This window comes from Lactuca saligna, chromosome 7, assembly GCF_052625555.1.
Source record: "Lactuca saligna cultivar CGN05327 chromosome 7, ASM5262555v1, whole genome shotgun sequence".
Taxonomy (NCBI): Eukaryota; Viridiplantae; Streptophyta; class Magnoliopsida; order Asterales; family Asteraceae; genus Lactuca; species Lactuca saligna.
Genome location: NC_136423.1, coordinates 21313342 through 21385430, shown reverse-complemented (window position 1 = coordinate 21385430; position 72089 = coordinate 21313342). Strand labels below are relative to the sequence as shown.

The window sequence follows — 72089 nt, the reverse complement described above, 5'->3', positions numbered from 1 at the left end:
TCTGCTTTCAACAAATGCTTCCAACAAAGACCCTGGTGTACCAAAAACTAGGAGGACAACACGTTCGCCTAATTCAATGAGTTAATAGGAATCGGAATTCAATTCCATTCCAATCCTTCTTTTGGATGCAAGATATGAAACAATGGAAAAGCTGTATCCGTAAATGCAAAAATATGAAAGGAAATTAAGGATTGTTATAGATTATACTTTGAAGTCATATAGCAATCAATGTTTAAATTTGGTATTTCAATGTTAATGTTTCGTTTTGGATTCTATATTTATTTGATGTTTTTAGTATTTAAATGTTAATATTTGATTTGGGATTGTATGATTATTTTTTGTTTTAGATTTGTAATACAAATAAAAATTAAAAAAAAATTGATATTACTCATTTGCAAGGGATCAGCGACGGAAAAGAAAAAAAAATCATATATTAAATTGCGAGGGATCAGCAACGGAATATAAAAAAAACATGGAATAGAGTTTTGCGACGGATCAGCGACGGATTAATTGTATTGAGTTTTGTCGCTGAAGTCCTAAAAATTTGTATTAAGTGACGAATTTGCAATGGATGATCCGTCGCTAAGTTCGTCGCAAGGAAAAAGTAATCTGTCGCTAAATCTATTGCCAGCTTATTAGCCACACCTTAAATTGCTACAGAGTATGTTTGTTGCTGATCTGTCCCAAATGTCCTTTAGCGACGGAATAGCAACGGATTCGTCCGTCTCTAAAACCTCTGTTTCTAGTAGTGTATATATATATATATATATATATATATATATATATATATATATATATATATATATATATATATATATATAATTCACTGCTAGTAAAATAAATGTACCTTAGCCACTTAAGAAAAAAATATATTTTGACAAAGACCCAAATAACGACTAAAGGTGGTAAAAAAAGTAAGCTTGACCAACTATCCAACCCTTCTTTTTTTTTTTTTCGATAAATTTGAAGTTGTGTTATAAGTATTCCTTCTACTCGCAATCAAGGGTACACAAAACAATCTCCCTCGCATATGGAATCATCAGCACACACATTTGGAGGGTACTTATAAAAATTGCCAAAATTTTGTTAATAATAGGGCTGGTCATTAGATTTTATAGGTCATGTGCCTGAATACAAAATGAGTCTTTCAATATAAATTTTTATATAAACAAAAGATATTATATATTAATAATTGATATAAAATTAATCAAATTGAAAAATTTATCTATACTTATGTGTCCCTAATTAATTCATTATTAATATTAATGTATGAAAAAAAATGAACCCCAACAACATGGGCTATATACAGTAGCATATCCCAAACATGCCAAAAAGAGATCCCCGATGAATACTTATTGCATTAATGGAATAAAATTATAGGCTTGTAACATTATATATACTCGATTTTAATCTTAAAATCTTTATTATGTTTAAGATCCTAAGGATGAAAAACAATCTCTCCATTTAAAAACATGAAGAATGTAGATATCTTGATATATAATAAAAGTGTCTTCAATCATTCAATTTGTGGTAATCACTCACTAACTTGTATGGACGTTTTGTTCGCAAAGTATCCATACTTTTATATTTATTCACATTTGAAGCATGTAAACGTGCTAAAAAAAGTGTACGGGCCGGAAATATTAATATGTACCACTTATGGTAAAATTTTAAAAACTACTTATTAATTTGATCCGTTGGATATATAATGTATCCAAAATTGATAAAATTTTATGTAATTAGAATGAAATTACTATATATACGAAAAAAACGATTTATAAAAATGGGATTTTTTGTCGTATGTTTATTGGTATCCATATATAGTTATCCATCTTATTCTATAGGTATTTACATTATGTAACTAAAAATGACCCGATTTAGTAAATTGATCAAAATTGCTCTATCTACGAAAAATCCATATCCACCAAAAGTAAATTTATTGTTGTGCTTCAATTAATATATTGTTCTATCTTTGACTCTTGTTATGTGGATATTTAAATTTGACCCAAGGGTTATTATTTTTTTTTTTAATCTACTCATAAGCTAATAACACCTAATTTATTTATGTTATCGACGAGACTTAAACCCTCGATCTTAAAGATGAAAGACAACACCTGATACCATGGACTACAAGTCCCACAAGGGTTATCTGGTATTGACATTTTCATGTGTCAAAAGTTTAAGTTTTTTTTGGCAATAATTGTGTAGTTTAGGAGTATATTTAAGAAACATAATTAAAATTAACATATATATTATCTCAAATAAATTGAAATCTATACCACTCTGAAAAATCCTGATAAAAAAAGTGATGTTATAGTTTTTATGGATGTATATTTTGAATCTTGTTATGTGCGTATACAAATTTACCTTGAGAATTTTCAAGAATGGTCGTATACATGTTTACAACTAGTAACGAGTGGCCACAGGCTCTCTCTCTCCCTCTCTCTCTCTCTGTCTCAATTATTAAGTCTTTAGACAACAAAACATGACCCATGTCTTTTGTTTTCTAGCATTTGGAAGGAGTATCTATCTCCATCTTTCTGTTTGTTTTTCATCTTCTTCTTCCACACTTCACATACCAAAGCCAAAAACAACAAAAACACCGCATAATTCTTTCTTCTTTTGTATCTAGTTTCCTAAACATTTTTAGCATTAGATCCATCACAAGAATGAGTTGATGGCATCCGGAGTTCATGTTATGGAGAAACCGATTCAACTTCAACAACAACATCACCAACAACAGCAACAGCAACAACATCATCAACAGCAGCAACAACAACAACATCAACCACATGAAGCGTTGAAGTGCCCACGATGTGATTCGTCCAACACAAAGTTTTGCTACTACAACAACTACAGTTTGTCGCAGCCAAGACATTTCTGTAAAGCTTGTAAGAGGTACTGGACCAGGGGTGGTACCTTGAGGAATGTCCCTGTGGGTGGTGGTTGCAGGAAGAACAAAAGAGTCAAGAGACCAATCACGACTACTGTTCATGCTGCAGCTAACACGAACCCTAATCATAATCATAATCCTAACCCTAGACCTAACCCTAATCTTGATCATAATCATCTCCAATCTTCCACCACCTCAAATAGTAACAGCAATCATCATCTCAACCCTTTGTTTTATGGGTTGTTACCTCAGAACCCCAATTACCCAAGATCTGATGCTAGGGTTTCTAGCGTAAACGAAAATCTTGTTTCTGGTTATGATCTTCCTCAACCTCATATGAATGTACAAGGATTAGGGTTTTCGTCTATGGGACAAGGAGGTTCACTTGTGGCTAACCATGGTCATAATTCAAATTTAACTTTTTCAAACTACAACTCCACCATGTATGGTGGTGGTTCGACTACTAGCTCCACTAGCGCTCCTACCATGGCTTCTCTCTTAGCTTCAAGCCTTAACCAGCAACAAAGATTCATGGGGTTTGCAAGTTATGATGGTGGTTCAATGGTTAAAGATCTGAAAATGGAAGAAGCAAGAAACAGGATGGAATGGAATAACAACAATTTTCATGTACATAATAAGCATGATCAAATCGAAGCGGCTGTTTCTTCTGATCCGAATTCTCTTCTATGGGATACCGATGGTGGAGGTTGGCAGCTTGATCCTTCAACCAACATTGGTTCATCGGTTCCTTCCTTGATCTAATTCGAAATCCCAATCATTTTTTTTCCAGTTAGTTTCTGAATGATCTTTTTTCACATGATCACCTTCTTTTTTCACTAAACTTTGGTCTGTTTTAGTTAGTTTAGGCAAAATTCATGTCAAAGCATCGATGGGAGGGGATTGGATCGGAGTGATCATGTCAGCTAGCAAAGTAAATTTCAGCCTTTTAGATTTTACACCAAAAGGTTGGAAAATAAAAGATCAGTTTTGCGCTGAGAGGAACCTCGGATCCTCTTCATCTCATCGACCCAAGTTTGATCATCAACAATATATGCAAGAATCTGCAATATCAAGAATTTGGGTTCAATACTCCTGGTGTGTTCTTCTATCTTTTCTTGTGTATATAAGTAATATGCTCTATATAAATTAGGGTTTGTGGTGGGTTTTTCAAGGAGTGGATATTTTTGTTTTTTCTTTATGGATTAAGAGGGAAAGAATGAGGGTATATTGGTATAGAAGAGAGGGGGATATGTTTAACGTTCAATCTTTCTCTGTAAGGTGTTTGAATTTGATCTTGTTCATCGTATTATAGTTAATATCTAAATTTTAAACTCGCTATTATTTATGGTTTTTGATAAAATGATTGTATAATTCTTTCAAATCAATTGCATTGCGTTGGGTTGATAACACGTAATACTACACGTACATCAATCAAATCAACAAATTACAATCAGATTTCTTAGCCATTTTTCGTAATTACAGATATAATTAAAAATAGTTATATATTGTTGACATATCGAATGTTTTTATATGAGTTAACCAGGAATCTTGAAATCTGTGGAAATGTCTGTATAAGATGAACTTTATTAGATTCTTTTAACTGTCTCTTGGAATGCGGAGCACAAAGCACAAACATTGTGCATTTTATGTAACTTCAGTCACGTACCTTGGTGTTTGTGAGCTTTGTTAATTTCTTATAATAATATTTTTTTTTATTAATTTCAATTATATATAAATGTATATAAACTCAATAAGTCAAAAAACTGTATACGTCATGAAATAATAATAATACCTTCGATTACTCTATGTTGTCATTAGGAAGTACGTACATAGGTTCTCGACCTAATATATGGGAAATGGTCGAGAGGTGTATCCTAATTAAACTTCATATATGAAACATATATGAATCTTATTATAACTTAACTAAATCAAAAGTACACTTTATATCCTAAAAAATAATATTTTCACACGCTAAGACTACATTCTATATATGTCCTAAAAAAACCTGATATACACTAAGAGAATCAGGGTCAGCAAGGGTCAGCATTAGAGCATGGTACTTATTTTTGGAATTGGAATAGCCTCGGAACCAGGTTTCGATTCCAATTCGCAATGTTTTGAAACCGCCTTAAGCATTTTTTCCGAACTTCTACCTATTGGTTATCTGTCGGAACCACTTATATATATATATATATATATATATATATATATATATATATATATATATATATATATATATATATATATATATATATATATATATATATATATATATATACTTTTTTCATTTCAATTTAAATAAATGGCTACTGTTGTAATTTTTTGAATTCAAATCAAAAGTAAGGCTCCGTAAGGCTCCTGTTATAATTTGTATGTATCTTTTAGTTGCGTTTTAACTCTTGGGTGAGCAAAACATTACCACATATGAGTTATGAATGAAACCCGGTAGTTATCTTCGTGTTTATCGCCGTTAAAGAAAAAAAATATTGATAAAAAACATAGTTATAAGATTGCTAGCTATGAAAGTTTAAATTGTTTTATAACCGATTCAACTGGTTCCAGTTTCGGTTCCGGTTCCAACATCTTAGGAATTACTTCTATCAAATATTGGGTGGGTATCCCTTTATGCTCACCCTACTAAAATACATACATTGTTAATTATTTTCATGTTTTTTACTTTTTTTTAGAATGATTACATTGTTTTTCAATGGCAACTAAGAATGATTACATTTTAACTTGAATGCTTTTGCCCTTTTCATCTAATCTATGATAAATCATCTCTATTATATTATTAAGAATATTAGGTACCCGATCGATCTTTTGGTATTTAAAATTCGTATTTCATTGATCCTATTTATGTAGCACAAGAAAAACACAAGTTTGATAATGAGTTTCGATGTACTTAATACAAATAAAATAACGATAAGATACAGAAAATTAAAAGCGATCATAGCATTTCTTATATTTTATAAATGTATGGTGATTTTGTACGTTAATTCCTTGTGGTCCAAATCTATCTTCTCATTCATGTGCACCCCAATGAAGTCTCTTTCTTAAAGCTGATTTCAGCACGTGCCTCCTTCCCACTCATGTCTAAATTCTTTTAATAAAAATCATTATTTAATATTTTAGAATAAAACCATGATACTTGATAAAATGTGATCATTTATTAATTTTTAAAATTAAATTTTGTATTATGTTTTGTTATTAATAGATAAGCACAATGATGTGCTACATGTATTTAAAAATATACTCTTTGGCGTTTGTCCCTTCATGTATTGTTTGTAATTCTTGATAATTAATATACCACATGTTTGAACTGTCTCTATATCAAAGGAAGCATTCTACCAGTAAGGCAAATCAAATTAAATATTAAGTTGAATGATATTAACTATGGACTTGCACAGTTTGCATTAAAAGTAGTAACTTGTACACCATTTTAACATAGAAAAAGCTTTCTCTTTATGCGCATGCATGTTATGTATATGATGCTTTAGCTTTTGTGAGGAACATATAAGATCATGCATGTGTGCACTAAAGGTACAAGATTTACGCATAAAGATTCAAGATTTTGTATATATAATGTATTTTAAAACTACTTGTGAATATGCATGAACTGTATGATCAATTAGGAATTCTAAAAATGTGGATACCATGGTTTCAAAAAAGGATTTAAATCTTTGTATTTTACATGGGATACATTGTTTATGTTCGTTTTTGTACGTCCATATACACCTCCTATTAATTGTATACATCCCTTCTATAACAAACAAGTCGATTTTATTGCTTGTTTTTTATCAGGTCCAATAATGTCAATTATCCTAATGAGTTTCATGGACTTAATAGACCTATAATATATCATATTCCGATCATTTGAAATCTTAACAATTAGTGAGCACATTGTTAGAAACGTCCTTTGATATACGTCAGATCGTAGCAAGGGTTATGAATGTCGGGACATTTGCTACTAGCGTCGCATAAGAATCACTACAAGAAACAAGGTCATTACCGGCGACATTATTAGCGGCAATGGTGACTTTTAGCGGTGATTTAAGCTTGCATCGCCGCTAAAAGCCTCTGTCGCTGCTAATAATGTCGTCGGTAATAGGTTGAGACCGAATCCGCACTAACACCTTCAAGTAAATCTCAACCGTTCGATCGATGAGCTAATCCAACGTATAGGGTTCATTGTCGCACAAGTTCAATACCTATGACAATTTGTTGCCCCAAAAGGTTGATGTTGTCGCCGCTAAAAGTGGAATAAAAAAAGGCATGGTAACCTTCCCTCCAGACTTGTCGCTGTTGTTGATTATAGTCACCGCTAAAGAGTTGATCGCCGCCGATAAAAGAGTCGTCAGTAAAAGTCTGCGTACATAAGAAAAAAAATAACGACTTCCTACTTTCTTCTCTATTCATCTTCTGTTGATTTTCTTTCCCCAATTTTCTCTCCATCAATATCACTTCAGCCGACGAAGGGGATTACCCATTATGAGATTATTGATCAAAGGGGTTTAGGGTTTCAATCTCCATAAAAAAAAAAGCTTCAATTCCGGCAAAAAAAAGCTTCAAATTGGGTAAAAGGTAGCTTCAACTTCTGATTTCTCTCTTTTTTATAACATCGATTTCTAGCTCCATTTTATGATTAATTACAAAATACACTTCAATTTCAGTTTTTTTGGTCTATTTGTCTTGATCACCGCCAAGTAGTGTGTGACTATCGAGGACCACCACCAACCACTACACCATCTCTTCAATTCCAGCCACAACAAATTCTTTTTACTTTGAATTTTGAGATTTTGTTACAAAATATGTGTGTTTATATATATTATGTGGAATTTGACATATGTGTGTATAAATAGTGTATTTTTTTTATCATCAAGTTTTTTTTGGTGTATTTGATGTATGTATGTGAAAATATATGTATTTGGTGTTACTATATGTGTGTATAATATATAGATGAAAACATATGTATTTTATGTATGTAGAATGCTATTATGCATATATGTGAAAGTATGAATATATAGTATATGTATATATGTGAAAGTATGTATATGTTATATATGTATGTGAAAGTATGTGTATTTAATTATATTAAAAAATATCTTTTTAATGCACATAAAAAATATGTGTTCTAACTTGAAGTTAGTGATTGTATTTAATTTGTATATGCATGTTTATATGCCTCATTAGAAAATTCTATCTTGAAATTCCGGAATCATTTTCGTTATCCACCGCCCTTATTTGAGTGCAATGGATGTATTCTTTGCTTCTTGATTATTATACTTTCATTAAAGTTTTGATTTTATATAAATTGAAAGTTTAAATTTTTATAAACTGATTTTATTTAAAACATGATGAATAGTTTCCTTTCCACTAAATATATTAATATTTATAAATTACTTTTTAACCATATGAATAAATATTTGAAACCGGAATTTAAGTTATTATCATATTATTAAAAAATATATATGTCATATTAACTTTTGTTTTAACTGATATTATTTTTATGGAAAATCTTTCGGTATATAATACTCATGTATGTTTTTTATAGAGTAAAAATATACATAATACAATGTTTTGTTACAATAAAGAACTATATTGTGACAACCCGATATTTTCATTCGGTCAAACCCTAAAGTCAATCACTTCAATTTATAAGTCGAACTTGTAAGTGTTCTAGCCATTTCAAGTTGATATAACATTTAATCTAGTGATTGTACACCTTTTCATCCATTCATTTTTGTGTTTTGATTAGATTTCCAAAAACACCAAGAACACACACTAAGTGTTCTTGGACTTTTAGCTCAAATCAAGCTTCCTTATAGTAAGTACTTCCATCCTTGAGTCTTATTAACTTGTATTACATGTTAGCATCAAAGAAAAGTCCCAAGAACACCAAGATAAAGGTGTTCACGGTTTTAGGAGGTCCCAAAATCGTAAACATCAAGATTAGGTGCAAAATGGTGCCTTAGGGTGCCTAGATGCTTCATAATGCCTTAGGGACTTGTCTAGATTCATCCTTGAAGAGTTTATCACACAAAAAGCACCAAAATCTTACATTTTTATGTGTTTACGGTTTGGGGATCTCCCAAAACCGTAAACACCCCAAAAAGTGTATAAATGTCCCATAAAAGTCCCATGGTTATTCCTTATATGTAAACCTAGCCTAGACTATTGCTATGATTGAGCCAAGGACTTGAAAAACCCAAATACCATAAACTTATGAGTTTAAGGTAGTAAACTCGTGAGTTTAAGGTAGTAAACTCATGGAGAAATGGTCCTTAGACCGTAAACACCATTTAGGAGTGTTTTGATGCCACACAACACTTTCTAAGGCTTAATCATGAAGTAGGAATGCTAGGGTTGGCTTAGAAGTCTTCAAAGCAACAAATGGTCAAAAGGTTAGGAGTTTACTGCCGTAAACTCAAGAGTTTACGACCGTAAACTCAAGAGTTTACGACCGTAAACTCAAGGGGTGTTGGTATTTATGGAGTAAACTCATTTTAGGAGTGTTCCTCGAACCCCAAACACACTAGCCCTTCCCTACAACAATTAGATGCAACCCTTGAGACTTATAGCACTTGTATAAGGTGTTTAGCATGTCCTAGAGTGTCTTAACTTTGTTTATTAGTTGTTTAAAGACTAATGGTATACATATATGTGATATTATATGTTAACTAGGATCATAGAGGATGTTCAAGACTTCACTTGACACCTAGCCATCCTACCTCTTCAGTTCATCCGTACCACTCACAAAAGGTGAGTTCATACCCCTAAATTAACCTTTTAAATGTTTATAAATACCTTTTATGGGAGGGTGGGGGTGGGTGGAATACAAGTAAAGTTACGATAGTTATTATCTCAATCACATGTGATTAATAATTATCGACAAGTGAATCTCTTACTTTCAAACTGTTTTACTTCAAATTGTCTTAAAAACTCTTTTACATATCAAATGCTTTTATGAAATTATCTTATACTTTTATATTATCAATTGCATGTCTATGTATGTATAGTTATATAAGCAATGTTTAAAAGGCTTAGGAAGGCCTATCCACCCTATTTCCTTTTCGCGCTTGAGATGTGGTCTGGTGGGATATCGGGTACCCGTCCGAAGGCCGTTTAAATATTAATTATATATCATGTGTACATATATAGTCATAAAGGTTCTTCCAGTTCATTCAGTACCCTTGGGTAGCAAGGGTATACTCCCATGTTCATACGTACAAGCTATATTACTAGTAAACTACAATAAGCGTAGTTTAGGGTTTTACTAATACTAATACTAGAACAATGAATCATACAAAGAGTCAGTTCATACATGACTCATAACTTATAGTAATGAGAAACAAACATAGCACAGAGTGATGAGAAACAAACATAATACATAGTGATGAGAAACAAACATAATACATAGTGATGAGAAACAAACATTATACATAGTGATGAGAAACAAACATAATACATAATGATGAGAAACAAACATACAGGCTAGACAGAGAAAGAACACACAATACAACTAGCACATACATTACATATACATTACATTCAGTTATGTGAGCCATTAAATGGGTCATGGCACTACCTGTCATGACCGTTTTTGTATCCAAAATCTCCTTAATTGGTGAGCGTATGAGTTTGCGTATAGATCTATACTGGATTGACTATCCTACACCTTGTTGCTCGCTACAGTGGGACTTGCAAGTCTACGGGTGCCAAATGTCATTTCTTAAGCGTCTTACATCGTCGTTTTACTATTGATTCGGTAGCAGGGTATAGGCCGATCACATGGTACTTTAAATAACAATTGGTTTAAGGTAGTCAGTACAACAGTAGTTACTTAATACAACACTACGATACTATAATATTTTTCCTATTACGTTCACTTTGTGAACATTCACACGATGCACGGTAATGTAAAAACTATATTTTTGGTTAATGATAGTCGGATTTGGGAAAATACACAGTCTTACAAGAAACACACACAGTTACTAGATGCCTTGGTAGAAGGCTACTTTTAGTAGGAAACTTAGGGTTTTCTAGGATAGTTCAAAGTAATACAAACTTTACAAAACTTATACATTACATCTTACAAATGCTTTCATACAAACACAGACACTAATATACTTATGATCTCACCAGCATTAAGCTGATACTCACTTTCAAAATAACTTGTTTTCTCAGGTCACCACTAGACAGGTACAAGTGCCGGGCTTTTGAGAAGATGGAGTTTGTTCAAGACTCATCTTTTATTTTGATATGTATATTTTTGGTGTCTATAACTTTGACAGAACACACATGTATGAAATTATATTATTAATGCAATGGATAATGTTGTTGCTTGTTTACTACTATTCATTGTTGTGATACTATACATGACGCCCTCCACCCCCGAACGATTCTGCCGTTCGGGTTTTGGGGTGTGACAGATTGGTATCAGAGCATTATTTATAGTGAATTGAGTGTATCAACCCATAAAAGATATACAAACTATAAACATAAGCGGGATTAAAATAAGCTGATTTAGAGTTTATACTTTTAAATAATAGAATATTTAACTAAGTATACATACCTACATTCATACTAAAATCAGTGTCACTAGGACAGCACAAAAGTATTACGATTGTTGGACAGTACAAGTAGACTTAGAGACATATGGTCAACCCTGGGAAGATATAGCCTTATCAACTACATTATCCGAAGAGTGACTAGCATGTGCCTAAGGAAGGTTGTGAGGTTGCAACAAATCTAAAAACTTACCAACACTACCACAATAAGAAGAGTAGAACATAACATTTAACTTAAAATACTATATGAGTATTTTGTGTTACTATAATTACTTATCTGAGAATTAAAGGTCTTTATTAGTATGCTCTAGACAAGTATAGGAGTAACTGATAAATATCCCCTTATAATTATCTAGTTAGTCCGTCTATTAATTATTTCCTTACCCATTTTCTAGCATAGATATCATGGTTGGATTCCATCATCATGACGACCCGTACTTTCCACCCAACGGCAATGCTGGATGGCTTGAAGCAGAGTCCGATAATGAGCATCAAATCCCTCTGGATGATCATCAAGCAGAAGGCTTCTCGGATGGTGTGACTCCGAGCCCGAAGTCAACAACCTACCTCAAGTAGGTCAAGCCCCGAATAATAACCCCCAACCTGCATTTCAAGGACCCAAACCTTTGTGGGCAACAAACTTGAATACATGGAGCCAGTAACAGGGTCAAGCCATTCCCTACAATGAGGACAGAAGTTTCTACAACCTTACTGAGGGAGGTTCTGCAGACAGGGTCCTACCTGTCATGGTTTGTAGGATTTCTCGGAACACGATACTGGGTCAGTCAACTGTCAATCGAGTCTTGGAGATTGACGCCAACTCTAGCGTTAACATTGTCCGCATCCGCCAACTAGAGTCTGCTCACGAAAGGGCTCTGGTTCACAATGCAGCTCTTCAGAGAGAAACTAGATGAAACCCGAGTTGAAGTCAGAGAACTTCGAGCTCAGCAAGCAAGAGCTGCTAGGAGCATGAGGGACATAGAACGTCTCTGGTCGGGATCAAGAACTCACTCTGGTAGTTCTCGTCGCCAATAGATTCTCAACAACTTCTCTCTTTTGGATATAACCTAGTTATGTAAAACTTTGGTCTAATTCCCTATCTTGTAAATCATAGGCCCGTTAGGTCTTGGTTAGGTTGTAATGTTGTCAAAAATTTCCATTTTGGTTGATGTAAGGCCTCTTATTATAGGCTGTTTTTCCCGAACTTGTTACATCTGTAATCCCAGTAATATTGACAGGTACCTAATCTTATGAGAATTTTTATCCAAATGTGATCATCTATTAGTTTTAGATCTACATTCAATCGTATTGTTGGGCTATGAGGAGTTAGTCCATGAGTCTTTCTTATAAATTCTTCCATTGAATTCTTATTAATGCTTTCATCTTCGTAAACTTATAGATCAAAGATGCCGCCTCGCAGAAATCAAAGGAGAAACCTCAATAACGAAACACCACCTCCTCCACCTCCTCAACCACCTACTCCTCAGTTCGACACGACAGCTCTAAACGCTGCCGTAGCTGCGGCTATGGCTACAGCCATGGCTCAATATCATTCGTCTGGTTCCACTGGAGGAGGAACCCTTGTTCAGTCTATTCACGTTGAAGCTCTTGCACGCTCGAGAGATTGCTCCTATAAGGACTTCACGAACTGCAAGCCATTGTCCTTCAAAGGGACCGGTGGAGTCATTGCCGTCTCGCAATGGTTAGAGAAAACCGAATCGGTTTTCGAAATCTGCTCTTGTCCCGAGGAGAACAAGGTGAAGTACGCTTCTTGCACCTTCGAAACTAAAGCCCTAACATGGTGGAATAGCCATGTTAAGTCACTATCTATTATAGTGGCTAATGCTATGGGCTGGGATACCTTGAAGGACCTCATGATTGAGGAGTACTACCCGAGGGGCGAGATCCAGAAGCTGGAGGAAGAATTAGGGAGCCTAACCATGAAGGGCTCCAACATAACCGCCTATACCGCCAGGTTCTGCGAACTGGTGTCCCTCTGTCCCAACATGGTTCATACCGAGGGAAAGAAGATCGAGAGGTACATATGGGGGCTGGTGCCACCGCACCAGGGAAATGTCTTGGCATCACACCCCACTACATTTGATAGTGCCAAGCGATTGGCACAACGGCTCATAGACCATGGGGTTCGTACCCCGGCTGCAACAACAACAACAACCCTGGCCATCTCAGAACCCGCAAGAACCACTGATTCCAAGCGGAAGTTCTGGGTTGACAAGAAGAAATCTAAGGCTGCTAAAAAGCAGTAGGTTGTGGCAGTGCATGCTGCGATAACACCTGCCGCTGCTGCTTCGGTAAAGCAGTATTCTGGAAGTTTTCCTAAGTGCAACAAATGCAACTTCCATCACGTCGGCGCCTACCGGGAAATGCAGTGTATGAACTGCAACAGGAAGGGGCACACTGCCCGTTTCTGTAAAGCTCCAGCGAAGCCAATCAACCAAGTCCCCGGTGCAGGAGTGGGCCAAGTTTGCTACAGATGTGGCGAGGTAGGACACTACAAAAGGAATTACCCGAAGGCAGGGTTTGCCGGTGGAGCGGCAAGAGTTTTGGCCATAGGCCATGAGGAATCGGTTGCCGACCCCACAGTGATCACTGGTACGTTTCTCCTTGATAACGCTTATGCATGCATACTATTTGATAGTGGAGCGGAGAGAAGTTTCGTGAACCAAAAATTTGCTCAATTACTTAAGAAAAAATCACGAGCACTTAAAGAACCGTTCACTGTAGAAATGGCTAATGGAAAGACAGAGAGCACTAACAGTATATTCATAGGGTGTACCCTAACATTGGATAACCATTCATTTTCGATCGATCTCATGCCGGTCTCAATTAAAAGTTTTGACGTCATTATCGGCATGGATTGGTTGAGTCTTCATCGTGCCGATATCATGTGTTACGAAAAGGTTGTTCGCCTAAATCTTCTATCTGGCGAAACCTTAATAGTATACGGCGACAAACCTGGCACGGACCTTCATATTATATTGAGCATTCAAGCTCAGAAATTCTTGCGAAAGGAATGTCGAGCATTCCTTGCTCATGTGGTCGATGTGAGCCAAGAAACGAAGGACATTCAGAACATTCCAGTAGTACGCGACTTTCCCGACATTTTTCCAGAAGAACTCCTAGGATTACCTCCGCAACGTCAAGTCGAGTTCCGAATCGACTTAGTTCCAGGGGCTACCCCCGTAGCCAAATCGCCCTATCATCTAGCACTTGTAGAGATGCAAGAACTGTCCGGTCAACTTAACGAACTGCTCAGCAAGGGCTTTATAAGACCAAGCTTCTCACCCTGGGGAGCTCCAGTCTTGTTCGTCAAGAAGAAAGATGGATCGTTTCGTATGTGCATCGACTACAGGGAGCTCAACAAGATGACGGTCAAAAATCGTTATCCTTTGCCTTGGATTGAAGACTTGTTTGACCAACTTCAAGGGCGAACTTCTTTTCAAAAATCAACTTGAGATCCGGATATCACCAACTACGAGTGCTAGGGGAGGATGTTCCAAAGACAGCCTTCCGAACTCGTTATGGACACTATGAATTCATAGTGATGCCGTTCGGATTGACAAACGCGCCCGCTGTATTCATGGACTTAATGAATCGGGTGTGTCGTCCTTACTTGGATCAGTGCATCATCATCTTCATCGATGACATACTTATCTACTCTCATAGTAAGGAGGAGCATGGTCAACATCTGCAATAAGTCCTCGAAACATTACGTTCGGAGAAGCTTTACGCGAAGTTCTTGAAATGTGAATTTTGGATTCGGCGATTCGAATTTTTAGGGCACGTGGTTAGCGAGGAGGGAATACACGTGGACCCTTCCAAAATCAAAGCCATTGAGAACTGGTCAGCACCGAAAATGCCTACAGAGATTCGTCAATTTCTAGGCCTCGCTGGCTACTACCGCAGGTTCATTCAGAACTTCTCCCGCATAGCGAAACCTCTTAAAACACTGACCCAGAAGGGCATGGCCTTTGACTGGGAAGAGAAGCAGGAGAGAGCGTTCCAAACGATCAAACGATCCTTGTGTACCGCACCAATACTATCCCTCCCTGAAGGGATAGAAGACTTCGTAGTCTATTGCAATGCATCGAATCAAGGGCTCGGATGTGTTCTGATGCAGCGAGGTAAGGTCATCGTTTATGCCTCGAGACAGCTGAAGACACATGAGGTAAATTACACGACCCACGATCTTGAACTTGGAGCAGTTGTGTTTGATCTGAAGATCTGGAGACATTACTTGTACGGTATGAAGAGCACGATCTTTACAGACCATAAAATCCTGCAACACATTTTTGACCAGAAAGAGCTCAACATGAGACAACGACGGTGGGTCGAGCTACTCAGTGACTACGAATGCGAAATTCGTTATCATCCGGGTAAAGTCAATGTAGTAGCTGACGCCTTAAGTCGGAAAGAATATTCTGATCGTAGAGTCAAATCATTGACTATGACTATCCATTCACACTTGTCCACACAAATTAAGGCTGCTCAGCTCGACGCTTTGAAGCCTGAAAATGTGGCGGGTGAATCCCTGAGAGGGATGGATAAGAATTTGGAGGTTAAGGGTGGCGGAGCTTATTATTTCATGGACCGGATTTGGACCCCGAAACTAGGTGGTTTCAGAGACTTGGTCATGAACGAGGCGCGCAACACTCGTTATTCCGTGCACCTGGGTTCAGATAAGATGTATCTGGATCTTAAAAAGTTATACTGGTGGCCTAACATGAAAGCATAAATTGCTACCTTCGTGAGTAAATGCCTTACTTGCGCCAAGGTCAAGGTCGAATACCAGAAACCCTCCGGTCTACTACAACAGCCGGAGATACCGGAATGGAAGTGGGAGCGGTAACTATGGATTTCATAACCAAGTTGCCCAAGACAACGGGTGGACTTGATACCATATGGGTCATCATCGACAGATTGACCAAGTCTGCACACTTCCTGCCGATCAAGGATAAAAACAAGATGGAGAAGCTTACAAGAACTTACATTAGGGAGATAGTACAACTGCACGGTGTTCCCTTATCCATTATCTCGGACAGAGATAGTAGATTCACTTCGAGGTTCTGGCAGTCATTACAAAGTTCCTTAGGAACTAGGCTGGACATGAGTACAGCCTACCATCCTCAGACAGACGGGCAAAGTGAGAGAACGATACAAACCTTGGAAGATATGTTGCGCGCCAGTGTGATCGACTTTGGGAAGGCATGGGATACTCATTTACCCCTTGTCGAATTTTCCTACAACAACAGTTGTCACACGAGCATAAAGGTTGCTCCATTCGAGGACCTCTATGGCCGAAAGTGCAGATCCCCTCTGTGCTAGGCTGAGGTGGGTGATACCCATTTAGCTAAAGGACGAGTTCTTGAAAGCACTCTCACAGGTCTAAAAATCATACGGGAAACAACAGAGAAGATCGTTCATATCCGCGAACGACTGAAAGCCTCCAGAGACCGATAGAAAAGCTACGCTGATAAACGTAGGAAACCGTTGGAATTCCAGGTGGGTGACCGTGTTATATTGAAGGTCTCACCCTGGAAGGGCTTGATATGCTTCGAAAAGCGTGGAAAGCTAAATCCAAGGTACATTGGGCCTTTCAAGATTCTCGTAAGAATCGGCCCTGTAGCTTACAAACTTAGCTTACCGCGCGAACTCAGTAACGTACATTCTACCTTCCACATATCGAACTTGAAAAATTGTCTGTCCGATGAGACTCTTGTAATCCCACTCGACGAGATCGAGATCAACGAGAGCCTCAACTTCGTGGAGGAACCAGTAGAGATCATGGACCGAGAGGTCAAGCAAACGAAACAAAGTCGTATCCCAATAGTGAAGGTTCGTTGGAATGCCAAGCGAGGACCTGAATTCACTTGGGAGCGAGAGGATCAGATGAAACTGAAATATCCTCATCTTTTTACATAGTTATTTGAAATAACTTTATTTGCTTAGACTTTAATTTCGGGACGAAATTCCCTTTAACGGGGGGATGATGTGACAACCCGATATTTTCATTTGGTCAAACCCTAAAGTCAATCACTTCAATTTATAAGTCAATTACTTTATTACTTATTTTTAGCAAATTTAAAGTTCGTTTGATTATTTTAATATTATTCTTTAAATGAACGGGTGAAAGGAGGTGCTGTCTCGGGTCTTGAAATTTCAAAACCGCAAACACCTCGTGTCTTAGAAGTTCACGGCCAAAATTTTATGTTTGGGCCGAAAAATCTTCCAAAAACCGTGAACTCATGCTTTAAGCATGAGTTTACTCCTCAAACTAGTCATTTTATGTGTACTCCCCAATCACCAAAAAGAGTAAACTCAAAAACACTCTCAAGTATCATCCAAGATTTAATTCAAGATCTTCGAACATGTAAGTGTTCTAGCCATTTCAAGTTGATATAACACTTAATCTAGTGATTGTACACATTTTCATCCATCCATTTTTGTGTTTTGATTAGATTTCCAAAAACACCAAGAACACACACTAAGTGTTCTTGGACTTTTAGCTCAAATCAAGCTTCCTTATAGTAAGTACTTCCATCCTTGAGTCTTATTAAGCTTGTATTACATGTTAGCATCAAAGAAAAGTCCCAAGAACACCAAGATAAAGGTGTTCACGTTATGGGAGGTCCCAAAACCGTAAACACCAAGATTAGGTGCAAAATGGTGCCTTAGGGTGCCTAGATGCTTCACAATGCCTTAGGGACTTGTCTAGATTCATCCTTGAAGAGTTTATCACACAAAAAGCACCAAAACCTTACATTTTTATGTGTTTACGGTTTGGGGATCTCCCAAAACCGTAAACACCCCAAAAAGTGTATAAATGTCCCATAAAAGTCCGATGGTTATTCCTTATGTCTAAACCTAGCCTAGACTATTGCTACGATTGAGTTAAGGACTTGAAAAACCCAAATACCATAAACTTATAAGTTTAAGGTAGTAAACTCATGAGTTTAAGGTAGTAAACTCATGGAGAAATGGTCCATAGACCGTAAACACCATTTAGGAGTGTTTTGATGCCACACAACACTTCCTAAGGCTTAATCATGAAGTAGGAATGCTTGGATTGGCTTAGAAGTCTTCAAAGCAACGAATGGTCAAAAGTTTAGGAGTTTACTGCCATAAAATCAAGAGTTTACGACCATAAACTCAAGGTGTGTTGGTCTTTAGGGAGTAAACTCATTTTAGGAGTGTTCCTCGAACCCCAAACACACTAGCCCTTCCCTACAACAATTAGATGCAACCCTTGAGACTTATAGCACTTGTATAAGGTGTTTAGCATGTCCTAGAGTGTCTTAACTTTGTTTATTAGTTGTTTAAAGACTAACAGTATACATATGTGATATTATATGTTAACTATGATCATAGAGGGTGTTCAAGACCTCACTTGACACCTAGCCATCCTACCTCTTTAGTTCATCCGTACCACTCACAACAGGTGAGTTCATACCCCTAAATTAACCTTTTAAATGTTTATAAATACCTTTTATGGGAGGGTGGGGGTGGGTGGAATACAAGTAAAGTTACGATAGTTATTATCTCAATCACATGTGATTAATAATTATCGACAAGTGAATCTCTTACTTTCAAACTGTTTTACTTCAAATTGTCTTAAAAACTCTTTTACATATCAAATGCTTTTATGAAATTATCTTATACTTTTATATTATCAATTGCATGTCTATGTATGTATAGTTATATAAGCAATGTTTAAAAGGCTTAGGAAGGCCTATCCACCCTATTTCCTTTTCGCGCTTGAGATGTGGTCTGGTGGGATATCGGGTACCCGTCCGAAGGCCGTTTAAATATTAATTATATATCATGTGTACATATATAGTCATAAAGGTTCTTCCAGTTCATTCAGTACCCTTGGGTAGCAAGGGTATACTCCCATGTTCATACGTACAAGCTATATTACTAGTAAACTACAATAAGCGTAGTTTAGGGTTTTACTAATACTAATACTAGAACAATGAATCATACAAAGAGTCAGTTCATACATGACTCATAACTTATAGTAATGAGAAACAAACATAGCACAGAGTGATGAGAAACAAACATAATACATAGTGATGAGAAACAAACATAATACATAGTGATGAGAAACAAACATTATACATAGTGATGAGAAACAAACATAATACATAATGATGAGAAACAAACATACAGGCTAGACAGAGAAAGAACACACAATACAACTAGCACATACATTACATATACATTACATTCAGTTATGTGAGCCATTAAACGGGTCATGGCACTACCTGTCATGACCGTTTTTGTATCCAAAATCTCCTTAATTGGTGAGCGTATGAGTTTGCGTATAGATCTATACTGGATTGACTATCCTACACCTTGTTGCTCGCTACAGTGGGACTTGCAAGTCTACGGGTGCCAAATGTCATTTCTTAAGCGTCTTACATCGTCGTTTTACTATTGATTCGGTAGCAGGGTATAGGCCGATCACATGGTACTTTAAATAACAATTGGTTTAAGGTAGTCAGTACAACAGTAGTTACTTAATACAACACTATGATACTATAATATTTTTCCTATTACGTTCACTTTGTGAACATTCACACGATGCACGGTAATGTAAAAACTATATTTTTGGTTAATGATAGTCGGATTTGGGAAAATACACAGTCTTACAAGAAACACACACAGTTACTAGATGCGTTGGTAGAAGGCTACTTTTAGTAGGAAACATAAGGTTTTCTAGGATAGTTCAAACTAATACAAACTTTACAAAACTTATACATTACATCTTACAAACATCTTGCAAATGCTTTCATACAAACACAGACACTAATATACTTATGATCTCACCAGCATTAAGCTGATACTCGCTTTCAAAATAACTTGTATTCTCAGGTCACCACTAGACAGGTACAGGTGCCGGGCTTTTGAGAAGATGGAGTTCGTTCAAGACTCATCTTTTATTTTGATATGTATATTTTTGGTGTCTATAACTTTGACAGAACACACATGTATGAAATTATATTATTAATGCAATGGATGATGTTGTTGCTTGTTTACTACTATTCATTGTTGTGATACTGTACATGACGTCCTCCACCCCCGAACGATTCCGCCGTTCAGGTTTTGGGGTGTGACATATACGACCAAAAAATAAATATTTTTTTTAAGGAAATGATGTCGATATAACTTTTGTTTGTGTACACCATGGCTGTTGTTATGGGCCGTGGACATGGGTGTGATGAAGCTGAGGACCCATGTTTCCCAGGTGGTAAAAGTGTTGGTCATCGTAAGTAGGATCGTAAGTTTTATTATGAATTTTTATTTACTATTTTTATTCTTTTATTATAAATTAATAACTGTTTCTAATAATTTATAATTATATTTGTTGTTGAGTAATGCAGGAAAGTTCGAGGCAAAACCAAAAATATTAAGTTTGAAATAGTGCTTTTACATAATAAGGGCAAACCGATTAACATGAATTTTGATAGGGATGTGACATATGATCTCGTAGGAGAGCCGAAAGACATGTTTGCATGAGAAATTGGAAAAATAATGTGGCAGATTGTCCCTTTTGATAAATGGACTTGAAAAAAAGTTACCCCTGCAATAAAAGATACAATAATACAACATTTATGGGTAAATTATTTATATAAAATATTTTATATGGTTAATTATGACTGGTTTTTACTTGGTTATGTTTTTTTTTTAATTTTATAGACAAAATTTGATTTTGGATCAGATGTACCGGGATCCAGACGCTCGTATGTTGTTAGAGAGTTTTCAAGTAGCTTTGTCAAAAGGTTATCGAGAGTGCAAAGTTGATGCAAAAGAATATTTTTTTGGAAGGCAGAGGGTATGAGGATATCCCAAGAGAATTAGCCAACCCTCCAGATGATATGGATGTTGATAACCGGTAGAAAACAAATAAGTATTTCTAAACGGAAGAACACAAAATTCCTTCGGAAAGGATCAAAAAAGTCTATCAAATGCAAACAACCGTGAATCATGGGGGGTCAAGCTCGTATAGCAGTACTTGCTATAAGAAGGTAACGTATGATACATGTAATTATTTATTTAAAATATAATATAATTTTTAATGTTAAACAGAACCTTAAAAGAGTGGAAACGTTTCACAAGGCATATACCGATAGGGATGGTGTATTTGTTACTGTCGAGGCAGAACAACAATACGTAAGTATTTAATTATAATTTTATCATATAATTAAGTGTATATTTATACTTAATTCTTAATCACTTTTGGGAAATACATAGTCGGTTAGTGGAAGAGCTGTTAGAACAAACGTAAGGGCCAGAATGTGAAAGAAAGTTAACACCCGCTCAAGAAAGAGTTGCTTTCGAGAAAATATTATGAGAATGATGTGGCCATATCAAAGGCATCAGCCAGAAACCTTCTGCTAGTCCGTCGATTTCATAGTCATCGCAACTACCACCACAACCATCACAAGTAAAACAAGATTATTTAATTTCAATAAATTCATATTGATTTGGTAATTTTTGTTTGTGGTGATTATTCTCTAAAAGATTTGGTAATTGGTTTTTTGTCCCAACTGAAACAAATAGCAATGTACTTTGGTATTTTGTCAAAAATAACAATGAACATTGGTATAGATAAATGCATGTTGATTTGATAATTGTGCTTTTGTCCCAAGTGTAAGATATAACAACGTATTTTTGGTATTTCTTGTATTGTAAGTGCAAGAAATAGCAATGTCCTTTGGTATTCCTTTTATTTAAGTGCAACAAATAGAAGTGTACTTTTGTTTTTTTGTCTATAGTTTAAAAATAGCAATGTACTTTGGCATCATAAAATGCATGTTGATTTGGTAATTTTGGTTTGTGGTGATTATTTGCTAAATGCTTTGTTAATTGGGTTTTTATCCCAAGTGTAAGAAATAGCAATGTACTTTGGTTTTTTGTTTATAGTTTAAAAATATCAATGTACTTTGGCATCATAGAATGCATGATGATTTGGTAATTTTGGTTTGTGGTGCTTATTTTCTATAAGCTTTTTTAATTGGGTGTTGTCCCAAGTGCAAGAAATAGCATTGTACTTTGGTTTTTTGTCTCTAGTCTAAAAATAGCAATGTATTTTGGCATCATAAAATGCATGTTGATTTTGGTAATTTTGGTTTGTGATGGTTATTTGCTAATAGCTTTGTTAATTGGGTTTTTGTCCCAAGTGCACGAAATAGCAATGTACTTTGGTTTTTTGTCTTAGTTTAAAAATAACAATGTACTGTGGCCTTGATAAATTCATACATGAGACCCAATACCCCATAAAGTTGGCACTTTTATGTTTAAGGAACTCCCAATAGACTTAAATCGAAAATAATAAGTTCTTCAATCGTCTTAACTCAACACCGAACCCAAAAAAGACCAAAAACATAACAAATCATGCCATAAAGAGATCTAAACATCTACAAGCTAAGGTACGAACTTGATACCTCCAAAGTCTTGCAACAAGGGTGATGATTTTGGATCTAAAGGCTCCTCACAAATCAAAGCACATTTAATCTTCTTTACTTCCTTCACAATGGGTAAAAAATGACCACCAAAATCCTTTCAAGAGCTTAAAACACTACAACGAAGATTTAAGGATGGATTTAGGGTTTTAGGAGGTTTGGGGGCTGGTAAAGAGGCCATCTCTACAGACTTAAGGTCCTTAAATTATATTCCCCAAGTACTCCCTATGTACGCTCCTTGATCCTTCCTTCTTTGTACGCTTAGCGCACACCAGTGTATGCCCTACACACTTCACTTCACACCAATATTCCCCAAGTACTCCCTATGTACGCTCCGCTTACTAGGGTTACCCATAAACCCTAAAATACTTCGAAGGTCATAACTTCTTCATTATAAATATGATTTCGACGATCCTTATATCCACGAAAAGGTAACAATAAGCTCCATGATTTTATAAAGTCACACGTACCTTAAGATTCCTCGAACAAAAATCCAAGCTCCATAAAATCTCGAGTAGACACTTTACCAAAATACCCCTTGGCTCTAAAACACAAACTGTACACCCGGATCATCTAAATTACGTAACCTACACCCAAATGGTAAACGATTCGGGACAAGGAGTTACAACTCCCCTCCTACCACTTAAATTATATTTCATCCTCAAAATCATTCCTTACTATCCCAGGCACCCGACAACTTGAGCAATACAACCATATCCGAGAATGTAACACCCTTCCCTAAGGCGACCAAGCCCATCCCTAGGAGGGCTCTCCAAACCCGATCATGAACGAATCCTTTCCCAACCTAAAAAAATCCCTTGTAGAATAGACACATCTACTCAACCTGAAATTTGAAGTCTCGAATTGGTCTGATTCCCTAATAGACCATTCGAACTGAATCGTTGTTAATTCCATTCCACTTATGTCACAAACTGAATACTCAACTTCTGATTCTCTAAGGTTCCCACTATAAACAGAATCACATATCATATGTTACTACCTACAACATTTGACTTGACTAGAGGGATTAGATATTCCTTCAAGAGAGGCTCATATCGATGATAATAATTCCATGAACATAATGAGCAACGTGAGACAAACTGATAGATGAACCTTGCAGGGCTGAACAAGACACTGCTTCCCTTAACTGTCGAACCGATATACCACTCTTGAAATTCTGAAACCCCATTCTTCCCTGACCCCCACAAAGATAGAACCAAACCAAATCACCATCATAAGAGACTATTCACCCATCAAATCTAAAGCTATCATTTAACCCTGAACCCTTCAACTAATACCTTTGGCATACATATTCCTTAATTCTCATCCCACTGAAATGAATACCTTACACACCAACACCCACAATTCCCACTGCAAGTTCTCGCCAAAAAAAACAACTCGGTACCTAAATCATAACCTGAGATCCAAGGATCTACCCTTGCATTTCACATGAAACCTCCTGACTCACGGTAACCCATCACTTGTCCGGGATATAATGGTTCCCAAACCATATTGGGTTAGGAACAAGGATATTCCTAGCCTAAAATAAAGAAATGCTCCTCAAAAATCCTATACATTGTGCCACGACATGAAATGAATCCCCCTTTTACACTCATGACCACCTCCGATAAGTTACCTCAAAATGATGAATGCTACGATCCCGTCGCGGCCTTGCAAACCTACTAACTAACGATTGTCTTACCATATTTGAATCATCGCAAGCCCAATATCTTGTGTCAAACCTGCATCCGACTGAATTCCAAATCAGGTGTTCGGGTCATGCTTTGAACCCCGAAAGCTTCATCATACAATAACAAGCAACAAGGCTCTAACACAGCCCTCACCCTGGATCCATCCACAAGAGTGCTATATAAAAGGCATCGACCAACTGTTGTGAGTTTCTTGAACTCCCAACTCACACAACTTACATCCCAACGGCCACTAGGTTCATCTCTCCTCCTGACTACGATGTGAAACTTACCCTAGTTTCACACCAGATCTAACTCCCAAAAATTTGTGATTAATACTCCCTCCACTTGGACTCGTCAAAGCTCTACAAACCCACAAGAATTGATTGGTTCCTAACCCTTTATCTTTATATACAAAAACCTACTATAACCTGCCCTTCCCAAACCTAGCTTTTCTGTAACAGCCCGAAATCCAGGTACCCTTCTATTTAACCCTTCATCTTTGATATATTGCCATTTAGGTTTTGCATGTTAGGCGAGTACGTTGGGCGTACATGGAGTACGCTGCGCGTACTCGCGCGCTTCATTTGGACGCATTCACCCTCGGGTACACTGGGCGTACCCAAGGTTACGCTGGGCGTAACCGGTCCAGACCTAAAAAACCTAATTCATTCGGAGGGCTATAAAAGGAATGTGTGGCTCGACTTCTCAGCCACCATTCCTCGGAAAGAAACCCTAAAGAGAGTGTGCATCCGTTCTTAGGCCATTTGTGAGTATTCTAAGCTTGGTGGTGCCATTTCAAGGTAGCAAAAGAGAAGAAGAGCTCACTGGTAAGGCTAGAAGTGGTGTTCAAGTGTGGATCTGAGCTTTGCAAAGGTTGAAGCTTCATTATAAGGTAAAAAGTTCGGATCTTGACATATATTTCATGTTATATGCTTCAAGTACCATTTTCTAGGGTTTTAGTCCCAAAGGTGGAGGCTTTTTGAGCAAATGGTCTCCATAAGCTTATATCCATCATATTTCTGGTCTATTTGAGTTGTAGACTCATAAAAATGCAATTTTGATCGTAAATGTTGCACCATGCATGATATCTAGGTCCTTGAGTTGGAATAGAATGATGTTAAGAAGTGTTGGAGCCTTTACAGCCATGCCAAGGCTTAAAGGTCTCGACTTTATGGGTATAGATGCATAAATAAAGCCGGATCTAGAAGTTGGAGTAATGGCTTAACCGATTGAGACCAGAAATGATGCATGCTAAAGTCTGATGGTTACGTTGGGCGTAACTCCCAGTACGCACAGCGTACTGGGTGGAAACCCCGATCCATGGGTTGGCGAGGTACGCCCCGCGTACTTAAAAGGTTGACTTTTGTTGACCTTTAGGGTTTTGGTCAACATGAATACTTTGAGTGAAGGAAGGGTAAAATGGTCTTTTACCCTCGGAGGAATGATGATAAGGGGTAAAGTCTAGTTGTGGAAGTCTTTATTAATGAAAATGATATTTATTATGTTTAGGCGAGGTAGAGTCGTCGTTTGGATTTGGAGTTAGCAAGTATACGAGATTCTAGACTTTCCACGAGGTGAGTTTTCTCACTATACTGTACCCGGAAGGGTTTTATTGTGTGACCGGAAGGTCGGATATGTTATGAGTTATATGCATTGTATATGATAAGTTAATCGTTATATGTGCTATGTATGTTATGCTTGATACGGGCCGGAAGGCATTATGTTATGGGCCAGAAGACGTATATGTTATGGGCCGGAAGGCGTTGTGATGTGCACCGTAAGGTTGACGCAGGTAGGACCGGAAGGTTTACCGAGTCGGGACGGAAGTCCCCTGAGACACATGGACCGGAAGGTCAGGGCCTGGAAAGGCGTATGTGCGTAAGTAGTATTTATCGGAACTCACTAAGCTTTTATGCTTACAGTCATTGTGTTATGTGTTTCAGGTACTAACGAGGACCGTGGGAAGGCGCCGGCGTGATTGTACACACTGACAGAGGAACTGTTTTTATGATCATGGGATGCATTTTGTTATGATAACATTGTTCACGTATGAATTTGGAATATTAAACGATGTTTTTGAAGTTTGCAAAAATGAATTTTTTTTTTAAATTTACGTTGTTACAAGTTGGTATCAGAGCCTTGGTTTGAGGGATTCGGATACACGCTCGGGCGTAACTGAACTCAAACCGGGGATGTGAGGAAAAATTTTAATTAATAAAAGCAATAATTTTTTTTTGATAAGAGATTTCGTAACAACCAAAGGAGAAGCAGTCTGTACGGTCAGCCAGCGCCCGAACGGTAAAATCCCCAAAATACCCTTACAATATGTGTTATGAGATATGTTGTGATATGATATGCATTCTAGTAGACTAGGTGTTCATATTAGGACTAGAGTGGCCTGATTTGTGATGCCTTAGTCTAGGGTACCCTGCTGTTATGGGATGCTTTGAGAGCGAGTGGGTAGCCAGTGCATAGCAAGAATAGAGTACTCATGATCCGGGGTTCGAGGAGGTGGACTTGGGGTGAATGCTGATGCGGTGTAGTCCGTAGTATTGGGCCCGTACTACTGAAGACACCGGGTTAGTGGGCAACCCAAGTAAGAATCCTTGGGTATCGGAGACCGAGGAGGGTTGCGTTATCTAGTGCGATTATGCTCAATGGAGTCTCTGATATTTTTGTGTTGTATTTCAGAGGAATTATGGTTGGACCACGCCACAGACCTGGTACGAGCGGTGTGAGTGACGAGGAGCTTCGTCAGATGATTCACGAGGAGGTGGCTGCGGCGATCCGGGCCGAGATTCCGGAGATGTTTGGGTCTATCAAGACCACACTGATGGAGACTTTTGATGAGCGGTACGCCGCGGTGACTGAGGCTGCAGCCGCTGCAGCTACCGCAGTTGTGGCCGCTGCCAGACCACAGGGAATTGACTTGTTGTTATTCCAGGAGTTCAGCAACACGAAGCCATCTGAGTTTGACGGGACGCAGGATCCGATCACTGCGATGAGATGGATTGTTGATATTGAGGGATGCTTCTACACTTGTTCATGTCTGGAGCATCTGAGGGTACGGTTCGCTTTGAACCAGCTCCACCTGGGAGCAAAGGATTGGTGGAAGTTCGTGACGGCGAACTTCACTCTTGCGGAGATTTCAGCCGTGACTTGGGAGAGATTTACTTCTATGTTCAGAGACGAGTATGTTCCCCCGGTGGAGAGGGAACGGTTGGTTCAGGAGTTCTTGACCCTCAAGCAGGGTAATGATTCGGTTACTATGATCACTCGAAAGTTTTATGAGAGGGAGATGTTTTGCCCTGAGCAGGCTCGGATGAGCCGATATTTGGGTGTACTAAGGAGGGATATTCGGGAGTTCATATCGAACTCGTCATACCAGACCTTTGCTGAGCTCCATGCAAATGCTAGGAAGAGAGAGACCGAGTTGGAGACTCAAGCCAGGGAGGAGGCCGAGTCTCAGCGGGTGGATCGGCGGTCGGCTCAGTCCCAGCCAGTAGCCAAGCAGATCAAGTCCGCCGATTCAAGGACGGGAGGTTAGAAGGGTCGCACTTGCGGAAAGTGCGGCAAGGGTCATGAGGGGGCATGTCGATTAGGTGCTTGCTACAAGTGTGGCAAAGAGGGGCATATTGCTAGGGGTTGCCCCAAGGGATTTATGGTTTGCTTTCATTGCAACCAGACCGGCCATCGGAAGGCCAAATGCCCTCAGCTTCACCAGGGATCTGCGCCTACTGCTAGGGTTACCGAGACTCGGCCGGTGAAAGCCGAGGCTCCGAAGGCTCGTGGGAGAGCTTTTCAGTTGACTGCGGAGGAGGTCTGCGCGGCACCCGATGTCGTAGTTGGTATGTATTCTTTCATGTATTTACTTTTATGCTGAGATATTGTGCTTATATTATGATATGTGTAGGTACTTTTCTTGTGAATTCTGTACCTGCCTTGGTATTATTTGACTCGGGTACGAGTCGGTCTTTTGTATCTCTAGCTTTTAGCCAGCACATCGGTATTGATCGGGAGGTGATGAGTCGACCCCTGCGGGTTTCTATAGCGGATGAGAAAGTAGTATACGCCACTGACGTGATTTGAGGATGTGTGCTCGAGATTTTTGGTGTCAAGTTCCTTATAGACTTGGTTCCTATAGCGATGGGGGATGTCTGCATCATCGTGGGCATGGACTGGTTGAGTAAGTTTGGGGCAGTCATTGACTGCAAGAGACAGCTGGTGACTATACGAGAGCTTAGTGTGGGAGTGCTTACTGTGTATGGCGAGGGGACCCGGTGTGGGTCAGCGTTTTGTTTGGCTGCCAGGGCGAGACAGAGTTTGCAGTAGTGCTGCAGTGGATTCATAACCTATGTGATGGACACTCGAGTGGCCACAGGGAGGCCAAATTCGGTTGACGAGGTTCCAGTAGTATGCGAGTTTTTGGATGTGTTCCCCGAAGAATTACCAGGTGTGCCTCCGAAAAGGCAAGTGGAGTTCCGTATCGATCTGGTTCCGGGAGCAGCGCCCATCGCCAAGGCGCCTTATCGCCTCGCTCCACCAGAAATGCAGGAGTTATCCTCGCAGCTTCAAGAGCTGTTGGGAAAGGGGTTTATTCGACCGAGTAGCTCACCTTGGGGAGCGCCGATTCTATTTGTCAAGAAAAAGGACGGTTCACACCGGATGTGTATCGATTACCGGGAGTTGAACAAGTTGACGGTTAAAAACTGGTATCCGTTACCTAGGATCGATGATCTGTTCGATTAGTTGCAGGGGGCATCTTGGTTCTCTAGGATAGACTTAAGGTCGGGTTATCATCAGATAAGGGTTCAGGATGAAGATATTCAGAAGACTGCATTTAGAACTCGTTATGGACATTACGAGTTTGTGGTGATGCCTTTTGGGCTCACCAATGCCCCGACTGCATTCATGGATCTTACGAACAGGGTGTGCAGGCCAATGCTGGATCAGTCGGTGATCGTATTCATTGATGATATTTTGGTATATTCGAGGTCTAGGGAGCAGCATGAGGAGCATTTGAGGGAAATTCTTGGAGTATTGAGATCAGAGAGGTTGTATGTCAAATTCTCCAAGTTTGATTTCTGGTTACGAGAGGTCCAGTTCCTAAGGCACCTTGTTAACCAGAAAGGGATATTGGTCGATCCGGCCAAGATCGAGGCGGTGATGAGATGGGAAGTGCCGAGATCGCCCACTGAGATCAGGAGCTTTCTGGGATTGGCCGGCTAATATCGAAGGTTTATCAAGGATTTCTCCAAGATCGCCGTACCGCTTACTAAGATGACCCGAAAGGGTGTTGCATTTTCATGGGGACCGGAGCAGTAGTCCTCATTCGATACCATTCGATAGAAATTGTGCGAGGCCCCGGTGCTTGCACTCCCGGAAGGGATGGAGGATTTTGTGGTGTATTGTGATGCATCCATATCTGGATTAGGGGCAGTACTTATGCAGAGGGGACACGTTATAGCGTATGCTTCGAGGCAGCTGAAGCCTCATGAGCAGAGATATCCCACCCACGACCTGGAATTGGGGGCTGTGGTGTTTGTGATGGGTTTTGAGCATTCTAACACTTCCTAAGTGTACATGCAACCCTAATAACCTTGGATCTATGTTTGTCTAAGTATCATGTAAAGTTGAATTCCAAGGCTATATTCCTATCTAGCATACATGGGGAACAATTTTAACTTGAATGATAGATAGAATAACTTACCTTGTTGTTGCTTGTGTTCCTTGAAACCTTATGAGCCTAGCACCCCAAGTGTGATGCCTCAAATGCTTCACACAACACCAAATGCTCTTGGAAAGACTTACGAGAGAATGCACACTTCTTGAAATCGGCCAAGCCCTCTTGTTTCCTTAGTGTAACCGATTTTGGTGGAGAATGAGATCCTTATATAGTGTTGACACATCTAGGGTTACACCATGTAAACCCTAATGTGTAATGACTCTTCATTTCCATGACCCATGGGTTTGTAACTCCCATGGAGCATCCATGGAGCATCCTATGGGTGGAACCCAACTTGATAATCCATGGAGCCTCTTAGCCCACTATACAAGATATGGATGATTTAAATAATCAACCCATATATTTAATTAGTTATCTTTTGATCACTTAATTAATTCTAAATTAATTCTTGATCAAACTAATCAAATAATATTATTAATATATTAGAACTTATAATATATTAATAATCTCCAAGTGTTATTTCTCTCATTTAGTCTATCCAATTGCATGGTGCCATGCAACCCAAATGGACCATGCCGGGTCGGGTCAAGTACGTACCAGAAATAGTTATGGACTTAGACACCTTATCCAACAGTCTCCCACTTAGATAAGTCTAATAACTATTACTGCAAGTATGACTTCAGGAACCGATCGACAATCGTAGCTCTTTTCAAGGTTTCTCGGAACATAGAAGATGATGGTACGCCATTTAAGCCATTTAAGATAAGTGATCATATAATCCTCTATTCTAGATATCAGTTGGACAAATACATGGAACAATGTCTTACTTATTGTCCAACAGTTTGTTTCCCGATTTCCGATTTGTTTGACAAAGAACTTAATTGAACACATCAACTTAGTTCTGACCGGGCCCGGTACATAGGTCAAAACAAAATCATCGAGGGGCCTAGATATCAACTTCTAATCCAAGAAGGAACAGATAAACTTCGACTCATATGTTTGTTCTACCACTCATTGAATTACACACAAGAGCACGATTTATAACATCGAGTTACCAATGCATTTTCGTACAATCAATGCATAACCAACTTGTAAGTAACAAATCATATCTCTAGGTTTGAAGACTTATATGATATTACCGTCTCACGATCACTCGAGATAGAATGCCATGAAGTGATTCCAGTGAGCGTGGGTTGAGTCCAATGCTCAGAACTTATGAGCACTCATGATTGTTGTAGCCTTGTCTAACACCTTAGACCTCTGCAACCAATCATGACAGTCTTGATTCATACCTACTTCCGACATATGACCGACTGTGGAGGTTTGAATAATATGTTATACCAAACAAAATTATTTTGGAAGTCAAAACATGCAAAAGAAATATAGTAAACGATTGACAAGAGATAGCAACACTTTACTCATAAATAAAACACCTTTTATTCATCATCTAATGTCAATTACACTTTACAAATTTCCAGGTTATCTAACTACTAAATCTAATATCATCCTTCAGCCCTATGCTCCGAGCATGCTGGAGATGCTTAACCCGAGTCAGTCCCTTCGTGAGGGGATCTGCTAGGTTCTCATCCGATGATACCCTCTTTGCCACAAGGAGTCCTTCTTCTATTCGATGTCTAATAACATGGTATTTTCTGTCGATGTGTCTGGATCTCCCGTGATCCCTTGGTTCCTTGGATAAGGCAACAGCGCTTTCACTATCACAGAAAATTTCCATTGGCTCTTTAATAGCTGGTACAACTCCAAGGTCTCCGATGAAGTTCTTTAGCCATATAGCCTCCTTTCCCGCCTTGCTCGCTGCAATATACTCTGATTCACAAGTAGAATCTGCCACTGTCTCTTGCTTGGAACTCTTCCAAGAAATTGCTCCTCTATTTAGGGTAAAGACCCAGCCTGACTGAGAGTGGAAATTATCCCTATCAGTCTGGAAGCTAGCATCACTATACCCTACAACTCTCAAGTCATCACTCCCACCGAGGGTAAGGACCCAGTCCTTAGTCCTTCGTAGGTACTTGAGAATATTCTTTACCGCAGTCCAGTGTGGTTTGTCAGGGTTCCCCTGAAACCTGCTAACCATGCTCAGGGAAAAGGCTACATCAGGTCGAGTACAAGTCATAGCATACATGATCGAACCTACAGCCGAAGCATAAGGTATTCGACTCATTTCTGCTATCTCAGCCTCAGTGCTAGGGCTTTGTGTCTTACTCAATTTGGCGTTACTCTGGATGGGTAACTCTCCTTTCTTGGAGTCCTGCATGCTGAATCGCTTCAGCACCTTATCCAAGTAGGTACTCTGACTAAGTCCAATTAGTCTTTTACTCCGATCTCTCAAGATCCTTATCCCTAAAATATAGGCAGCTTCACCAAGGTCCTTCATAGCGAAACACTTCCCAAGCCAGGACTTTACTTCCTGCAGGGTTGGAATGTCGTTTCCTATGAGTAGTATGTCATCCACATACAATACCAAAAAACTAACTATACTCCCACTAGCCTTGACATACACACAAGATTCATCTTCACTCGTAGAAAAGCCAAATTCCTTGACCTTTTCATCAAAGCAAAGATTCCATCTACGAGGTGCTTCCTTTAATCCATAGATGGATTTCTCAAGCTTACACAATCTATTAGGGTACTTGCTGCTGACAAAACCTTTTGGCTGACTCATGTAAACATCTTCAGCCAATTTTCCATTAAGGAAAGCGGTTTTGACATCCATTTGCCAAATTTCATAGTCATGAAATGCGGCTTTGGCTAACATAACCCTAATAGACTTAATCTTGGCTACCGGAGAAAAGGTCTCATCATAATCCACTCCAGGAATTTGTGAGAACCCCTTTGCAACCAGTCTAGCCTTATAAGTGTGTACATTACCATCCATGTCGGTCTTCTTCTTGAAGATCCATTTGCACCCCACCGTCTTACGACTTGGTACATTTTCAACCAAGTTCCAAACTTGATTGTCATACATGGATTGTATCTCGCTATCCATAGCCTCTTTCCATTTAGCAGACTCGGGGCCTGCCATGGCTTCCTCGTAGTTGTTAGGGTCATCTTGACTTACTAGTGTCCCATCACTAATAAGTGTCTCACCTTCTGTAGTAATATGGAATCCATAGTAATGCTCAGGTGCACTCCTAACTCTTGTGGAAAGTCTCAGAGGTACAGATTCGTCAATTGGCTCAACAGGAGTTTCCTCCTCAAGTTGAGGGCTAGAGTTTGAAGTTCCTTCACCACTTGACTCTTGAATTTCTTCAAGATAAATTTGTCTCCCACTGTCTCCTTGGCTTATAAGCTCTCTTTCTCGAAAGACTCCTCTTCTTTCTACAAAGACCACATTGTCACTAGGTCTGTAGAAGAGGTAACCAAAGGATTGTTGTGGGTAGCCGATGAAAATACACCTCTCGCTTCGAGGTTCGAGCTTATCATGAGTCTCGCGTCTCACGCAAGCCTCGCAACCCCAAATCTTGATGTGTTCTAGTTTAGGTACTTTACCAGTCCACATCTCGTGAGGAGTTTTGGCAACTTTCTTTGTAGGGACTAGATTAAGAATATGGGCGGCAGTCTCTAAGGCATACCCCCAGAATGAGATTGGTAGCGAAACTCGACTCATCATGGAACGAACCATGTCTAACAAGGTTCGATTACGCCTCTCAGCCACACCATTCAACTGCGGTGTCCTGGGAGGTGTCAACTGTGAGACAATCCCACATTGCCTTAGATAGTCGAGGAATTCTGAACTAAGATACTCACCACCTCGATCGGATCGAAGCATCTTAATGTTCCTGCCCAATTGATTCTCGACTTCCTGTTTAAATTCCTTAAACTTCTCGAAAGTCTCTGACTTATGCTTGATTAAGTAGACATATCCATATCTATTGTAATCATCAGTAAAAGTCAAATAATAACGATTAACATCCCTTGTGGCATGTTTAAATGGTCCACACACATCCGTGTGTATCAGGTCCAACAAACCTTCACCCCTTTCACACGAGCCAGTGAAGGGTGACTTTGTCATTTTTCCAAGTAAGCATGATTCGCAACTATCATCTGACTTTAGGTCAAATGACTCCAAGACTCCATGCTTTTGGAGTTAGCCTATGCGTTTCTTGCTTATATGTCCAAGACGACAATGCCATAATGATGCTTTATCCAAGTTATTATTATTAGGAGAATCAATACACAAAACATTATTTCCTAAGTGATCTACAACATATACAGCTTCATACACACCATCATAAGGTAATGCTTTAAAATAAAGAACATTATTAAAGAAAGCATTAATCGAACCAACTTCATTATCAAATGAAAAGGTGAAACCGTGTTTATACAATGCATGAAAGGAAATAATATTTCTTGCCATTTCTGGCGAATAACTACATTTATTCAAATCTAAATTTAACCCACTACTTAGCGATAAAGTATAAACTCCAATCTTGGTGACAAGTGTAACTTTCATATTCCCCATGATTAAGTTTATTCTTCCTTGCTCCACATTCTCACTTCTTCTTAGTCCCTGCAAGTCACAACAAATGTGAATACCACAACCAGTATCAAGGACCCAAGATTTCGAATGGGGTGAGTTATTAGAAATGATAGTGTAAATACCTGCATGGTTGGGTTTAACTTTCCCATCCTTCACATCTTGCTGGTATTTTGGGCAGTTCCGCTTCCAATGTGATTTTTCATGGCAATAGAAGCATTCAGCCTCTTTTGGGTCAGAAGAAGGAGTGACAAAACCTTTCTTGGTTCCACTTGAAGAAGAGCCATCAAGGGTCCTAACCTTGGTACCCTTCGAAGAACTCTTTCTCTTCTTCCCTCGACTTTTCCCGATTGCCAAAACCGGAGTGGAGTTTGGAGTAGGAGTGTTAACAACCGACTTCCCCTTAAGACCTGATTCTGCGGTCTTGAGAAGTCCCTGAAGTTTGCTGAGTGTGACCTCTTCCTTATTCATGTGATATGTCATGCGGAATTGATCATAGCACGATGGTAAGGAGCGCAAAATTATATCTATTGCAAGCTCCTCAGGGAAGTTCACATTAAGCTTCAGCAATTGATCCACATACCTTTGCATTTTCTGCATGTGGCTCGTGACGGAATCGCCGTCCTTCATCATGGTTGTTATCATGGAGCAGATGATTTCGTACCTCTCTTGTCGTGCACTTTGATGGTATCTTTCCATCAAATCTTGGTGCATTTCATAAGGGTAGAAATCCTCATAGGACTTTTGGAGTTCTGCTGTCATTGTGGCCATCATGATGCATGCTACTTTCGTAGCATCCCTTTCATGTGCCTGAAAGTCAGCGATCTCCTGAGGAGTTGCAGTGGTCTTATCAATCTCCTTAAGCTCCTTGTCGAGGACATATTCTTTGTCCTTGTAGCGGGTAATCATCCTGATGTTTCTGATCCACTCATTGAAGTTGGATCCATCAAAAGTGACTTTCCCACACAAGCTCATAAGAGTAAAGGAGCTATTAGGATTCGAGCCAGAAGCAGCATTGTTTGAAGACATCTGAAGGAAGAGGACAAGATTAGTTTAGATATTAAGAGAGTCCTTTATAAAACACCCAAATGTAATATTAAGGCTAGGATCCAATCACAATATATTATAACTTAGAAGAGGTATGCCGTAATCCAAGCTATAACATATTTGAAAGGTAAGTGAATGACGATTCACCAATTTCCACCACGAAAACCGCAATATTAGATATTAGGTTTTATGATTGGTTCTTAGAAATTCCTAGATTCTTTGAGATTCAATGAACTTTTCAAAGGCATGTTTCAATCTCGAGTGTGCCCTCCAAGTTTTGTGACTGGGATACCGAGGATCACAAAACGAGGTGTGAAGTAACCATGCAAATCACTTGGTACCCTTAAAGTTTATCACTTAATCGATGTGCCGGTAAACCACACACGCTCCGCCAATACTATAATAAACCTTAAGTCACCCTTTACCTACCTTGTTAAGTCCAAGTTAGTGTGCCGGTTAACCACACACGCTCCACCAACGACTTAGACAAAGTGTAAAGTGTAATTTCATGGATTAGCACCTTATTCACATTTTTCCTAAAGTAACTAAGATTGGGAATTTAATAAAACATTTAGTTACTTTATAATATTCATCATACTTTGAATGAGAATTTATAAGTCCTTGTCTTTACCGTTCGGCTAACAACCCTCCACCAGTCAAGCAAGCGGTGGGTGAGAGTAGACACCCATTAAGTCACCATTTTATAGACAACAACCTTATACCCACCTTATAGACCGACTTCGTGAATGAGGCGTACTAGCGGTAAGACGACTTTGTTCTTATATATATATATATATATATATATATATATATATATATATATATATAATTATTAAATCATCATAATATAAGTATAAGGATTGAATTTTAAGTTTTAAAATTCTAAGGGTTGGAACTAAAGTTTTTAACTTAACTTTACTTGTTCCAAAACTTGAGGGCAAGTTTTGTAACTTTCAAAACTTTTCATTTCTTGTAACTTATGAGTTTAATAGAGTAATAAAATGAAGACTCTTCATTTTCTAACTCTTGTGTTCTTTTAATGGTTTTAATTCAAGTGTGACTCTTGGTTTTCCATAACTTGAGGACAAGTTATGGACTCCATTAAAACACATTATGATCAAGAATTAATCTACCACATAGGTTACAAATAATTCATATGATCATCTAAAACATCATAAGAACAAGAACATGAATATGAACACATTCATAAATCAAAATTACACTTAAAACTTTGTAATTTTGATAACTAGTTGTTGTAAATGAATTAGAAAGAACATTACACCATCAAAACAAGTTTTCAAGTACCAAAATAGTTTAGGGTAATGTTTCTAGTCCATTTCCAGCAACTAAAGTCGAAATTCTGCAATCTGTCGACCCTACTCGCCGAGTGCATGAACTTACTCACCGAGTTGGTTGAAGATACACGTGAACTCGACGAGTCCCTCCTATGGACTCGAGGATTCCATTCGTAGACAGCAAGATTTTCGACTTTTTTCAACTTTTAAGCACAAATAAAAAGCAAACAAGCCTAGGCTCTGATACCACTGATGGGTTTTGAGCATTCTAACACTTCCCAAGTGTACATGCAACCCTAATAACCTTGGATCTATGTTTGTCTAATTATCATGCAAAGTTGAATTCCAAGGCTATATTCCTATCTAGCATACATGGGGAATAATTTTAACTTGAATGATAGATAGAATAACTTACCTTGTTGTTGCTTGTGTTCCTTGAAACCTTATGAGCCTAGCACCCCAAGTGTGATGCCTCAAATGCTTCACACAACACCAAATGCTCTTGGAAAGACTTATGAGAGAATGCACACTTCTTGAAATCGGCCAAGCCCTCTTGTTTCCTTAGTGTAACCGATTTTGGTGGAGAATGAGATCCTTATATAGTGTTGACACATCTAGGGTTACACCATGTAAACCCTAATGTGTCATGACTCTTCATTTCCATGACCCATGGGTTTGTAACTCCCATTGAGCATCCATGGAGCATCCTATGGGTGGAACCCAACTTGATAATCCATGGAGCGTCTTAGCCCACTATACAAGATATGGATGATTTACATAATCAACCCATATATTTAATTAGTTATCTTTTGATCACTTAATTAATTCTAAATTAATTCTTGATCAAACTAATCAAATAATATTATTAAAATATTAGAACTTATAATATATTAATAATCTCCAAGTGTTATTTTTCTCATTTAGTCTATCCAATTGCATGGTGCCATGCAACCCAAATGGACCATGCCGGGTCGGGTCAAGTACATACCAGAAATAGTTATGGACTTAGACACCTTATCCAACAGTTTGTCCTCAAGACCTGGCGACAATATCTTTATGGGTAGGGGTGTGTAAAAAAACCGCAAAACCGAAAAACTGAACCGAACTGGCCGATCCGAAACCGAAAAAAACCGAAATCGAAAAAAACCGAAACATAAAAAAACCGAAACCGAAAAAACCGGATATCAACGGGTCGGTTTTGGTTTGGATACTTAGGTATCCGCGGATAACGAACCGAACCGCTTGATATATATATATATATATATATATATATATATATATATATGTATATATATATATATATATATATATATATATATATATATATATATATATATATATATATAATCTTCATTTTCATTGAACTTTTAGCCATATTCCAAACAAAAATCATGATCGGCTATTTCAATTTTACACTTCTACATTATATTTTCTTCTATTTTTATTTTTATATTTATTATACCAATTATATTGTATATTATTTGACATTTATTATGTTTTTATAATACTTTGGACTTAGTAATTTTTAGAAAGAAATCATTGGAATGAAGTTTGTAATTTTAATTGTATTTGAATTTTTATATTTAGCGGGTACCCGTGAACCGAACCGTGGTTACCCGCCTTTATACGGTTCGGTTCGGTTCGGTTTTTTTGCTAATTCGGTTCGGTTTCGATTAGTGCACATGAAGTACCCGCCCCGTGATGACGGTTCACAATTTTATTACTATTCGAACCGAACCGCCCCGTTAACACCCCTATTTATGGGGTTCGGTGTACCATATACACGGACCACAAGAGTCTGAAGTACTTGATGGATCAGCCAAATCTGAATATGCGACAAAGGAGATGGTTGGATGTGGTGTAGGATTATGATTGTGAGATCCCGTACCACCCGGGCAAGGCTAATGTAGTGGCTGATGCATTGAGCCGTAGGGCGGAAAGCGCCCCGATCCGAGACATTTGTATGAGGTTGACGGTGATGACTCCGATTTTGGACACCATCCGAGGAGCTCAGGTTGAGGCTACGAGACCTGAAAACCAAAAGAGGGAGCGGGTTGTCGATCAGGTATCGAAATTTGTTACGGTTGGATGGGGACTTTTGACATTTCTAGGTCGGATTTAGGTACCGTTTGTGGGCGGTACGCGTACTATTCTGATGGAGGAAGCGCATCGATCAAAATTCTCGATCCACCCCGGAGCTACTAAGATGTATTTGGACCTAAAGAAGGAGTATTGGTGGCCCAGTATGAAAAGGGATGTTGCATGGTTTGTCGAGAGGTGCCTGACTTGTCATCAGGTTAAGGCCGAGCACCAGCGTCCGCACGGTAAATTGCAGCCGCTGGAGATTCCTGAATGGAAGTGGGAACAAATTACCATGGATTTTATCACCAAATTGTTGAGGACTGTGAGGGGGGTCGATGCAATTTGGGTGATTCTGGATAGATTGACGAAGAGCGCTCATTTTCTAGTCATCAGTGAGAGCTCTTCTGCGGAGAGGTTGGCAGAGTTATATGTGAGGGAGGTGGTATCGCGGTATGGGGTTCCAATGTCGATCGTCTCAGATTGGGATGTACGATTACTTCCAGGTTTTGGAAGAAGTTTCATGAGGAATTGGGTACGAGGCTGCATTTTAGTACCGCATACCACCCGCAGACAGACGGACAGAGCGAGCGGACGATTCAGACGCTTGAGGATATGATTTGATCATGTGTTTTGGATTTTGGAGGGAGTTAGGATACCTATTTACCCTTAGCAGAGTTTTCATACAACAACAGCCATCATTCGAGCATTGGTATGCCACCCTTTGAGCTGTTGTATGGGAGGAGGTGTTGCACCCCCATCTGCTGGGGAGAGGTGGGGCAGCGGGTGATGGGGAGCACGGAGATTGTACTCCAGATGACCGAGCAGATACAGCAGGTCAGGCAGAGATTGTTGACAGCGCAGAGTCGCCAGAAGAGTTATGCGGACAGGCGTCGGTCCGAGCTCGAGTTTCAGGTTGGTGACCTTGTGCTCCTAAAGGTCTCTCCTTGGAAAGGAGTGATACGATTCAGAAAGAGGGGCAAGTTGGGGCCCCGGTATATTGGACCTTTCAAGGTAATCACTAGGGTAGGAAGGGTAGCCTACCGGTTGGATCTACCTGCTGAGTTGAGACAGATCCACGACACTTTTCATGTCTCGCAGTTGACGAAATGTATTACCGACGATTCAGCAGTGGTGCCATTAGATGATATTTAGGTGGATGCACGCCTGAACTATATTGAGAGACCAGTGGTGATCAGGGATCGAAAGGTTAAGGTTCTGAGGAACAAGGAAGTACCCTTGGTACAAGTGCAGTGGCAACATCGGAAGGGGTCCGAACTGACATGCGAGTCCGAGTCTGAGATGCGGGATCAGTATCCGGAATTGTTTTCAGTGTGAGACTTCGGGGATGAAGTCTGGTTCTAGTGGGAGCGAATTGTAACAGCCCGAAATCCAGGTACCCTTCTATTTAACCCTTCATCTTTGATATATTTCCATTTAGGGTTTGCATGTTAGGCGAGTACGCTGGCCGTACAAGGAGTACGTTGCGCGTACTCGCGCGCTTCATTTGGACGCGTTCACCCTCGGGTACGCTGGGCGTACCCAAGGTTACGCTGGGCGTAACCGGTCCAGACCTAAAAACCCTAATTCATTCGGAGGGCTATAAAAGGAATGTGTGGCTCGACTTCTCAGCCACCATTCCTCCGAAAGAAACCCTAAAGAGAGTGTGCATTCGTTCTTAGGCCATTTGTGAGTATTCTAAGCTTTGTGGTGCCATTTCAAGGTAGCAAAGGAGAAGAAGAGCTCACTGGTAAGGCTAGAAGTGGTGTTCAAGTGTGGATCTGAGCTTTGCAAAGGTTGAAGCTTCATTATAAGGTAAAAAGTTCGGATCTTGACATATATTTCATGTTATATGCTTCAAGTACCATTTCTAGGGTTTTAGTCCCAAAGGTGGAGACTTTTTGAGCAAATGGTCTCCATAAGCTTAGATCCATCATATTTCTGGTCTATTTGAGTTGTAGACTCATAAAAATGCAATCTTGATCGTAAATGTTGCACCATGCATGATATCTAGGTCCTTGAGTTGGAATAGAATGATGTTAAGAAGTGTTTGAGCCTTTACAGCCATGCCAAAGCTTAAAGGTCTCGACTTTATGGGTATAGATGCATAAATAAAGCCGGATCTAGAAGTTGGAGTAATGGCTTAACCAATTAAGACCAGAAATGATGCATGCTAAAGTCTGATGGTTACGTTGGGCGTAACTCCCAGTACGCACAGCGTACTGGGTGGAAACCCCGATCCATGGGTTGGCGAGGTACGCCCCGCGTACAGCAAGCAGTACGCCCCACGTACTTAAAAGGTTGACTTTTGTTGACCTTTAGGGTTTTGGTCAACATGAAGACTTTGAGTGAAGGAAGGGTAAAATGGTCTTTTACCCTCGGAGGAATGATGATAAGGGGTAAAGTCTAGTTGTAGAAGTCTTTATTAATGAAAATGATATTTATTATGTTTAGGCAAGGTAGAGTCGTCGTTTGGATTTGGAGTTAGCAAGGATACGAGATTCTAGACTTTCCACGACATGAGTTTTCTCACTATACTGTACCCGGAAGGGTTTTATTGTGTGACCGGAAGGTCGGATATGTTATGAGTTATATGCATTGTATATGATAAGTTAATCGTTATATGTGCTATGTATGTTATGCTTGATACGGGCCGGAAGGCATTATGTTATGGGCCGGAAGGCGTATATGTTATAGGCCGGAAGGCGTTGTGATGTGGACCGTAAGGTTGACGCAGGTAGGACCGGAAGGTTTACCGAGTCGGGGAAGTCCCCTGAGACACATGGACCGGAAGGTCAGGGCGTGGAAAAGCGTATGTGCGTAATTAGTATTTTGGGGAACTCACTAAGCATTTATGCTTACAGTCGTTGTGTTATGTGTTTCAGGTACTAGCGAGGACCGTGGGAAGGCGCCGACGTGATTGTACACACTGACGGAGGAACTGCTTTTATGATCATGGGATGTATTTTGTTATGATAACATTGTTCACGTAGGAATTTGGAATATTAAACGATGTTTTTGAAGTTTGCAAAAATGAAAAATTTGTTTTAAAATTTACGTTGTTACATTTTCATTACTAGTCAAATGAAAGACCCCAACTTTCGTATTTATGAAAGACTCAAACTTTCATACTATTTCAAAAGATTTCTTAAGTTACTTCCTGAAAACATGCTACATGCATATTTATAAAACAATATTTTATATTGATAAAGTGATTACAAAGGATTGGATACAAACTGACTAAGTTTTATTACAATTTCATGTCTACCCAGGAATCTACTATTCATATACATACATGAACATTAAAAATACAGAGAAATACTATTAACTATTCTAAATCTTTCAGTAGTATAAAGCTATATTGGAATACTCATCACCTGCAATTGTTAAATATTTAGAGGAATAAGCGATAACGCTTAGTGAATTCAATAGATAGATACAATATAATCTTATGCCTTACATATACCAATATGACAGAAGCAGAAGGGAACAAGAAGACATATGTGAAATCATGTGACAAGCGTTCATATCAATCAAAGACTTTATTCAAAGATATACTTTTCAATGAGTCATAACAATTTAAATACTTGATATGCATCAATAAAGCTTTGGCCCAATTGGCACAGAAGACATATAATTTTTGATTAATATTTTGGTAGATTTCAGGCTTATAGCCCTGTCTAACCATTTGCCAATACCATAGAATAGAGTTTATTCTCTTACGGAGTCATGCTCTACATGGTCAGAGGCTACATACCATTCCTATCAAACTTTATGCCAATGCCACAGAATAGAAGTCATTCTCTTACGGAGACATGCTCTACATGGCCAGAGGCTACGTACCAGTACCAATGTGAATCTAAGTCATTTCACTGATCACATGGTCAAAGGTATTATAATTGCTATAAACATAGTGAATAAAATAACACGGGAGAATAACTCAGAATAATAATACTGAGAATCACATAGCACATATAACACATAACATACAATTGTTCCTATATATTGAACTCACCTTAAGTTAACTGGGGGTTAAAATAGTAATTTGGATAGCATTTCGGCTTTTAAATATGTCTTTCTATGTTGAAAACCGGGAGCTTAATTGAAAACCGGGCTCTGCGAAGGTAGGGCTTCAAAACCGAAAAGATAAAATTTTCGGGCTTCTTGGGACGTGTTTCGGGTGCTAAAATTGATACCGGGGCTTTGGGAAAAGTCAAAATAGTGAAAATATGGAAAAAGGGGCCAAAATGGAAATTTTCCAATTCTAGCCGGGAGGGTACGCACCCTCCTATTTATACGGGCGAGGTTCGGATCATGTGGTTGAGAAGCGAGCACGTGGATGATGGAGCGAAGGCCACGAAGCGAGAGGAGGGGAGAAGACGTGGCACATGTGAGCTTCGGACCAATCAGGCGAGGCCACATCTCGGTGACGCGGCTTAAGCGAAGCTCGGACACGCGAAGGGGGCAGTTGGCGCTTCGGAATCCATACCAAACATGTGTCGAACTTCGGACTTGCCACGATTCGAATGACTCAGCGAGATCGGAAACCTGTGCGCAAGGCGGCATTACGAGGCGAGGCCACATCTCCGGTGACGCACCTACTTCGTGCTAGGTGACGTGGCCAGTTACTATTCATGCGAGATTTCTCGATTTTTGAGCCCCGAACTTCTAAAATCCATAACTTTTGCATACGAGCTCCGTTTTTTATATTCTTTATATGCACGCGTAGCTAAAATTACGCTCTACAACTTTCGTTTAGACTTCATTGGCTAATTTTGACTTTATTTTTAATATTATTATTTTTAACAGACCGGGACAAGAAAATCCGTTAAAAATTCATAACTTCTTCATCCGACATTCGTTTTCGTCAGACTTTTTACCGTTGTACTACATATGATGAGACCTTCGATTCTTGTTTAGGATGTATTGGTCAATTATCGCTCGATCTAAAATTCAAGTTTTTTGCTGTCTACTGCTAAGTTGAAACTTCGAAAAATCATAACTTCCTCATACGCAGTCAGATTTTGGCGTTCTTTTTATCGAATTTCTCGGTTTAACAAATACTACGACTTTCATTTAGATTTTTAAGGATAAAAAGTAGTTTATCAAAAACTCACCTTTTTACGTCATTCGGCGCCGTGCCGATTTTGTCACGGATCTTCGGTTGGTCATAACTTCTTCGTTATAACTCGGATTTCGACGAGGTTTTCGCCTACAAGTTTCTAACGAGATGATTTACAACATCAGATAATAAAATTTTACTTATTTCAAATTTTATATTTTCGCTAAATTTCACTATTTGGCTATTAATTGGAATCTCATAAGACTTCCAATATTTTATGAGTGATTCTAAACATAGTTTTACTTCATTTCTAGTAAAAACTAGCTGTTAGAACTCAACACTCAATTTTATTCACTTTTAATAATTACAATACACAATTTCAGAACGTGTATGTTACAAATACCTCCTCTTTTTGAGGATTTCGTCCCCGAAATCATATCGATTAAAACAATTAGGGATACTTAACTCTTATTTCATTCTTATTTTTCCCAAGTATAATTTGGGCCTCGATGGTGTTTCCATTTGAGAAGCACCAACTTCAGTTCTTTATTACGTAGATTAGTCATTCTTTCATTTACAATCTCTTCTACTTATTATCCATTTTCACCTAGGATAATAGAACCATTTCATCATATATGCTTAACCTTTACACAGATAGCTCACATGAAACACTTCATTAATATCTGTCAAATCTTCAGGCAATTCCAAGCAGTATGCTTGCTTACCAACCGTTCTTTCTTCCAAAGTAGTATAACGTCTTTTCATGAAATACCTTCAGTATTACTAAATCATCCACCTGGAATTCTACGGGTTGTCTCCTCTTTTTTGCATAGGAAATTTATCGATCCTGGGCCGCTTTCATTCTTTCTCTGAAAATTTATATCTTGTTAGTGATGTCTTGAATCATTTCAGATCCTCTAAAGATCTTCCATCTTACGTCACGTCAACATATTTGAGTATGACATTTACGCTCATACAGTACTTTATATACCTTCAGTATATTTTCTACTGTTTGGATTGCTCTCTTCTTTTGACCATTTGTCTGAGGATGATAAGTTGTACTAAGAGCAACTCGAGATCCTAATTCATGCTTCATTCTCACCCAAAAGTGAGGAGTGAAATGAGTATCACGGTTGGAAATAATTTATAGTGGCGCATCATGACTTGCCATAATTTTTTGTCTAAGTAACTTTCGTGTATTTCTCCAATGGAGTCGTTTTACGTGTGGCGAGAATATATGCACTCTTCATCAGCTGGTCGATAATTATCCAAAGGTTATCATTCACAGTTTTCTTCTCCTCTTTCAAGGTATTAACTATATAAGCCGGATAAGTAGAATATCCCTTCGACATAATTTACGAGTTTTTTTTTAAGAAAGAAATTTATTATTTCCACCGTAGACATAAATAGAATCTTCCCTTCCGATAGGGATGCATATCATCTCCTTTTAGAACAAGAGCTTTGCGTGGTTCTTTAATAACCATTCCATATCAAAGATAGGAATTAGGTTAGCAGGAAGATTATAACTTTCAATTCCTATAACACTAACTCTATAGGCTTTATCAGCAAGTAACGATATATTTCCTAACTTATCTATATGAAATGATTGGACAACTGCGTAATAAGCAATTTGAAAAGAATATGCGATTGTATAAGGCACGAAAGTATCTGAGGCATTGAAATCAAATAAGATGTGAGTAGATCTAGAGTTTACGAGAAAATTACTAGTCACAACATTCGAGTTTTTAACTTACTTTCTTTGTGGTAATATAAAATGTATGATATTTAGCTTTTAGTTTGCCAAACGATTGTCAAATTCTTCAAACTTCCTAATTACTGGTGGTGTTCAAATTTGCACCCGCTCTTCATTCTCTATTGAACATTCTATCTTAATCTTTGAGTTAAAACTCAATTCTCATTGTAGATTCCTGCTCCTTCTTGGTTTATAAACTAAACCCAAGATAAGATCTTTACTTTTGCTATAACGACAACTCGAATGGTCATATTCTAATGACCTTTTATTTTATCTCGCACAAGACACGTAACGATCCAAACTCTTGTATTAGAATCAGATCAAATAAATCGAGCTGATAGAATAAAGAAAATGAAAAGAGTTTGATCAACACGTAGATGCTTTGGAATAGAAAGAATAGCACCACATATCTCTAATTCGTTCTTTCGGACCTACACATCTTTTATCTTTTGGCACCTCCTCCTTTTTAGTTGGAGTACTCTTTGATTGTTGAACGGAAACTTGACTCCCCGTCATTTGACTAGTAAGAGTAGGGCAGAAACATTTCTTGTGTTCAGTAACACCACATAGCAAGTCACATCTATGGCTAATGATTGCTCAACTCTTTAATGAAGATCGTTATATTTCTACCGACTACCTCGACCATTTACTTCTTCAGTATTCTTACTAATGTTTTGTTACTATATAAGACATGGTTCTCTGAACCAATTAACTCCTTTCGCGGATTTGTACTAATCGGACTCAATTCTTTATGACATTAAGATTTGAAAGATAATTATCTTCTTAGTCATTACCGAGACGAAGGTAACGACACACATGAATAAAACAAAATCATTTACTAGCTTCTTGGTAACCTTGTGACTTTTCCTGATCCAAGTGTGAGTCCTGTGCTTCCAGTAGTATAGGCCTCTAATACTATTCACACCTACTCATACTTGTCCCAAGTATTGTCTCGTAGTTCCCAAGTCACCATTCAAAAGTTTTCACAAAGCAACTTATCACATATGAATGTGTTCAAACAAATACGTACAACAGTTTCTCCTAGACTCAACTAGGGTTTTCACGTTTCTATCAAACATATATTGGATTACTTATACTCGCCTTCTAGGATTTTTCTCATGCATATGCTCGATTTAATATATCCTAATACTTTTCCATAGGTCGATATAAATTTACTTCCATTTCTTCATATTAATTCTTTCTTGAGTAGTGTGTACTCTACAAGACACATTATTCCAAAATTTACTTTAGCAGCATGGAGATAAACGGTCTTCTACTACCTACATCATCTTCTAACTCATGTAATCCATCATGCACTTTTGGTCATTTCATTATTATTCCTTGACATCGTTATTCTTGTATCTCAGTAAGTCTAATTCTATTTCATAGGAATCTATCTTAAGAAGTCTGCATCTTAGCTGCATCTCAGCAAGCTTTACTAGCTTCAACTTGGTTCTCTGTCATTCCTGACTACAACATTTCTTCTCATACGATACTATGGGTGTATTTCTTCTTCAATTAAGCATTCTACCTTACTTAAACAAGTAAGTTTCTTAACCATTTACCACTAAATGACTCACTTCACCATCCCAATCTTGGATGTTAAAGTCGGCTTAACACACAATGGAACTTTATATCACAAAGTCTTGGCCTATTGAGTCTGAAAACTTCATTAGCCTTTCTTTTGATCTTTATTTAATTCTTCTAATCTTGTACCACATCAATTGAGATACTATCGAAGTATTTATCACCATCTTTGGTTCTTTCGACTTTCTAAACAATCATTGCTTTAATCTGAACAGCGGTAGAACAACTTCATGGATTTGTACCAACACATTTATCTTGTCCAAACGTGTTTCAAACGCACATATTTCTTCCAAAGATGTTATTATATATCAAACATACTTTAAATGTATATTACCGCTCTATTGGTAATTATACACTTATTACGATAACAATTCATATTTATTATTTTATGATATCTCGCGATCTTTTATTTATAAACTTATCGATGTCTATTATCATAAGTCTCTTTATCACTCCGAAAAATTCTATTATGAAAATTCTGAAAATTTTCTAAACCATGGTCGGCAAGAGACCTTAAGCTTTCTCACATAATAGAATATAAGGCATATCTCTTCTCTATATTCATTTATCATTTAGCACATAATAGAATATAAGGCATATCTCTTCTCTATATTCATTTATCATTTAGCAGATAATAGAATATAATGCATATCTCCTCTTAATATTCTAGTGCTTGCCTCCATTAAGTATTCAAGCTAAAATATATCATATCATCTTTACTTAATAATTCTTGTTTAAGCTTAGAAATTCTTAAAATTTCTAGTTCACTTAAACTAATTTTCTTAAAATTCTGAAGTAACTTAATATCTTAGAATACTAGGGTTTATCATTACCCAATCCCCCACTTAAATATTTCCTATGGTTTGTATCCATATACTTATTATGAATTAGCTCATATATTGAGCTTCCAACAGTTTAAGTCTAAATACCAATCCATGATATTTAGTTCACTTAAACCATTGCTCTGATACCATGATTGAAAGACCCCAACTTTCGTATTTATGAAAGACTCAAACTTTCATACTATTTCAAAAGATTTCTTAAGTTACTTCCTGAAAACATGCTACATGCATATTTATAAAACAATATTTTATATTGATAAAGTGATTACAAAGGATTGGATACAAACTGACTAAGTTTTATTACAATTTCATGTCTACCCAGGAATCTACTATTCATATACATACATGAACATTAAAAATACAGAGAAATACTATTAACTATTCTAAATCTTTCAGTAGTATAAAGCTATATTGGAATACTCATCACCTGCAATTGTTAAATATTTAGAGGAATAAGCGATAACGCTTAGTGAATTCAATAGATAGATACAATATAATCTTATGCCTTACACATACCAATATGATAGAAGCAGAAGGGAACAAGAAGACATATGTGAAATCATGTGACAAGCGTTCATATCAATCAAAGACTTTATTCAAAGATATACTTTTCAATGAGACATAATGATTTAAATACTTGATATGCATCAATAAAGCTTTGGCCCAATTGGCACAGAAGACATATAATTTTTGATTAATATTTTGGTAGATTTCAGGCTTATAGCCCTGTCTAACCATTTGCCAATACCATAGAATAGAGTTTATTCTCTTACGGAGTCATGCTCTACATGGTCAGAGGCTACATACCATTCCTATCAAACTTTATGCCAATGCCATAGAATAGAAGTCATTCTCTTACGGAGACATGCTCTACATGGCCAGAGGCTACGTACCAGTACCAATGTGAATCTAAGTCCTTTCACTGATCACATGGTCAAAGGTATTATAATTGCTATAAACATAGCGGATAAAATAACACGGGAGAATAACTCAGAATAATAATACTGAGAAGCACATAGCACATATAACACATAACATACAATTATTCCTATATATTGAAGTCACCTTAAGTTAATCCGGGGATTAAAATAGTAATTTGGATAGCATTTTGGCTTTTAAATATGTGTTTCTATGTTGAAAACTAGAAGCTTACTTCAGAACCGGGCTCTGCGAAGGTAGGGCTTCAAAACCGAAAAGATAAAATTTCCAGGCTTCTCGGGGGTCTTGGGACGTGTTTCGGGTGCTAAAATTGATACCGGGGCTTCGGGAAAAGTCAAAATTGTGAAAATATGGAAAAAGGGGCCAAAAATAGAAATTTTCCAATTCTAGCCGGGAGGGTTCGCACCATCCTATTTATAGGGGCGAGGTTCGGATCCTGTGGTTGAGAAGCGAGCACGTTGCTGCTGGAGCGAAGGCCATGAAGCGAGAGGAGGGGAGAAGACGTGGCACCTGCGAGCTTCGGACCAATCAGGCGAGGCCACGTCTCGGTGATGCGGCTTAAGCGAAGCTCGGACACGCGAAAGGGGCAGCTGGCGTTTCGGAATCCGGACCAAACACGCGTCGGACTTCGGACTTGCCACGATTCGAATGACTCAGCGAGATCGGACACCTGTGCGACAGGTGGCATTGCGAGGCGAGGCCACGTCTCCGGTGATGCACCTGCTTCGTGCGAGGTGACGTGGCGGGTTACTATTCCTGCGAGATTTCTCGATTTTTGAGCCCCGAACTTCTAAAATCCATAACTTTCGCATACAAGCTCTGTTTTTGACGTTCTTTATATGCACGCGTAGCTGAAATTATGCTCTACAACTTTCGTTTAGACTTCGTTGGCAAATTTTGACTTTATTTTTAATATTATTATTGTTAACAGACAGGGACAGGAAAATCCGTTAAAAATTCATAACTTCTTCCTCCGACATCCGTTTTCGTCAGACTTTTTACCGTTGTACTACATATGACGAGACCTTCAATTCTCATTTAGGATGTATCGGTCAAATATCGTTCGATCTAAAATTCGAGTTTTTAGCTGTCTACTGCTAAGTTGAAACTTTGAAAAATCATAACTTCCTCATACGAAGTCAGATTTTGGCGTTCTTTTTATCAAATTTCTCGATTTAACGAATACTATGACTTTCATTTAGATTTTTAAGGCTAAAAAGTATTTTATCAAAAACTCACCTTTTTACGTCATTCGGCGCCGTGCCGGTTTTGTCGCGGATCTTCGGTTGGTCATAACTTCTTCGTTATAACTCGGATTTCGACGAGGTTTTCGCTTACAAGTTTCTAACGAGATGATTTACAACATCAAATAATAAAATTTTACTTATTTCAAATTTTATATTTTCGTTAAATTTCACTATTTGGTTATTAATTGGAATCTCATAAGACTTCCAATATTTTATGAGTGATTCTAAACATAGTTTTACTTCATTTCTAGTAAAAACTAGTTGTTAGAACTCAACACTCAATTTTATTCACTTTTTATAATTACAATACATAATTTCAGAATGTGTATGTTACAGAATCCCTGGCTGGGGTCGATATAGGGTATGTTACTATGTTAAAAATGCATCAGAAAATTGGTTTTTCGGATAATTGACCATTGGTTTGACCATTATCCATATATTCGTTTTTATGATAGTTTTTATGGTTTTATGACAATTTAAAACTGTCATATGACAATTTTTCATACAAATATCTTAAAAGTTGGTTTTGGTCTTATTTCTGGTATATACGAAAATATCATCAAACATTCTCTGTTCTTGTCTCTCTGAGTCTTATCCAATTGAGTATTTAGGAGTACCACCCAAATACTTTGATTTGAAAGTGATAACAATTCTCAGAATTTCCAAACCTTTATATACCAACATTTTTAACAATTACAACATTTGAAAGTTATAATTACTTCGATCCAACCCACTCCATCTTTCTAGTTTTTATCCTATAATCAAATATAGTTTTTTAAATTCAACGAATTCATGTTGTCTACTAAAAAAATAATACAAAGCGTAAACAAAATGTCTATTAATTCAATTTAAAATCGTGTCTTAAAACTTGGATCATTCAATTCGAAACGAGCGTTACAGGTCATACGAATACTCATCGAACATCACAACTCAATTATTCATCTCGAGTTAGAAGAGTGTCATGACAAATGTTTAAATCCTTTTGTGAGCTTGTGATTTCTATTGTACAAGACCACAATAATGATTTTGCTTGTTTTTGCTTAAGTTGTTCTTTTGGTTACTAATCATTGCAATTTGCATCCTTAAAAAATATTGTTGCAATATGTATCCCCCAAACAAAACCTTGTCAACATATGTGAAACTAATTCACTTTGAAATAATTTTTCCATCTATGATTTTACAGTCATGCACAACATAAATTGATAAAAATAATAATTTATACATTAAGTAAATTATGTCATAATCTTATTTTCCTTTATCAAGAAAAACAAACTTACAATAACAAGCTTATTTTGTTAAAAAAACCCAAACCTATCGGCATTTTTTTTTATTTCCAGTGCTTATTCCACCTGATCGGATCCGATCGGAGGGAGACCATCCTTCTGCTTCGGATTTGGAAGAACAACGCCGTTGTGCTCACCGTCATGAACACCGCTGCCGCTTCCACTGCCACCGGCTTCGACACCGCCTTTCAACTGTTCGCCACCACTTTCCGTAGGCTGTTTATTCTCATGACCTTCGACGACGCTTGTTGGCGGTGGGGGTTTCTGCTTTAGAGGCAATGGTTCCCGAGCAATTTTAGCAAGCAATTTTGCAGCCAACGGTATTCCATCACACTTTTTTAGTATCTCCATTTTCAATTCATCCAAATGCTTAGGGAATTCTCTCTCATCTTCCTCATACCCAATCACCGTGTCTATAAAAATCTGATCAATGATCTCCTTGGTGTGTGGTTTCAAATAAAGCAAACTAACATCATTCCCAAGCATCTTTTTTAGTAATGCATCCGACCTGCTCGACGAAATGACTGTTCCACCACACCCTTTTGGCAACGCGTATGCCAACTCCTCACCCCATTTCATATTCGGGTCTTCCGTTCGAATCAATTTCAAGAAGAATTCGTTATCGTTCCAAGCATCATCGAGAACAATCAAATATCTTTTTCCAATCAGTTGTAGCCGGATAAGAAGAATCAGTTTCCGGAGTCCATGTTCATCACCTTCCTTCGCTACATCACTTATGACTTCATCTTCTATTCCCAGACACTTCAAGATCCTGACAACAATCTCTTTTTTGTAATCATGGTTATCTCTAGGTTGCTTAGATAAACAAACCCAGATCCTCGGACAGAAATGCTCCTTTACCAACTTCCGGCCAAAAATGTCCTGACAAAGAGTCGTTTTCCCAATTCCGGCGACTCCCACAACCCCAAAAACCTTATATGGAACATTAATATTTCGCATGACAAGCTCCCTCTCCATGGCCATGACATTGTGTTCAAAGCCATGAACTTTCCTCGGTCCATGTCTGGAGCTCCACCTGTAAACATCTTTCTTGTTTCTTTCAAAAGTGAGGTGGGTTGGGTCTTGATGACGACTAACAGAGTACTCTGCATCACCTCTTGAACTAGATTCTTCACCTTTGAATTCCTTCATCATCTTCTTTAAACTCTTCTTGATGTTCAGACATGCTTCACGATCTTCAACAGGAGCAAATGAGCTGCGTTTCCTGATGAGTTGCCATTCATTCAATAAATTGTTGAGATAATAAAGATTCTCCCTTCTTGCACTCAACCAATCCCCATTATAATCTGGATTTCTTGTACGCGTGAGGATGTCCTTCACGTCATTAAAATCAGAATCTAATGAATAGTATCTAGTCATTAGATTTTGCTGATCGCCTAGACGTTGAATGCCATGACTGATTTTTTCGAGAAGATGTTGTTCAATATCATCATCCACAATCTCAGGAGCCATATCTTTTTCCACTCAAAACTATTTTTTTGTGAAAAGATTGAAACTTGATTGAAGAAGGAAGGTGTTTTGAAGGGTTGAGATGCTTTTCTTGCTGAAAGAAAAGAAAAATTAACATTCTGATACCTTTTCTCCTCAAGAAAGTAATGCTTCAGATTCTGAATTACTTCACTTAGCTTGCCCTGTTTTTACTAATGAGAATTTGTACTCTGAATTGAAATCATGTATCTTGAATTCAGTAAAGACTTGAAAAAAATGTCTTCCTTAGTAGTAACATAACTTAATCTGGTAAGCTATATATACTAATGTATTCTTGCTATCATACATATTTTCAATGATGTGCAATCCAATTTTGATTTCATAATTGGCCCGAAAGTTCTCGTCGAAGTGAAAACTATTTTTAAAGTAAGATAATTATTAGTTCATTTATAAAGTAAGGAGTTATTTTAATTTCATATATAGAAGTAACACCTTGGATTAAGATTGTATCTTGTCTATGGAGTTGCATATCCAACTTACGATCAATTTTTGGGAAAACGGTAGGTATATTATCTTAACGCGATAAAAAATTTCCTTTATTTGCTGTTTTGCACTATCGGTGACTACATATGAGTTCGACAATTATGGTGGCTGCACCCTAACCTCCCCGTTTTTGGTTGCACTAAATTGTATATAATCAAACAAATTTAGGAATTTTATTAGGTACATTTAACTATTTAAGGACATAGCTAGATGAGTTGCATCCGAGTTTCAAATCATTGAACTTTCGGAACAATACTAAATAACATGGAATACGATTTATATTAAAATTAATACAAATACATATCGATTTGCGTTTCTACGTGTGCTTCGAGTTGGTGATGCTGACAAGAAATAAATCTCTTACATTGTTATCAAAGAGTCAAATATGAAACTCAAATATGAAACTCTCCCGTTTGTTAGCTTCTACCATCATAGCAAGTCATATGAAACAAATGGAAATACAAAAAGAAAATGCAAGAAGTTAATAACATATACAGCGTCCTTCCAATTACGAGGATCTTCCAACACATATTTAGGTGTTTTTTTTGCCTTTTCTGGGGCAAAATGTATGCGCTCTGCAGACCATAGATATAAACCTTTGATGTAGAAAATGTGGATCAAACGTTTGCAGTTTGAAAAAAGAAGATTGGTTGTTTTTTTAACATCTGTAAGTTACTAAAATAAATTTAAATCTAAATAAATTGATTTTAAACTTCAAAGTGATTTTTAATATTTGTATCTTATAAATAATAAACAAATCTAGATCAACTTTTATGTATTATTGTATAAATAGTGAATATAAAATGGTACAATTAATATATTTATTTGATAAAAACCAACAATTTTAATCGTAAAGTTATACATAAATATTGTAATTAAAAATCAAAGAATTTGATACATAAATGGATGGAAATACATTTCCATTTTTTCAATTAAATCAATAAAAACTCATCATAAACACTTTCCCAAGAAATTGACGATACTATGTTATATAATATTTTAAAATTTTGGCACAAAAAATATAAGAATATATTATGTTTTTTTTTTTCATATGTATATAAACACCTTCAACGACCATTATTATATAAAAAAAATCTTTATTTATAAATTTGTCAAAATGTCGTTTTGTGTCGTCAAACTTTTTTCTTTTTAAGTATTGTAACTTTTTTTTTTTTCAAAATGTTTTTCATGAATAAAGTTAAAATAAATATAAATTAAAAAAAACTAAAAAAATTAAATATATATGTGTTTTTTTAGGCTAGAAGATGTCTGAAAATGTTAGAAGACTATGATCTACATCTGCGCCAAGAAGAGGGCGCATACATTTTTAGCTCTGCGGTCTTCCAAAAAACAAATTGTGCGTGGTCTGTGCAGCGCAGACAGAAGAGGCCAAGAAGATCTACAGTAAAAAAACAAACAATGCATTACTAATCAAGTCGAGTTATACAAAAAAATAATAATAACCATTATATGTTTGTGTATTAGACCATCCATACTGATAAGTTTAATAAAATAATTAAATGATGTTCGTGCATCCACGCTATCACATTTCTCAAAAACCACAAATGTATCATTTGTCAAAACACAAATAAAAAAAAATGACTGATAATATCCCAGAATCCTCAAACATAATCTCAAACAGGTGTGTACAATTAAGTAAGCGCCTTCCTGCGATCCTGAGAAATACCTGAAACACATATCACACAACAAGGTAAGCACGAAGCTTAATGAGTTCCCCAAAAATACTACATACACAAACAATAAGCCTCTTATGGCTATAACTCGGCATGGACCCTTTGGTCTCATGCGTCTCGGTAAGGACCTTCCGGTCGCATGGCTCGGTGTGCACCCTCCAGTCATGTGTCTTAGTGAGGACCCTCCGGTATCACAGCTCGGGTTGGACCCTCCAGTTCTATATCTTAGTGAAGACCGTCCGGTCTCACAACTCGGTTTGGACCCTCTAGTCCTAACTTAGTAAATTACAGAATAATATAACATATATCACAAAGACACGATCCATAATATCACATAACTCAATATAAGCACATAAGACTCACCTTGCAGAGTAAAGTAATATATATATATATATATATATATATATATATATATATATATATATATATATATATATATATATATATATATATATATATATATCCCACGCTCGAACTGTTGGTCTAGACTCTGCTCCTCCATGGCCTCTAAAATCCACAGCTTGACCAAAACCCTAAAGTCAACGGTCAAAGCTGACCCAACTCGTCGAGTGTAACTCATGAACTCGTCGAGTTCCTCAGTACTCGGTAAATTGTGAAAACCCGAGTCAACTCATCGAGTTGCTAGCCAACGCGTCGAGTCAATGCAGTCCAGAAGATCGGGGAAAACCCTACCCACTCGTCGAGTTGCTCCACTAACTCGTTGAGTTTACTCTGACTCCAAAAACGGGAAATCTCAACTTAACTCGTTGATTTCCTAAGCCCTTTCTCATTAAACTCATTCAGTCGACTTCAATGCTCCAAACTCTAGATCCAACCTCCTAGGATGGAGATACCACATAAAATTGCTAACTTTACGATCACACAAGGCCTCACAAAGCTAAATCATCCAAAACTGAGCTCAAGAAGAGGTTTAGGACATAAAGATGGGTCAAAGCTTCATAAATCTTGAAGCTTTATGTACATGGGACCTAGAGAAGTCTAGATCTGAAACTCATACCCCCTGGGAAAGCTTAACTCAAGAATGTCCCTCATTTTGCACCGAAATCCCATAAACTCGCATAAGAAGAAATCTAAGGAATGGAAAGCCAAGGTAAGGACTTTTTACCTCCAAATAGATGCTACAACTACAAGAATGTTGGATCTACAGAATCCTTGTTCCAAGCTCTTCACTCTTCAATCTTCCTCCAATAATGCACACTTTTGGTTTCACACACTCAAAATATGGGCTAGCTCATTAAGGTTTCTCTCTGGAAGTGATAGGGTGATGAGGGAGGCGGGGTAAAGGAGTTAAAGTCCTTTAAATATGGTGCAAACCCAAATAATTAGGGTTTTCTCTAAATAGCCTCAACTCGTCGAGTCCAACTCTCCAACTCGATGAGTAGGCTTTATGACTTCTGCATCCAGATCAACTCCTACACGACAAGTTGGGCCAACCAACTCGTCAAGTAGGCCCTTCTGTAACGCCTGTGTTTCCGGTCTTGCCATTTTTAGCAATGTAATGGTCTAGGTTAACCCTTGTAACCCGTTTTGAAATAATAAGATTGTATTATTTGAGTATTATGTGTTTTGTGCTTAACTGCTTAATTATGTGGTTTGATTAATTAAGAATAAAAATAAGCGTCAAACTTTAAGTGTAAAATAAACTTGATATCTTTAGATAATGTTGTAGTAATTGAAACAAGGTTTCCGGAGATATAAAGAATGTCGAAATCCGAGTTATAACGAGGAAGTTATGACCTGTCGAAGTTTCGCGACAGAACCGGCAACGCTGATTAACGTAAAAAGTGAGATTTACGTTAGAGCGATATTTAGCCTTAGTGATCTAAACGAGAATCGAAGATCTCGTTGTTAGTATCAAAGCGATAAAAAGTTAGGCGAGAACGGACGTCAAACGAAGAAGTTATGAATTTATAACAAAAATTTCTATCCCGGCCTATTAAAAATAAATAATAAAAATAAACTCAAAATTAGCCGACGGAGTCTAAACGAAAGTTGTAGAGCGTAGTCTCACCTTTCCGTGGATATAAAGAACGTCGAAAACGGAGTTCGTATGAAGAAGATATGAATTTCCGAAGTTTGATAAATAAATTGTATTTATTTTTAAATCAAAAATCTGGCATTATCCGAAGGGGGAGTCACAGATCTGATCCGAGGTACGCGCCGCGTACTCGAGTACACCCTGCGTACAACCAAAGTATCGACACTTCGGATGACGCATGCGATGACGCATTTCGGAAGCAGTACGCGCTGCGTACTGCTGTACGCCCCGCGTACGAGGGGGTTCCAGCCTCCTATAAATAGGATGCGAGGGGTCCGGGTTTAATTGCTAATTTCCTCTCGTTTTTGTGCCAAAGCTCTGCGTTTTTACCCCCGATTCCATCCCGAAGCCCCGGTAATATTCCCGAGTCCCGAAGCGAGTCCCGAGATCCCGAAGATCCCGAGAAGTGCGGTTTCCGAGCCGAAGCTTTGCCCACGAGAAGTTCGATTTTCGTAGAGATCTTCCAGATCTGCGGAGGATTACTACTTTTGCAAGCCGTAGTGCTGTCTGATCATCTTCTGATCAAGTGAGTGTATACTACCTTTCATAAACGCAATAATAATACAAGTATGGTTTGAGTGTATTAAGTTTATCGTCGTTTATACGTGCGAAGGCATTGTTACTTTCTCCTAACGTATAACTATAAAGTATTTTATACGAGATACGTGTTATGTGTATATTTTGTTGTTATGTGTGTGAATGTATATTCACTTTCTTCTATCTTACAGATATGATTATTTCTACATGAAAGACGTGTTATGTGTGTGTGCCTCATCTGTTATATGGAAAATGTATTGATCAAGCATGCTATACAGGTTTTGAAAATATGTATAAAAATGTATGTTTTTATCTACTAATATGTTGGGTAGAACATGGGTAGATAGTTGGTGTGTAATAAACAGATGAGAGGCCTCGTTGTTGTTTTGATCCAGTCATCTAGCGGAATTTAGATGAAGACCACGGACCTTTCTAGACAGTCCAGTGGAACGCTAGCAGGCTCATAACTTGTAGGTGTTAATGAACTTGGGTGTTCATTCGCTGTATTCCATCCCCCTCATGGTTGCCTTATTTGACTTATATTGTTGAGGAAACCCCGCAGCATGTGTTGTCATCCCGATGAAAATATTCTTAGATTAGGTCCCTTGTGTTAGTTATTTTAGGGACATAAAGTGAGAATAACGGGAATGGGTAACTGGGTTATTGTTGGTTGATAATAATTAATTTAATTATTTATTGTGGGTGGAAAACCCTATATGCTCACTAGGCTCCCAAGCCTGACCCACTCAGTTTTATTTGTATTACAGGAAGTGGCGCAAGGGCGTAAGATGGATGAACCATCAAGTTGTTTTGTTTACAAGTCTGTATATGTAAATATTTGTTGAATGACTTGTAATGTTATCGTTTATGCTTATTGGTCTATATCGGAACATGACACCCCGAGTTTTGATTATAATGAAAATACATTTCTTTTATGAAATGCTTCGGTAAACATTGTTTTATCATGTTTTGTTTTTGGGAACAAATTACGCAACTCTTTCAAATCAAAAGGATTTACTCTGAAATTATTTAAAAGCATAAATGATAATCGGTCTTTTCTGGCCGAGATTTTGGGGATGTCACAGTTGGTATCAAAGCATTAGTTTAAGCGAACTAGGAATTTGTAGGATTTCTAGACTTAAACTTAGAATGCTAAGTGGAATTTTGAGATGTGTGTCTGTTATGTTTTAGACACGAGCACTAGTTTATTTTAGGGAAGTTGCCTAAAATGCTTTATGTGCTAAATGTTATATGTTGCCATATATGATATTATTTGTTCGGATCTATGGTCTGTTGCCGACCGGATCTAGAAACCTTATGCGTGTAGGATTCTAAGCGTATGTCTACGATATTAGAAGTAGCATGTAAACGTTTCGGAGTGATAAGGATGATTGGAATATCTATCGTGAATAAGGATCTAATTTCACCTTATTCGGTGTGTAGATCAAAATGGTGAGAACAAGAAGTGGAGTTGGAAATGCTGATGAAAACAGGAATCAACCACCAGTGATTGAGCAAAGACCTGTCATAGCAGCAACACCTGAGCCGATAACAATGGCCGGAGTACAATTGTTGATTCAGACGATGTTGGATCGTCAAATGGATGAAACTAGACGGTTGCTTCAACAGAATCATGAAGAACTGTCAATTCGTGTGGAAGAGCCTGAATTAAATGAAGGGCACTCGGAAGGTGGAAACTTCAGTGGATCAGTTGGTCAAGCCAACCCACCGATAGTTAGACAAGACAACCGTGATGGAAGGAATGATGGAATGGGATGCAAGTACAAGGACTTTCTAACTTGCAAACCATCGACCTTCAATGGAAAGGAGGATCCGATTGGGGTTATGGATTGGATCTCCGAAATGGAGCTAGCCTTCATGACGTGTGGCTGCAGAGGTAAGTTGCAAACTATCTATGTCGTGCGTCAATTCCGAGGTGGAGCCGTTCGTTGGTGGAACACTCCAGGGAAGACTTTGAGCCCTAATGAGCCACTGCAATTGTCATGGGTAGAGTTCTTGGTGCAGTTTAAGCGCAAGTTCTGCTCGGCTCAAAATCTGTTGGAGTTGGAGAACAAGTTTCTGACTCTAACGAAAGGCAGCATGTCAGTTGATGAATACACCAACAACTTCACCAATAAGATGGAGTTTGCCTTGCGTATCGTTCCAGATGAGCTGACTAAGGTGGATCGGTATGCGAAGGGACTTCCATGGGAGTACGAGGTGCCAGTACGCCAGGCACTTACTCTAGAGGCAGCTATCTGGGCTGCCAAGTCTGTTGAGAACATGATCAAGGGGAGAACCACCAACAAGGTTGAGGTTGGTGAGAAGAGGAAGTTTGAGGGAACATCTGGTTCCGGTAAGAAAAGTAAATTTTCGAAATCTGATTCGAAAAGGTTTGGTGGGGAAAAAGGGGGAGAAGCGAAGTGGTGTGATAAGTGTAAGAAAAAGCACTTTGGGAAATGTAGCGAGGATGTGACCTGCTACAAGTGTGGAAAGGTTGGACATTTTGCCAATGAATGTCCGAACAACAAAAGGATGTGTTTTGGTTGTAATGAAGAGGGGCACATTTTGAAAGACTATCCGAAGAAGAAGGAGACAGCTAAGCCCAACATTCCACCAAAGCCGAAGGCGAGAGCATTCCAGATGACACTGGAAGCTGCTAAGGATGAAGCTGATGTCGCTTCAGGTACCTTTCTCGTTAACAATTTGCCTGCCCAAATTTTATTTGACTCTGGAGCCAACTACTCCTTTATATCGCATGAATTTGGTAGAAAACTAGCTTTGCCTGTTGATAGACTAGATAATGCTTTATTAGTCGAAGTTGCTAGTGGCAAGTTTGTACCTGTTAGCCATCGTATGAAAAACATCTTAATCGACTTGAATGGGAATAAGTTCCGCGAGGAATTATTGCCTATCGAACTTAATGGTTTCGACATCGTGTTGGGAATGGATTGGCTCAGCGCCAATGATGCCGAAATTTTATGCAAGAAGAAGATAGTTAAAGTAAACCCGCCTGGAAAAGAATCGTTTATGGTGTATGGGGACAAACGCCGAGTAAATTCTGGAATCATCTCCCTAATGAAAGCCAGAAAGTGTTTGACCAAAGGATGTACATCATATTTAGCATTCGTGATTGATGCTAAGAAGGAAAAGAAGGTGATGCAGAGTATTCCTGTGGTGATTATCCGGAAGTATTTCCCGAAGATCTTCCTGGATTACCACCTGATCGACAAGTGGAATTCCGTATTGACTTGTTACCAGGAACCACGCCAATAGCAAAAGCACCTTATCGATTAGCACCGACGGAGATGAAGGAGCTGATGATGCAACTTCAGGAGTTATTGGACAAAGGTTTCATTAGACCTAGTTCATCACCCTGGGGAGCTCCGGTGTTATTCGTGAAGAAGAAAGATGGAAGTATGAGAATGTGCATCAATTACAGAGAGCTGAATAAGGCAACAATAAAGAATAGATATCCGTTGCCAAGGATTGATGACCTATTTGATCAATTGCAAGGTTCGAGCTATTTCTCGAAGATCGATCTAAGGTTAGGATATCATCAGTTGAAAGTAAGAGAGCAGGATATAGAGAAGACTGCGTTCAGAACTAGATATGGACACTATGAGTTCTTGGTTATGTCGTTTGGACTAACCAATGCTCCGGCAGCATTCATGGATTTAATGAATAGGGTTTGTAACCCGTTCCTTGATAAATTTGTGATAGTGTTCATAGATGACATTCTGATTTACTCGAAAAGCCAGGAGGAGCATGGCAGACACTTGCGAGAAGTGTTAGAAGTTTTGAAGAAGGAGAAGCTGTATGCTAAGTTCTCCAAATGTGATTTTTGGATTCGAGAAGTCCAATTCTTGGGTCACGTGGTCAACCAAGAAGGAATAATGGTTGATCCAGCAAAGATTGAAGCTGTAATGAAGTGGGAACAACCGAGAAGTCCCACGGAGATCCGAAGCTTTTTAGGATTAGCCGGATATTACCGAAGGTTTATCCAAGGCTTTTCTTCGATCGCTAGTCCGTTGACAGCTTTGACCCACAAAAGAGCTACTTATGCTTGGAGTGATAAGTATAAAGAAGCATTCGAGAAGTTAAAGAAGAAGCTATGCGAGGCACCGATACTTTCTCTACCCGATGGAGTTGAAGACTTCGCTGTTTATAGCGATGCGTCTGGGGTTGGATTGGGTTGTGTTTTGACCCAAAGAGAAAAGGTGATAGCATATGCGTCTCGATAACTGAAAGAGCATGAAAAGAACTACCCGACTCATGATTTGGAGTTGGCAGCGGTAGTTTTCGCTCTGAAAATATGGAGGCATTACCTCTATGGCACGAAGTGCAAACTTTTAACTGATCATAAGAGTCTCCAATATCTCTTTAATCAGAAGGAATTGAATATGAGGCAACGACGCTGGATGGAATTACTCAAGGACTACGACTGCGAGATACTTTACCACCCCGGTAAGGCTAATGTTGTTGCTGATGCTCTCAGTCGGAAAGTCAATCTTGAAGGGAAAAGGCCAAGAGCGTTGAGAATTGAAGTTTTCTTGACCATTGTGGAAAGTATAAAGAAAGCTCAAAGCGAAGCTTCTGAAAAGAATGACCGAAAGGAGAAACGTTTGGGTAAAACGTTGGTGTTCAGTGTAAATAGTCATGGACTGAAGGTGTTCCAAGATCGGATTTGGATACCTAAGACAGGAGGAATCAGAGATCTTCTGATGGAAGAAGCTCACAAGACCATGTACTCGATTCATCCCGGTAGCACTAAAATGTATAGGGACCTGAAACCCTACTACTGGTGGCCGACAATGAAGCTTGATGTTGCAAAGTATGTGGCTGAGTGTGTGACTTGTGCGAGAGTCAAGACACAACATCAGAAACCGTATGGGAGTTTAGAACCTTTACCTGTGCCTATGGGTAAGTGGGAAGATATTGCTATATATTTTGTCACTAAACTACCCAGAACAAAGAATGGTCACGACATGATTTGGGTGGTCGTTGATCGATTCACTAAGAGTGCGCATTTCATAGCAGCCAGGGAGAAATGGTCTATGGAAAAGCTTGCGAATTCTTATGTGAAGGAAATTGTGAGACTTCACGGTGTTCCGCTAACAATTGTGTCGGATCGTGATAGTTGTTTCACCTCAAGGTTTTGGAAATGTCTACAAGAGGAAATGGGTACCAAGTTATGTTTAAGTACAGCTTACCATCCGCAGACTGATGGTCAGAGTGAAAGAACGATACAAACACTTGAAGATATGCTGAGAGCATGTACCTTGGAGTTCCTAGGTAATTGGGATGAACATTTACCTTTGGTAGAATTTTCCTATAATAATAGTTTTCACTCGAGCATTAAGATGGCACCTTACCAAGCTTTGTATGGACAAAAGTGTCGTACGCCGTCTTGTTGGCTTGAGGCTGGGGAAAAGCAGTTTATGGGACCGGAGATGGGTCATCAAACTGCTGAAAAGTTGAAAATAGTTAGGGAAAGAATGTTAGCAGCTCAGGATCGTCAAAAGAGCTATGCTGACAAGAAGCGAAGACCGATGACTTTTGAAGTTGGGGATTCGGTTTTGCTTAAAGTCTCGCCATGGAAGGGACTTATAAGATTTGGAAAAAGGGGAAAGTTGAGTCCAAGGTTTATTGGACCGTTTAAAGTTCTTCAGAGGATTGGGAACCAAGCTTACAAGCTCGAATTACCCGAAGAACTAAATGGAATTCACAACACTTTCCATGTGTGTTATTTGAGGAAGTTCACGGGAGAAGTTCCCGATATAATTCCAATTTCCGAATTGAGAATTGATGAGAACAAAAGGTTGATTGAAGAACCAGAGGCAATTGTTGACCGAAAGACTAAGAAGTTGCGACGCAAGATGGTCGAGTTAGTGCTTGTCCGATGGAAACACACGAATGGGCCGAATCTCACCTGGGAGACGGAGAGTGACATGAGGAGTCGCTATCCGCATTTGTTTGTTGATGTGTGATTCCGGGGACGGAATCATTCTAAGGTGGAGAGAATTGTAATGCCTGTGTTTCCGGGTTTGCCATTTTTAGCAATGTAATGGTCTAGGTTAACCCTTGTAACCCGTTTTGAAATAATAAGATTGTATTATTTGAGTATTATGTGTTTTGTGCTTAACTGCTTAATTATGTGGTTTGATTAATTAAGAATAAAAATAAGCGTCAAACTTTAAGTGTAAAATAAACTTGATATCTTTAGATAATGTTGTAGTAATTGAAACAAGGTTTCCGGAGATATAAAGAATGTCGAAATCCGAGTTATAACGAGGAAGTTATGACCTGTCGAAGTTTCGCGACAGAACCGGCAACGCTGATTAACGTAAAAAGTGAGATTTACGTTAGAGCGATATTTAGCCTTAGTGATCTAAACGAGAATCGAAAATCTCGTTGTTAGTATCAAAGCAATAAAAAGTTAGGCGAGAACGGACGTCAAACGAAGAAGTTATGAATTTATAACGAAAATTTCTGTCCCGACATATTAAAAATAAATAATAAAAATAAACTCAAAATTAGCCGACGGATTCTAAACGAAAGTTGTAGAGCGTAGTCTCACCTTTCCGTGGATATAAAGAACATCGAAAACGGAGTTCGTATGAAGAAGATATGAATTTCCGAAGTTTGATAAATAATTTGTATTTATTTTTAAATCAAAAATCTGGCATTATCCGAAGGGGGAGTCACAGATCTGATCCGAGGTACACGCCGCGTACTCGAGTACGCCCTGCGTACAACCAAAGTGTCGACACTTCGGATGACGCATGCGATGACGCATTTCGGAAGCAGTACACGCTGCGTACTGCTGTACGCCCCGCGTACGAGGGGGTTCCAGCCTCCTATAAATAGGATGCGAGGGGTCCGGGTTTAATTGCTAATTTCCTCTCGTTTTTGTGTTGAAGCTCTGCGTTTTTACCCCCGATGCCATCCCGAAGCCTCGGTAATATTCCCGAGTCCCGAAGCGAGTCCCGAGATCCCGAAGATCCCGAGAAGTGCGGTTTCCGAGCCGAAGCTCTGCCCGCGAGAAGTTCGATTTTCGTAGAGATCTTCCAGATCTGCGGAGGATTACTACTTTTGCAAGCCGTAGTGCTGTCTGATCATCTTCTGATCAAGTGAGTGTATACTACCTTTCATAAACGCAATAATAATACAAGTATGGTTTGAGTGTATTAAGTTTATCGTCGTTTATACGTGCGAAGGCATTGTTACTTTCTCCTAACGTATAACTATAAAGTATTTTATACGAGATACGTGTTATGTGTATATTTTGTTGTTATGTGTGTGAATGTATATTCACTTTCTTCTATCTTACAGATATGATTATTTCTACATGAAATACGTGTTATGTGTGTGTACCTCATCTGTTATATGGAAAATGTATTGATCAAGCATGCTATACAGGTTTTGAAAATATGTATAAAAATGTATGTTTTTATCTACTAATATGTTGGGTACAACATGGGTAGATAGTTGGTGTGTAATAAACAGATGAGAGGCCTCGTTGTTGTTTTGATCCAGTCATCTAGCGGAATTTAGATGACGACCACGGACCTTTCTAGACAGTCCAGTGGAACGCTAGCAGGCTCATAACTTGTAGGTGTTAATGAACTTGGGTGTTCATTCGCTGTATTCCATCCCCCTCATGGTTGCCTTATTTGACTTATATTGCTGAGGAAACCCCGCAGCATGTGTTGTCACCCCGATGAAAATATTCTTAGATTAGGTCCCTTGTGTTAGTTATTTTAGGGACATATAGTGAGAATAACGGGAATGGGTAACTGGGTTATTGTTGGTTGATAATAATTAATTTAATTATTTATTGTGGGTGGAAAACCCTATATGCTCACTAGGCTCCCAAGCCTGACCCACTCAGTTTTATTTGTATTACAGGAAGTGGCGCAAGGGCGTAAGATGGATGAACCATCAAGTTGTTTTGCTTACAAGTCTGTATATGTAAATATTTGTTGAATGACTTGTAATGTTATCGTTTATGCTTATTGGTCTATATCGGAACATGACACCCCGAGTTTTGATTATAATGAAAATACATTTCTTTTATGAAATGCTTCGGTAAACATTGTTTTATCATATTTTGTTTTTGGGAACAAATTCCGCAACTCTTTCAAATCAAAAGGATTTACTCTGAAATTATTTAAAAGCATAAATGAAAATCGGTCTTTTCTGGCCGAGATTTTGAGGATGTCACACCTTCTACTTGCACTAAATCCTCCAGTTCCACATCCAGGAAATAGGGGTGTTAGATAACTATTTATATTATAATACTTCCATGATAAGTTTAGTATAATTTACTGTGCATGAAAAGATATTCATAAATGTTTTTTTATAGCTAAAAGCAAAAGGATATTATTGAATATGTTGAGAAGGCTATCGATAGGAGGATCAAAAGTATTATCTTTGTATGTATAACAATAGTTAATATTTGTACTTTGAAATACTCTTGAAACCGTTTCATAACAAATTTAAACAATTAGGGGCTATTTGGTAATTTAATTTAACCAAAATATGACTGATTTGGTTAAAATAATTCAAAGGAGGGTGTGATTTTGTAACTTGAACAAACTATAGGGGTTGGTATGTAACTTCTTGAATAGATGGGACTGTTTTGGTTAACAATTACCAAAAAATGGGTTTTTTTTAATAAATGGAACCAATATTTAGGTATTGGGACTGATTTCGAAATAATGTTTTAATAAAAAGGGTAGTTTTGTTATTTCATCAAACTTAATAGAAATTAGGGCTTTTAACTTGCCCCGTCATTTCTTGATCGACCTGGTATTGAAAGAAAACGGGATACGGGAGAAATGAAATCAGATAGCGAGAAGGAAGCGTGAAGCGGCTTTGAGGCCAGATGGTGGTTGTCATCTCGCGAAGGGAAAGGAGTGCCTCCGGTGTTGACAAGGCCGAAGATGGAGATGGGTGAAGCAGCGAGGCAACTATGATCCTTGGACGAGAAGGAAGAGACGAAGCAGCGGGGCGGCCCGTCTTCTGTCTTGGAAGTAGTTGCGAAGGGGAAAGAGGTCCGGAGGGATCTGGGAGGCGTCGCGACCAGCAGCAGCGACGATGACCGGGTGTTCGGTCGGTTTGCTAGACGGGAGGGGAAGAGGAGGGTACGAGCCGTGGGGCGCCCAAACACTCCCACTTGAGCTTCTACAGCTGTTCGTCCTTCCTACTGATTGAACCTCGCATTCCACATATTTTCCGGTCGAGTAAACATCTCCGAAAACCTCGCCTGGGTTGCTGTTGCTGCTCGCGACGATCCATCAGACCACCTCACCCCTTCCCCCTGCTTGTTTCCGTCTTCTTCGGCCTTGTCGACCACCGGAGATGCTCCCCTCCTTACGATAGATCGACAAGCATCGGATCCCTCATCTGCCTGCGAGCCTTTGTGCTTCCTTCTTACCAGCCGTTGTTCGTTCATGTGTTCTATCTGTCTTCGTTCGTTTCGTGTTCCTCTGATCGATCATACAAATGACGATGGAGGGCACAAAAGCCCTGAATCTTTTTGTATACGAAAACCAAAAGCCCTAAATCCTTTTTATTTTTAGGAAATGCCCTAAAAACCCTCCTGTTGAACCATTTATTCAAAATGATTCCCTTCCCCAAAACTTTGTTTTATTTAAAACAAAACAACCCCTCCATGAAGATTTCTTATCAATATCACTCCAGTTCGCAAACATTAATTCCTCACAAATCATTTAAGACCCTCCCTTGTTCAAGTTATGTTCACTATTTGGATTTGGATTGAACTATTTGGTTCGGATATTCGGATTTTTTGATTGGTTTTCAACAAAACCGAATTGTTATTTTGGATTTCGGATTGGATTGGGTTTATAAAATAAGAACCGAATAGTCCAAAAAAACCGAATAACAATTTGTTATGTTTTTATTTTCAATATATCCATAATTATTTATTAATTTTATAATTTTTTTAAATAAATTCAAAAAATTTTACCTAATAAAAGACATTAATATTTACTTTCTGTCAAAAGTTTTTTATCTATTAAATAATAAACTATAATATATCTTCTTAGTGGTTGTTTATAGATTTTAAATCACAAGTAAATAATTTGTTTTTGTTTTTTCTGTAAAATTAGATCATATTATAATTCTATGTCCTTTTAAAATGTTATGGTTTTTGAAAACCGAATTATAAAAAACCAATCCAACCGAATTATAATTGAATCGGATCAGATCGGATTTGAATTTAGTTTGGACTATTTGGATCCATATTTTGAAAACCGAAATTCATTTGGATTTAGTTAATTGGATCAGATCGAATCGATCTATCCAAACGAACACCCCTTCTTGCACTTAACCAATCCCCATTATAATCTAAATTTCTTGTATGCGTGAGGATGTCCTTGACATCATTAAAATCAGAATCTAATGAATAGTATCAAGTCATTAGATTTTGCTGATCACCTATACGTTGAATGCCATGACTGATTTTTTCGAGAACATGTTGTTCAATATCATCAACCACAATCTTAGGAGCCATTTCTTTTTCACTCGATTTTTTTTTGGGAAAAGATTGAAACTTGATTGGAGAAGGAAGGTGTTTTGAAGGGTTGATATGCTTTTCTTGCTGAAAGAAAAGAAAAATTAACATTTTGATACCTTTTCTCCTCAAGAAAGTAATGCTTCAGATTCTGAAGTACTTCACTTAGATTGCACTGTTTTTACAAATAAGAATTTTTTCTCTGAATTGAAATTATGTATCTTGAATTCAGTAAAGACTTCAAAAGATGTCTTTCTTAGTAGTAACAAAACTTAATCTTGTAAGCTATATACGAATGTATTATTGCTATCATACATATTTTCAATGATGTGCAATCTAATTTTGATTTCATAACTGGCCCGAAACTTCTCGTCGAAGTGAAAACTATTTTAAAAATAAGATAATTATTAGTTCGTTTATAAAGTAAGAGGTTATTTTAATTTCATAAATAGAAGTAAGATCTTGGATTAAGATTGTATCTTGTCTTTGGAGTTGCATATCCAACTTACCATCAATTTTTCAGAAAACAGTAGATGTCTTATCTTAATGCGATAAAAAGTTTCCTTTATTTGCGTTTTTGCACGATCGGTGACTACATGAGTTTGACAATTATGGTATATAATCAAACAAATTTAGAAATTATATTAGGTACATTTAACTATTTAAGGACATAGTAAGATGAGTTGCATCCGAGTTTCAAATCATTGAACTTTCGGAACAATACTAAATAACATGGAATACGATTTATATTAAAATTAATACAAATACATATCGGTTTCGGAAACTACATTTTTACGTGTGCTTCGAGTTGGCGATGCCGACAAGAAATTAAATTTCTACTTTGTTATCAAAGAATCCAATATGAAAATCCACCGTTTGTCAACTTCTACCATCATAACAAGTCATATGAAACAAATGTAAAATACAAAAAGAAAATGCAAGAAGTTAATAACATATAGCGTGTCCTTCTAATTACGAGGATCTTCCGACACATATTTTGGTGTTGTTTGTCTTTTCTGGAGCAAAATGTTTGTGATCTGCGAATCATATATATAGATCTTTGCAGTAGAAGAGGTAGACCAAACGTCTACAGTCTGAAAAAAAAAGACTTATTGTTTTTTTAACATCTGCAGGCTACTAAAATAAATTAAAATCCAAATAAATTGATTTTTTTCAAACTTCAAAGTGATTTTTAATATTTTTATGACTTTCTTATAAATAATAAATAAATCAAGATCAACTTTTATGTATTATTGTATAAAAAGTGAAAATAAAATGGTACGAATTAATATATATATTTGATAAAAACCAAAAAATTTAGTCGTAAAAGTATACCTAAACATTGTAATTAGAAATCAAAGAATTTAATACATAAATGGATGGAAATACACTTTAATTTTTTCAATTAAATCAATAAAAACGTATCATAAATATTTTCCCAAGAAATTGACAATACTATGTTAAATAATATTTTAAAATTTTAGCACAAAAAATATAAGAATATAATCATATATTATGATTTTTTTTCATATGTATATAAACAACTTCAACGACCATTATTGTAATTAATCTTTATTATAAATTTGTCAAAAATGTTGTGTTTGTGTCGTCAAACTTTTTTCTTTTTAAGTATTGTAACATTCTTTTTTCCAAATTGTTTATCATGAATAAAGTTGGAATAAATAAAAATTAAAAAAAATAAAATAAAGATATATGTGTTTTTTTGGGCTAGAAGATGTCTGAAAATATTAGAAGACTCTGATCCATATATGCACTAAGAAGAGGATGCACATACATTTTTAGGTCTGCAATCTTCTAAAAAACAAATTGCACGTGGTCTGTGTGGTGCAGACAGAAGAGACCAAGAAGATATGCAGACAAAAAACAAACAACACATTACAAATCAAGTCGAGTTATACAAAAAAAATAATAACCATTATCTCTTTGTGTATTAGACCATCCACATTGATAAGTTTAATAAGTTTAATAGGATAACTAAATGATGTTCGCGCATCCACATTGATAAGTTTAATAAAAGAATTAAATGAGATAGGCATTTGTCATTTAAATGATTATATCACCGATGGATTCAATTAATTTTTAAATATATACTATAAATTAGTTTTTTATAATTTTCTATTGAAATTCAGAGAAAAAAATTGATATTATATACATATATTAAAAGCAAAGTGGATGTTTCAATGGTAAAGTTTTGGATTTTGGGTTTCCTCCACCACTCTTTGGGGGTTTCATAGTTTTCATCCTTTCAGTTTTTACCACTACAATCTCCACCCACATAAGTATGTTCAACTGTTAATTTAGTCCCTTCCTTTTCCAACATTGTTCTATTTCGATACTTTTTTAGCACATACTTTTTCCGCACAATACTTTATGTTTATTACACATTTGTCCCTTCCTTGGTCAATAGGTAGTCAACCCTACTGTATACTCTTGGATTTCGTCGTTACATATTTTTGGAAATTGTAACTTTTGTGCCAATTTTTATTTTAGAAAACTTTAAATTATTTCCAGTCAATTTTTTTTTTACGAAACTTTAAATTATTTCCAACCCATGCTTTCGTATGGGCTCTTTCCTAGTTTATATTAAATGTAAAAAACATGATGTTTGCATTGTGGATGCCTAGCTTCGACTCTATTTCTTTCCATTAAAAGATTGTAATTTGAATTTTCAAGTATATTAGGTTGCTCTTAAAATGCATCATTCTATTATATTACTCTCTTGTTTAGTGGTTAATATGAAATCAATTATTTTAATTTCATAAGTTCTCTAATCTTTTGTAGATCAAGAAGATATTGGAATCCTTAGTCGAGTAGGACTTAGAGACCAAGTAAGAATAAGTTTTTAAGCAAGTAGGTTTAAGAGTCCTTGTCTTGTTCTACAAATCGGTAGAATATAGGTCTATATATACATTATTAGAAGCGAGTTATGATTTTAGAATGTAACATAATCTAGTTGAGTTTTGAGTTATAATCTTTTGTAGATCAAGAAGATATTGGAATCCTAAGTCGAGTAGGACTTGGAGACCAAGTAAGAATGAGTTTTTAAGCAAGTAGGTTTAAGAGTCCTTGTCATGTTCTACAAATTGGTAGAATATAGGTCTATATATACATTATTAGAAGCGAGTTATGATTTTAGAATGTAACACAATCTAGTTGACTTTTGAGTTATTTTCTAAATATATTAGAGAGTTATTCCATCTAATTTGTGTTGATCCTGAATTAGTATCAGAGCCAAGGAACCAAAGGCTGTGGGATTGATTTTGTTACCTGTTGACAAGCTAGGTCAACATG

At 37.8% G+C, this 72089-nt stretch overlaps 2 protein-coding genes across 2 annotated transcripts; one reads left to right on the top strand and one right to left on the bottom strand.

Moving 5' to 3' along the window:
- The first annotated feature begins 2437 nt into the window (after window positions 1-2437).
- Window positions 2438-4234, top strand: LOC145005353 (dof zinc finger protein DOF1.4-like). Its single transcript, XM_078964430.1, has one exon. It carries the CDS (start codon window positions 2678-2680, stop codon window positions 3653-3655), a length of 978 nt encoding a protein of 325 aa, XP_078820556.1. The 5' UTR covers window positions 2438-2677; the 3' UTR covers window positions 3656-4234.
- A 47778-nt stretch (window positions 4235-52012) lies between these two features.
- On the bottom strand, window positions 52013-53428 carry LOC145006730 (putative disease resistance protein At4g19060). Its single transcript, XM_078965788.1, has one exon. It carries the CDS (start codon window positions 53426-53428, stop codon window positions 52013-52015), a length of 1416 nt encoding a protein of 471 aa, XP_078821914.1.
- Window positions 53429-72089: the final 18661 nt, after the last annotated feature.

Bases quoted from the DNA above. Each gene is read 5' to 3' on its own strand.
- LOC145005353 (XM_078964430.1), top strand. From the start codon at position 2,678: ATGGCATCCGGAGTTCATGTTATGGAGAAACCGATTCAACTTCAACAA.
- LOC145006730 (XM_078965788.1), bottom strand. From the start codon at position 53,428: ATGGCTCCTGAGATTGTGGATGATGATATTGAACAACATCTTCTCGAA.